The following is a 72089-nucleotide window of genomic DNA, read 5'->3' as shown; positions in this document are numbered from 1 at the left end:
ACTTTTGCAACCCAGATACGCGTGATGAAGAAAAGTGGATTTGAAACAGCCAGAGAGAGAGAGAGAGAGAGAGAGAGAGAGAGAGTGAGGGCTAAGGATACAGGCGGAGAACAGAAATTAACGCTGGCGCGGGTATACTAATTACTGCGGCCACCTGGTGTCTCTGCGCAGCCATTACCGCTCGAGGCAGAACAGCAGGTGGGAGGCAACCTGGCGCTCGCCCGTTCCTTCCTCGTATTTCGAGCTCGCGTTTCCACACACTCAGGTGATAAAGACCGCAGACGGTCGATTCTAAATATAGGATATCTACATGCGTCCCTAACCCTAGCAATTTTGCATACAGTAGTGGTTTTTGTGGGTCTCATGGCCTGTGACATTGTTAGGAACTAAGTGTTCCTTTTGTCGCCGTAATTTTGAGATGTTACCGGTCGTGGATTTATGTAAAAGAAGACACTTGAAGCAACGAAGTATCACAGACCGGCATCATGTACGAAAAAGAGTAGCAATGAACATACCTAAAAAGAAATGACATCAGCAACAACATTAAATGAAGACCTTTGAAGAAAGGGAAAGCAGGTAAAATGAATCAATATTTGGATTAGGAAAAATTTACACAGCTACACTGGAAGCGATTCCCGAACACATTAGTTTCTTTTCTGTTTCAGTAAGTGCGATAAGAGTCGCACAATCAGCTCAACGGCTTATGCATGCAAGTTGCTGACAGGGATAATAAACAGAAGAATGGAAAAGATTATTGAGAATCTGCTACATGACGTTCAGGTTGGCTTTCAGAAAGGTAAAGGCAACAAAGGTAATGTTGATGCTGAGTTTTATAATGGAAGCAGCGCAGATAGAGGCAGCTAGTTCATGGTGGTTGGTTTGATGCAGGATGTGTCGCCCAGTTAGCAAAGTCCCATTCCTGGCGAAGCATACTGCATACAGTACTGCTGAGAGGACTGTCAATATTCCATCGTCATCGTCAGATCCATTCGATATCAGCGGTTACTGTTCAATGTTAATTTATTTGTTCAGAAACTTGTTAAACTCCGTGGCCACTAACGATTTCTTGGTGAAGGACGCAATCAGCACCAATTACCTTGAATAAATTCACAAAAACAAACAAAAAAGTAAGCACTTTCTCCCTTTCCTAACAAGACACAAAAATATCTTTCGTAAGACAGGAGTTACACTAAGTTTCTGTAACAATAACACTGCAACAGAATATATTAACAAAACACGAAAACCACCAGCTAGATCTTGAAGGAACAGGAATACAAAAGTCTGTGACTATTTCACCAGCTTTTTCCTATTTCAGTGCTTCAGTACACCATCTTCAAGCCTTAACTGACGCTGACCAGTATATATAATTGCGTAATTGGTCAACGTCTACGAACTGATTTCCGCAGGCTACCTATAACAACAAAGTTGTATCTCCAAGTTGCAACTGCCAATTAACTAAATGACTGGAGAAACATCACCCCCAGCGTCAGTTTGGTGGCGAAGTGAGTACAGCGCTGCACTGCGACTGCTGGATTGTTTAAGGTGCTGGACGTCCACTAACTGAGAGCATTCCCCCACACTTTGAGCTCAGCACCCACCTTTTGGTAGCGTTCATCAGAAGCAGTTCCCACACAGCTCAGGGTTCCGACCAGACATCAACCCAGTTTGGTGTAGGACTCCAACTTGTCTCCAACATAGACGCCGGCAGACCACCACCTCGGACGTCATCACCTGGTCGAGTTTGGCAGCACCCTCTCGTCTTAGCAGCCGATGATCTCCCGTCAGTGGCTGGCACTCCGATGACACCCCACTGGCCAGCATGTAACCAGCTGGACACCTCCTAGGACGACGTCTCCTGGTTCAGCCCACTTGACACTATTGCGTCCCGGCGGCCACAGAGAGCTGGAGCACTTGTCTCTCATGATATGCCAGTGCTGTGCTAACGACAGACTGGCCAGCCTGTGCTCAGACCGAACCAGACACCAACTAGGTCATCGACCGGAGACCTTCAAGGGACCTTGAGTTAGATTCCAGTTGAGAGATTTTGTATGAGAAGCGGCTCTAATCTATTTCACGTCTGAAATGTCACTATTCATTATGTGATTACCAATAAAGATATATTTGTCACTGTGCTTTGAGAGCTGAATTATTTACGTGCTGTCCTTGTTACAACGTAAAGAAAAAAAGATACCACTCATTTTTCAACAAGCTCTTAAATGACCATTGGGTTATCACCTGTGGAGTGTGACATGAGACGGCTGGCTGACAGTAGATTTGTTCAACTAATTTCTTTATTCTCGCCCTCGGCCGTAGCACATCAAGAACAGCTTGGTGGAGGCGTCCAGTAGCCTTGCCAACAGTGCAAACAGTGGGACGAGCATGATGTCACTCGAAGTCCGCTGTCATGTTACGTCTTCATCTGCGACAGCGATGACAGCATGACGGCGCAACTGACGATGACCTAGAACCTCTTCCGGTGAGCGGGCGGCTCCGTTGTGTCTTAGGACAGGCTGCTATGTCCCGAAGTCGGACAGCATACCCCGTAGTGCATTCTATGATTTCGCTCTGAATGTACAGGCTCATGGTGTAGGCTGTGATGCAGGAACGAGAATCGTTCCTGACAGCAACGGCTGAATACTTACATGCTCCAGACTATGTTCGTTTCGTTTCGGGATTAAGGAAAGCGAGGAAAGGCTTCGATACTTCCGCTACTATATTGCAGCATCAGCTGTTGCTATACAGTGCCCAACTGGCTCCGCTTCTCAGTGCCAGTTGTCCGTGTTACGCTTTGCAATGCGTAAGACTGAGCCTGGCTCAGTTGCAACTGACTTCTGCTCTGGCGTAGTTTTTGACCGAATATGGATGATATGGTACAAAGGAAAGATCTCAATTAATTAAAGTTAAGCAAAGAGTATATATATATATATATATATATATATATATATATATATATATATATATATATATATATTTACGGGTGTTCCAACGCATGAATAACAGAAAATATGCTTTCTCTCTAAGAGTGAACTTATTATTTAAGGGCTTCGAAACAAGTTGTTTTAGAGGGTATTCCAGCTGCTGTTTTGTATCTAACACGAAGCAAATTACATTAGAAGCCCTTGTGTTTCATAATAACTGAATATTAACTGAATATTGTGTTCTCATTTGTTCGTAATGACAATGATGCTACGGTAGAAGAGATGTGTTTCACAGTAGAGAAGATGAACGAGTGCATATAGCTCTTAAGGTATGCATTTCAGCCTCCTTGTTTATCTGACATTTTTGTCTTGTTTTAGTCCTTACTGCCATCTTTTCAAATACGGAATACTATTTTTTTAACGTCCAGTATATATCCAGAACATTATATAATCTTTAGAGTTTAGTAATTAATTCAGGGAATTTCAGTATTGACTAGCTTGGAGAATTGGGAGGCAACGTGTCACTATTAGAGTTACACTCAGTATAAATTTACATAAGTACAATGACAGTATGTCAAATGAATAATTAAAAATATTTGTTGGAATGCTATTCTAAGGATCTGTGGGTAGGGAGCTAATTTTTTGCTCTGTTCATGATCTTCTATGGTAGTTGTTAAGATGATAAGTAGTACGGGCATCGTTGTTCAGAGTTCTGACAGTTGCGTTTACATTCTGTGTTTAATTTGTGTGAAAAGCGCAAGGAACGTTTACAGGAATTGTTTGTTAGGTAGCATCAGTAGTGTGGTGTACTCGTAGAGTGGTGAACTGAGAGACTGAATGTGCGTTTCGAGATTTTTTAGGACGTCCATTAGCTTGCTTTTGTTACTTGTTGAAACATAGTCTCCACATTAATCCGTGCGAGTGGCAATTGCAGAATTACCAAACAGTTTTAGTCTACCTATTCTTGAGTATTGCTCGAGTGTTTCAGATAGGTACCAAGTCGGATTGAGGGAGGACGTCGAAGCAGTTGAGTGGTTGGATGCTAGATTTGTTGCCAATAGGTTAGGACAATAAGTAAGTGTTACGGACATACAACGAGAAGTGAAATGGGAATCCTTGGGGACAAGGTGACGTTCTTTCTGATAATCACTACTGAGGAAACTTAGAGGACCGGCATCAACAGCAGACTGCCACACGATTCTGCTGCTGCCAGTACACATTATGTACACTCCTGGAAATTGAAATAAGAACATCGTGAATTCATTGTCCCAGGAAGGGAAAACTTTATTGACACATTCCTGGGGTCAGATACATCACATGATCACACTGACAGAACCACAGGCACATAGACACAGGCAACAGAGCATGCACAATGTCGGCACTAGTACAGTGTATATCCACCTTTCGCAGCAATGCAGGCTGCTATTCTCCCATGGAGACGATCGTAGAGATGCTGGATGTAGTCCTGTGGAACGGCTTGCCATGCCATTTCCACCTGGCGCCTCAGTTGGACCAGCGTTCGTGCTGGACGTGCAGACCGCGTGAGACGACGCTTCATCCAGTCCCAAACATGCTCAATGGGGGACAGATCCGGAGATCTTGCTGGCCAGGGTAGTTGACTTACACCTTCTAGAGCACGTTGGGTGACACGGGATACATGCGGATGTGCATTGTCCTGTTGGAACAGCAAGTTCCCTTGCCGGTCTAGGAATGGTAGAACGATGGGTTCGATGACGGTTTGGATGTACCGTGCACTATTCAGTGTCCCCTCGACGATCACCAGTGGTGTACGGCCAGTGTAGGAGATCGCTCCCCACACCATGATGCCGGGTGTTGGCCCTGTGTGCCTCGGTCGTATGCAGTCCTGATTGTGGCGCTCACCTGCACGGCGCCAAACACGCATACGACCATCATTGGCACCAAGGCAGAAGCGACTCTCATCGCTGAAGACGACACGTCTCCATTCGTCCCTCCATTCACGCCTGTCGCGACACCACTGGAGGCGGGCTGCACGATGTTGGGGCGTGAGCGGAAGACGGCCTAACGGTGTGCGGGACCGTAGCCCAGCTTCATGGAGACGGTTGCGAATGGTCCTCGCCGATACCCCAGGAGCAACAGTGTCCCTAATTTGCTGGGAAGTGGCGGTGCGGTCCCCTACGGCACTGCGTAGGATCCTACGGTCTTGGCGTGCATCCGTGCGTCGCTTCGGTCCGGTCCCAGGTCGACGGGCACGTGCACCTTCCGCCGACCACTGGCGACAACATTGATGTACTGTGGAGACCTCACGCACCACGTGTTGAGCAATTCGGCGGTACGTCCACCCGGCCTCCCGCATGCCCACTATACGCCCTCGCTCAAAGTCCGTCAACTGCACATACGGTTCACGTCCACGCTGTCGCGGCATGCTACCAGTGTTAAAGACTGCGATGGAGCTCCGTATGCCACGGCAAACTGGCTGACACTGACGGCGGCGGTGCACAAATGCTGCGCTGCTAGCGCCATTCGACGGCCAACACCGAGGTTCCTGGTGTGTCCGCTGTGCCGTGCATGTGATCATTGCTTGTACAGCCCTCTCGCAGTGTCCGGAGCAAGTATGGTGGGTCTGACACACCGGTGTCAATGTGTTCTTTTTTCCATTTCCAGGAGTGTATATATGACGATGTATTATGTATGTATGACGACGAAGATAAGAAACGAGAAATTAGGGCTCATGCGGAGGCATATAGGCAATCGTTTCTCCCTCGCTCTGTTTACGAGTGGAACAGGAAATGAAATGACTATTAGTGATATGGGGTACTCTCCACCACACACCATGCGCTGGCTTACGGAGTGTCTTTGTAAATGCAGACGTAGATGTATTGTGTCTACGTGTTCATTGTATCTTACATTAAAGTCTACGCCAGTCTGTACAGTAAAATGGAACAGCTACAGCTACGATGTTATTTATTATATGGCTACCAGTTTCATATGCTTCAGTACACCATCTTCAGACCTTAACTGACGCTGAGGGGGATATTTCTCCGGTCAGTTCGTCAATTGGCAGTTGGTAGTTGGAGACACAACGTCATTGTTACGGGCAGTGTACGGAAACCAGTTCATAGAAGTTGACCACTGATGGAATCGTGTATATCATTCGAGTTAACCCCCTTAGTAAGGTTTGAAGATGGTGTACTGAAGCACATAAACTGATAGCCGTATAATAAATAACATCGTAAGGACGGCTGTAGCTTTTCCATTTCAATACATAACTGAACTGACGAAGTCTCTCAAACCTCCAATCGGAAGGATGGACATACAAAAATAGAATAAAAGTTGGCGAAGTAGTCACAGCCATTTATATTCCTCTTTTTTCAAGAACTAGCTCGTGGTTTTCGTCCTTTGTTAATATGTTCTGTTGCACAGTGTTATTGGTATGTAAACTTACTGTAATTCCTGTCTTACAAAAGAGATTTGTGTCTTGGTATGAGATCTTGACTAGGAAATCTTGCAAATACTTTCTTCTTTGTAAGTGTTTGTGAATTTATTCAAGGTAATTGTGACGGACGCGGAGTTCAACAAATTCCTGAATGGATAAAATAATATTAAACGCTGCTATCGAATGTATCCAGCTATGACGAGGGAGTATCGATAGTCATCTGGGTAGAGCGACGCTGTATGCAGTATTCATCTCCAGGAATGGGGCTTTGCTAGCGGCACACCGCATCCCGCAGCAGATCAACCACCAGCAACTAGCCGTCTCTACCTGCTTTGCTTCAGCCTTCGACAGCCTTCTGGTCGTGCCTCTCCGCCTTTAATAGCTCCCATGTTTAGCCATCGATCTTGCATGTTCCCACACTTCAAATACGGCTTCTGCTTTGGACAGCGATTTCCTCGTATTTCGCCAACATTAACGTGTTTGCTGGCTATTGAGTGTTTTTTACATTTTTACATCCTTAGCGTGACTAGTCCGGAGCGTTGTTATTGTGGACTCTTAAAATGCGATGAAGTCTCACTACAGCTTGAAATTTCTCACAGATTAAAACAGTGTGCCACAGAGTGATTTGAACACGGGTTTTGTCTTCTATGGCAAAATACCTTTACCGTGTGACATAGCCAGACATGAATCAAGACCCGCCTCACAGCTGTACTTCTCCGTTACATTCTTACTTCTCCTATTTTCCGAACTTCACAGAAGCTCTCCTGCATACCTTGCGGGACTACCGCTCCTAAAAGACACACTGTGGCAGAGACATTGCTGTAAAGCAGAACATGAATTGTATTCAGAATAAATATTTCATTTTGCGTTAGAGTTTATGCTATTTTGTGATTTTCTGATAATCAGGAACCTTTACTTTGTTCCCCCAACACCTCCTGTAATAAGTATTTGGCGTATTGTCTTAGACAAAACCGCACTGAATTACACCAGTAGCCTGGATTCATACTATAATTCGAAAGTTACAGCTGCGAATAGGCTATTTCTGCAGCAAAGTTATCGACGTGATAAATTACGATAATCTGCGATAGACTGATAAAACTCGGAACTGTGCTTATCACAATACCCGTTCGTGTTTCCAACATATCTTCTGATCGACTATACGATTTTCCGAGCCAAATACAGCTTTAGGGTTGTCAGAAAATAAGCACACAGTAACATAATGCTTAGTTCGACACTGATCACAATTTTTAATGGTTCTGTCATGCCTACAGCTGAAATCCATCTCCATATAACTTTGTAACCTAATTTGACAAACCACTGACCAGAAAATTTGTGTGACGTTATGGCAAATCTCATAAATATGAGGATAATAAGCAAATGATCGTTGCTGAAATTGTTGACAGACGAAATCTTTCTACTGTAGCAAGTTTAGGATTGCCTCGCAGTAACGTCTGCTTACATCTAAAAAAACTCATGAAATTTGCAAATGAGGTTCTGTCTTAGACAATTTAGAAGTCACTTGAATGCATAAATAGCAATTAAACTTCAGCGCAACTGCAAACCCGAAATACGAACCTATTAACCCAGCACAAAATAACACTCCGATAAGTAACATGAACTGAATATGTGCAAACTTTTTATGGTTTCAAGTTGAACCCTAATTTGCCGGTTTTACATCAATTAATTTTACTTTACTATTTATTCAGTTAAGTCGTAAGAAAGAACACCACCGCTGATTATTACGGAGCATAATAGCTAATTTACTGAGGCGTTATTATTGATCAACTTCAGTAATTCTTTCACCAGGAAAGAAAACTGACAGTCTCATTATTTCTTAATATTTTTTTCCTTAATAAAACCACAAAATTCGGTTTTTCTATAGTGGGAAAGGTACAGGGCAATAGCCCGGATGACAATGACATAGGTGAATGATGAGCTGAGGGAGCTAGCGTTTCAACAAGTAACTACTATTATTTAAAAGTTCAATAAGAGTTGCTGGTTATGCCTCGCAGTGTTTCTAATTTGAACGAAAATGAAGTCTTACAGTTCGTCGGAAATTTTGAGACGGCGGCATCGAATTCTGCGACGGTGCTCCTATCAATCCCTTTATTGCGAACATATTTTCGGTAGAAATGACGAAACACTGGCAGGATTTTGACGTTCCTGGAGCCATGTACATCTGATCCCAGTTTTCAAGCCGTCGTGCCTCGCTATTAGTAATTTGGGCTTAGTGAACCTAACTTTTCACTCAGCGCGCCACATGAGCGTCCACGTGTGCAAAGATGGAATTATAGTATGGCGGCTTTGGGGATTCAAGTAGCCGCACGCCTGTCAAACTGCACTTCATTGATGTAATTGAACGTAGCCCTCCGCCGAGCACTGAAGTAGCGGGCCGCTTTTTAGTCTTTGACTTCGGGCTGCAACAGACACGCCACTGGGAAACGTCACGTTCAGTGCCCATATACTGGAGCACGGATACTGACGCGGGGCTCTTGTCGCCACCTCCGCTGCGCTATAGTCGCACCTTAATCTTGGAGTGCCGCAAACACTCTATGACATCACTCAGACATCAGGCGCTAACATTTCATTTCACTTTTTGACAATCGATGTAAAATTTATCTAATACTCCTTATCAACAGTCACCCAGTGTTGACATAATATGTATTACATTACTACGTTGGTTAGACAATATTTACATTAATCACAAAAACGTATTTCAGTTTCAGTCACAGGGGATATTCAAAAGTTTACAGAAAAGAATATGCAGACATTGTGTACAATATACAATGGTACGAAGTAATACCACATTTATGGTATGGTGTTACAACGTCACATCTTACAAAATTCCCGCCGGCCGGTGTGGCCAAGCGGTTCTGGGCACTGCAGTCTGGAACGGCGCGACCACTACGGTCGCCGGTTCGAATCCTGCCTCTGGCATGGATTTGTGTGATGTCCTTAGGTTAGTTAGGTTTAAGTAGTTCTAAGTTCTAGGGGACTGATGACCTCAGATGTTAAGTCCCATAGTGCTCAGAGCCATTTTGGACCAAAATTCCCGTTGAGTTTCGCGCTTGTCTCATAACAAAGGAGATCTGCTACAACGCAGTTACCGTCATAATGTTTTGAACATGGCTGTAATCAGCAACCGTAATTAATTACAACGTCACAAATTTCCAGCCAAGCGGTTGCAATGAGAATTTAAAATTCTTTAACTAGTTTTCAACGCCAACTAGGGGCGACTTTTTCAGAAGAAACTGTTACCTTACCTAACAATATCACACGAAGGTACAATAATAGCAGGTAGGCATTATAGCAAACACATGATTTTAAAAATTAAATTACATAAAAGTACTCACATGTGGTTAAAAGGAAATTCGAGCGACCTCGCTCTAGTCAAAACATTAAAACCGCAATTAAACCATTTTCCACCTGAATATATAACAGGTACAGTCAAAATTTTAAAACAATATATAAATATGCCACTAAGGGCACTACAGTGGTATAGGATACGAGTGAGTAAGAGCGACTGCGCGAGCGGGCCATAGCAAATGACGACGTGAACATGATACAGCTCGAGCCATCTAGTAGCAGAATTTACAAAGGTTTAACAACATCTATACGAAAGTAATGTAATAGCGATTGACAAATTAACAGGATGTAAATCCTAAAAGCAAGAGAGAGGGAAACAGTGTTTAAGGGCCTAACAGGGAAGCGGATAACCAACATTAGCTATCAGATATCATTAGGTAACTGTTTTGAGCCAATGAAAAAATTTTTATTACGCGTCTGCAGTTGTTCATTCTCCTTGTATCTAGCAGAGAAAGCACGACCTGTTTAGCCTATGTAATAGGCTTTACATGTGTCACAACTGATTTTATAGATTCCTGAGTTCTGGAGGGCAGACCGTTCTGTTTTTTGATTATGTGTAAGGTTCCTATGCAAGCTGTTATTAGTAGAAAAGACTACGTTACTGTTATATTTGCTCCTGAGTAATCGCTGAATCCTGTAAGATACTGGCCCTATATACGGAATGGAAAATATATTTTCATTATTAAAAGGAGTGCTGAGAGCAGTAATTCTGGCTTTGTTCTTATTTCCGAAGAATTTATCTACTATAGTCGGCTTATTTTCGTTATTAACTGCAATGGTTTTTAACTGATTTATCGAAGTAACAAGATTTTCGGCGGATAATAGTGTGAAAACACCTCTACGGATGGCTGAGTGAAAAAAGGCTTTTTTATGGGAATCAGGATGGGTTGAAGAATCTGGTACAATCTGTGTATGTTTCTTTGCGGAAAATGTTAAAGGATATTCTATCGTGAGTTATCGTTAATGTTAAATCCAAGTAGTTTAACTGACGATGTTCATTTTCGCACTCACATGTGAACGTAATTTTTTCGCGCAGTTCACTGAAGATTTTAAACAGATGGTCAACACCATGTCATCAACGTATCGGCTATAAAATAAAATACCTAATGATTTTAAAGAAAATTTCTTCTAAGGAATTAATGAAGATATCGGCTAAGGCACTTGCTTATGGATTGCCCATAGCGAGTCCGTCATGTTGTTGGTATAACTGTGCATTAAATTCGGAATAATTATATTTCAGCGCGATAAGTAGTAAATTCATGACATCGGTAATTGGCTCGTCAGTAATGCCTTTTTCAAAAAACCGTAAATTATTTTCCACAATATCTAAGGTCGTGAGTACAGGTACATTCGTATATAAATTCCTAATATCAAACGAAAACAATCTTGGTATCTTGATCACATTCCAAATTTTTGATTTTAAGGACTAAGTTCTGGCTATTCAAAATTGAAAGATTATTTTGAGAAAGAATGGATTTTTTAATATATCGCGCAGAAACTTCGCTAAGGTGTGGTAGTCACTATTCATGCTATTAGAAATGGGACGAGTTGGATGGCCAGTATTATGCATCTTAAACTGAGAACGCAATCTTGGAGGCTGCGGATTCATATTGATTAATGTTTTTTTGGAATGGTTTCAGTAAAAATTTTGAATCATTGATAGCGGACCTAATTTCTTTTTGCAATGTTGAGGTGGGATCGTCTTGTAGCTCAGAAATGCTGTTTTCCTCAAAGAACTGCAAAGTCCTACTCACGTATTCATATTTGCTAGCAATAATCACGGAATTTCCTTGGTCTGACTTCGTTACAAGAACATCATTTCCTTTAAGTTTCTTATTAATAGGATTACAATCTTTTTGGTCACGGTTAATGGTGTTCTTAGCGTCAAACAAACTACAACTGACGAAGTTACATACATTCTAGTTTGACAAGCGTTTTCTATTTTTAAGCAACCGAGGCCACTTTTATGGTATACTGTCATATTTTCTACAACATTATGGTCAGATACATTAGGAGAGATTTTGTACTTGAGACCCTTTTCTAGTAAGGACAGTTCCTCTTTTGTAAAATTTATGTCAGTTTTGTTTACAATTCTGTTGCAAAATTTACGATCAATTTATTTTTTAAACCGTGAATATCTTGAGAAATTAGTGTCCGTAAAGCTATACTTCAAATTAGAACTACGACTGAACAATTATCACTCAAATAACCAGACCGAAGCGCCAAGGAGTAGATACTGCAATGAGGCTGAAGGGTTGCCAGAAAAGTAAAAAAAAAAAAATCATTTAAGTTCGAATATTAGCAGTAAGCGTTGTACCTTGGATTAAGACTATGCCAGTCGCTTTCGCCAGTTCAGTACGCGGTCATACGCAGTTAGAAACTACTGACGTCACGCTCGCTGATTGCGTAGTGGACTGAAAAGGCGACGGAGTCACACACCATCTGTATGCAGACAGGCCGAAACGCAGAATATGGACACCATCAATCGACAAGCAGAGTCGAGTTCCAGTCAACAGCAAAGTTCGCCCCGACGTACGTGTAACCGAACCTCTCGGATGATTACCAGCCGACAGCGGAAACTATGTGAATGAGATCACTCGTGCTCAGTCAGTTTGTACAGTAAAAGACACCTGTAAACCTGCCTGTATGTACCGCTCGACGGTCGTTAGTGTTTTTCTTAGTGCATTTGCCTGTACATACATATGTCTGGTCGTCACTCCCACTTTGGCGTGTAACTGTACCAAAGGCGTCGATTAGAGCATTAGTAACTGGTTCCCTACATGATTCATGGTTAGGATAGCACCTTCAGACGTTATTTTGTGCACCATAATCATAATAGGGTTATAGGACGGTGAGACCATTTGTCTTGTATCTGGTTGGAGCATCTAGTAAGAGCCTGAGGTTACAATCCTCGTTTATATTTTAAATTTACGTTAAGTAGGTCTCAGGATTCAGGTTTGCCGTTTGGCATGTAATGTAAACATGTGAAGAGCACATCAAAGGGAAACCCAGAGCTTTTTTCCATATTAACTCCTTATCTACGTCCTCAGCCTGACACCGGAATCAATTTGTGCTGTCTCCCACCACAGGCAACTAAAGACAGCTCCGTTTGACCTCCGTCGCCGTCCTAACTCCACACATAGAAGTTCACGTGCCAGAGACGGATGGTTTCAAGTCCCACATCACCTCCAATCTGATTGTGAGATTCAGAGAAAGTATGTTGCGACTCATGTCGGGTTATGTCGATGAGTTCCATCTAAAACAGCTGTTGCATTAAACTTCGAGTGTGCAATGGCTTGAACGCTACTGCTTTTCCCAGTATTTCGGCGGTATGCCTTTCTGATATCTTCAGAATGAGCTCCGTCCTTTTAAATCCATGAGTGCGCATCTGCGCACGTGGTCACAGGTGCACAAGCACCAGAGATGTTGATAGGCGGCCAAAATATGCGTAAAGAGAAACTATGGCCACGCGTTTGATCTACGCTGGTACTGATGTATCATTATGAACAGCACTGTAGCGACGTCTTTGCAAGTGTATTAAAGCAAGTGCCGGAGTCCATGATTTGTCCAAGATGAATTTGCTACCTGTGTTAATTAAATTATTCATCAACCGAAATTCAGCTGCTTCTTTCACCACCGAGTTCAGAAAAGACGAAATCGACGGCGCAGTCTGACCCGTGTCGATGCAGTGCTCTGCCACAGCCGAGCGCTGTAGGAGTGTTTATATAGTCTACCCGGGGGAAGTACGCAACAGCTGTAGATGTTGGTATTGAGACGTCACGAGATGATACTTTACGGATTATCTGGACACTTGGGGCTCTGCAGCCCCGTGTTCCAGGAGTCCCTGAGCTTTTCTCGACCTACTGCGACATATGTGCACTGTGAGTACCTTGAGTGAAGGAAAATCTCTATATCTGAAGTCAGCTGCGTAGGAAAAGTCAAGTACATGACAGGAGTTGCCGTCAGCTATAGCGAAACGCATTGACGTGACAAGGTGCAGCAAACCACTCATCAGTTCAACGATGAACAACAAACAGTGAGCAGCCATACCATACAAAAAACTGCTATTTGCTATAGTGTAATGTTACCAACATACCTCTGCTCACTGCACGTTACACTGTGCAGAGATTTTGTGTGAATACAATCACCGTTATCGGATTCTCGAAGGAATAAAGAAGATTGCTTGATCTGATGAGTTGATACAAGTTGGTAAACGTAGATGACAGAGTTGGAAACCATACCAGGCCTTGCTTGACTCTGTAAAGAAGACACCATTTTGGCAGAAGAAGAAGGTTTGGCTCTCTCAGGGAAGCTTACTTGCGATGGTGCAGGGTCCTCGATATGTTTGATACCATTCCTCAGCAGTGAGTTATGCAGGAATCTATTGCTCTATGGTGTAAATTCGTTTATCTGCCTACAGAACCGTGCAAATTACGTTGTTTTCTCATTGTTGCATTACGTCACCCTATTGCTTTCTAAAAGCAACAATTATCTGAGGAACAGCTCATGGACACAGGAATTTGAGCAAAGATTGTGAAGGTTAGTGTACTAGCTGGAATGGGAAGCAGCCTGGCTATGGACAATTATTACAGCATTGGGAGTGACCTGGATGAAACAGGAATAATAACTACACACACACAAATGTGAGTTCTGTGGAGGTACTACAGCGCTATGACCAGCCCTGGCTAAATACTACTGTGAGTCGTGTGAACACTGAATTGAGCAGGCTGTGCTGACTTAAATAAAATCTCATATGTGAGCAGCTCCTATTCCTACATTTGGAAGTTGGGGAGGTACCAGACACGTCCTACACCTGACGAGGGGAGGGAAAGATAATTGTTTGAGATCCTTGCAGAAAATGTATAGGGAACCCCTATCATTCATAGCATGATTCTTGCAGTTTCTGGTGTCAGAGAGGTACCTTTTTTATGTTACAAATAGGCACCACGTAACCACAGGGGTAGATAAGTCACATGTAAAATACTACACTCTAGTGTCTTTATCATCATAACTAATATGGAGAAAGGAGGAGTTGCTACATATTTTAAGACAGAAAAAATGTTCAAAAACATTGAGACAAGTAGATTTTGTAGTGATCAGCACATACAAGTGTGTGGTTGTGAATTAATACGGAAAAAAGTTCACATTTAATTGTAACTGTATATAGATCCTCAATGGGAAATTTTGAACTGTTTATGAGGAATCTTAATATATTCCATGATCAATTCATATCATTATCTGAATGTCACTTTTTGCAGAAGCTAATCAGAAAGGACATTGAAGGGCCATATAAAAATTCATGGATTGGTAGATGGATTAAAATATCTTGTGAATGGAAAAGGGAAATGTATCCACTTGCAAGAACAAGTAGAGATCCTGTATTAATTGTGCACTTGAAAAACTACCAAAATTACTGAGAAGTGTTATTAAAAATAAAGATACATGCACATAATGTCAGAAGTTGGTAATTACGAGAACAGATTTAAAGCTATACTGAATTTAGTGAAATGAAAGAGGACAATCAGCCATGCAACATGATAAGATCACTGCTAATCTCTGAATGGAAGATCTATAAATGAAGAATCGTTGATAGCAAGGATATTTAAACATCGTTTCTTAAACATAGTAGAAACTATACAGATAAACAGTTCAAGAGGAAAACCACAGCAGTATCTTGAAATAGCAGTACCTTCAAACACATGGATGTATCACCCTCTTTTCATTCTGAAACTAAGAAAATTATGTATTTTCTCAATAATAAAAGGTCATCTCTTTAAGATGATGGTTTCAATAGAGTACTAAAGATTTGAAACATATGCTCCAATGTAACAGACCCTGTCTTATCTGAAGTTTGTAATGCTTCACTGACTGAAGGCAGTTTTCCAGAGAGACTGAAATAAGCAGTTGTGGAACTTATCAGTTAGAAAGATGATAGGAGACCTATTTCACTGCTGACATCATTTTCCAAACTTTTTGGGAAGGTGATGTATTCTAGAACCGTATCTGTCCTGAGCAACAATAATGTCTTCACCAAATAACACTCTTAAATTCAGAAGAGTTGTCCTACTCAGAATGCCATTTACACATATGTTCACTCACCACGTTTTACAGGCATTAAACAACAAAATAGCGCCACTTTGTCTCTCCTGAGACCTATCTAAAACATTTGACTGTATGAAACATGGTGTACTGCTAGAGAAATATTGAAGTTTTATGGGACTGATGGTACACCCAACCAATGGATAATGTCATATCTAACAAAAATAATGTGGAAAGTTATATTTAATAACTTATCCAATGTAGCTAGGGGAGGGGGTGGGGTTCCTCAAGGCTCAGTCTCAGAGCCACTATTATTCTTCATATTTGGGTAATATACAACAAGTGGATTTAATCCTTTCTGCACATGACACTTGTATTGTCATTTATCCAGGCATGCATACAGCAACATTGTTATTGAAAGTGTTATTGAGTTACCTTTTTTTTTGTAATGGGGTCATCTCAATTCTGAAAAGGCACGACATGACAATATATTCAGTTCTGCACATCTATGGGTGTTACTCCAGTAATGACTGTAACACATGCTAAGGATATAGTAAATGGGATGACAACTTCAAACTTCATAGGTGCACACGTTGACGAGATTATAAACTGAAAAAGGACATTTCAAAAATTACAAATCAATTTTGTTCATCCACATTTGCATTCTGAATCACTGTAAATCTTGGAGAGAGACAGTTCAGTAAGCTGTCACATTTTCCATGTTTTCATTGAATAATATGGAATGAAATAATGATCTGGGGTAATTAATCTCTAGGACAGTAAATTTTCATTGCTCAAAAATGGTCTATAAGAATAATAAGTAAGAATGGTAAGTTGTGCTCTCTCATGATCATCTTGTAGTCACCTGTTAAAGGAGTTGAGCATTCTGACTACAGCTTCACAGTATATTTATTCCCTCATGAAGTCCGTTATAAATAATCCACGACAGATCATCAGGAAGAATGTTGTACGTAATTACATCATCAGATACAGAAATGACATTCATTACTCCACAGTAAGTTGGCCTTTATCTCAAAAAGTGGTGCAGAATAACGCAGCTAAATTTTTTATAACTTACCCAGTGGTATGAAATGTGTGACAGACAGCAAAATTAAATTTGGAATCAAACTAAAAACGGTCCTTAACAGCTCCTTCTACTTTGCCTGCCTATGAAAAAAGAACAAAAAAAAAAAAAAAAAAAAAAAAGAAAACCCTAATGCATGTTCAGCAGGCAGCCATATTTACAAATTAATTTACGATGTGAATGTAAAATGACTCGTCCCACATAATTACGATTTACTGTGCAAATGATCAATGGAGCAAGCAAATAAGTAAGTAACCATAACATTGCTTAGACAATGTTCCTGTATTTTCAATGTTTTTTTTCCCCTTAGACAGTTAACAGTAAGAGGCTTGATGGCAACCTAAGTACCTTTAAATACAATAAATATTAATTCAGTTTTATCTCTATTGTTAACTGATAATTATTATGGATATCAAATGAATTGTAGATTTGAATGAACAGTAACTGCGTACATTTGTTTCAGAGATTCTCTCTACGAAAATTGGAATTCGTTCCACAAATGACGATCGTTCGACTCGCGTTATCTGTCTACCTACGAGCCGCCAACTGAGGATATGCGCCTGCCATGTTGTTCATGCGCAGTCGGTTACAACTTCGGTAGAGGTGTACAATTCTCCAACCGCCTGGCGATTTAAGAATCACGCAACTTTTTAAATTTTTAAAAAATACTTATAATGCGTCTTAACAACTAAAATTGTGACAGTGTCTTTCTTTCGGTGTATTTTTCCTGCATAAAAAATTTTAAGGCATGTTTCGACATGTCGGATTGGATCATTGCCTTGTAAGATATAACCTCAGTTCCTATACGACATAAACGACATAGACACAGGATGATTTACGAATTTTGTGTGTGAAGTACAGCGTAACTTATATTCTGGCATTCAGATAGGACTCAGGAAAACTATTTCAAACATATGTACATTTCCAGGTATCTGTGGTAACGCCTATAGTCTCATCAGTCAGATTTCCGTTGAAACCCTCACTGTTGCTGTTTACTTGCCGAAGTCGAAACAGAAATGTCAGTCGTTCATACATCATTATGATAAATAGCTCTATGCACGGAAGAAAAGAGATTACTGCATTAACTTTCTTAGATTTGAAAGAAAAAAATAAATACTTGACATGTCTTTGTCTGGAGACACCTGATTGCTTCTTAAAGGTAAAGCACCTGCTGTGGAGCAAATGTGTCTATAGATACTACTCGAAATTGTAGTAAAGTATACTAAACATTTTACTCTGAATGAAATCCTCAAAATAAATACTTTTCTTGCCGAAACATAGTTCTACACTTTACTTAAGTATATGCTCAAATCGTTTACCATTGACTGCAAGGGACATCTGCAATAGCCATTCGAGAGGTAGATGAACAGATGAAAACAGTGGTTGATATACCGTTGCGCGTCTGGAGTGGTTGGGGTTTCATGGTAGACTGCATATTTCAGTTCTCCTCACAAAAAGAAATCAAGAGCAGTCAAATACGGGGACTCTGCCGGCCACTGCACTGCAGCGTTCCGTCGTATGCAACGGTCAGGCAACTTTTCAGTCGACTTTTGCGTTGGAACACAGATAGAGTGAGCTGGGCAGCCGTCGTGTTCGAACCACACACATTTTCGCTTATCCTGCTGTACCTCTTCTAGAAGAACGGACCGAATCCATGTAAGAAAGTGCAAATACGATGGATATCTCTGGTTTCTTGTAGTAGTAATAAGCAGCCAATCAGCTGCATTTTAGAAGGTTCATTGCAACCGCTTCACCCTGGTATGGTTTCAACGTTTATAAGAACGTTTTCTTCGTAAGAAAATGTAGACGATATTTTATATTTTAACGTACCTCTGTCACAACATGCAATCCATCTGTCTACATTTCCTTCCGAAGAGGACGTTTTTACATTTTTGGGAAAACGGGAAAGGGGGTTTCATGAATAGTCCAATTTGCAGTTCGGTCGTTTATAACATCTACAAAAAGATTTCACTGTACGATTGTTGCTCCAGCCATGTACAAAATTTTGGAATTTCCTATGTTGTAGCACCTCATCCTTACGTTTATGATCGTTGGTATTGTGCAGACGAAGCGAGCGTGTGTTTTCAGCTGCCCAATTGTACATTTTAGGTAAATTTACGTTACCGTGGTTCGTAGATGTTGCTTCTTCGCTAAAGAGCACACGTTGGAAAAACGTAGTGTAGCCTCTCAAGCACTGCAGATTAGACAGATAATACGACGTTCGAAACCATATCCTTCAAATGCCTTATGTAGTAACAGAATGCATGTGGAAGTAAGACGCGAATGACACACGTCTGGCTGATCTCACGTTCCTCGGCAATACGTCTCCTGCCGCCATGTCGACTGATCAATGTCGTAACCTGAACAACTTCTTGATGTGCTCTGTCAGTTGCAGTCTTTCTCCTCGACTTCTGAGCTGAAGCTGCCTGTTCGCACTAGTGACCTAATAATTCTTGACGATCGGGATAGACATCCCTGTAACGACGTACCGTTTCGACAGCATTCCTTTAACGCTAGCCATATGAAAACAGCATGTCTAACTTCTCCTCATAGATGTACATATCTGCATGTAAGGAATTTTATAGCAGAAATGACTTGCCGATAGACGACACAGTTCATGCTGATTTTGCAGTGCAGCCAAGCAAACAATTGAGGGGCTTGATACAACGACGCCAACGTAGCCTGGCAAAAATGTGTTTATAAAGCAATAGCCGATTCTGGCCGACTTGCGTTCCAATTTCAGAAAATCTTCCAGATTCTTTTGCGAAGAGTTTCAGCCAAAAAAATAACAATGGTTATATCGCTCCACTCGCCTTTTCAGGCGGCTCTAGATACTTAATTCAACCTCTTGATCAGTACAAGTTGAAGCATTGCAAGCAGCCGCAACCACCACCCCACCACCCCCCACCCCGCCTCACCGCTCCCGAGCACCGTTGCTTATAACAATCATAATTCGGTTTTCTAAAATCTCTTTGAGTAGTCAGTAACTTTAGAGATGATATTTGACTTGCCGCACTTTTTGTACTTAGGCATTGTTGCCGTAGTAGTCACGGGCTTCTAACAAAGAAAACTGATTCACTGATGTGTAGATGGCAAAGGCAATTGGAACGTAAAATTTTTCAAAATATCTGTGTTATTTGAATAATTTGTTGCGTAATTCTGTGTTGAAGAATAGTGATCAGTAAATATGATGATTTAAATTAAAAATCTGGGTTTGATAATTCAGTATCATGATCGAGTTCGGAGTGAACTCAAGGGTATTAACCTATCTGCAATACTAATTGTCTAGTCCAGAAAGCGTTAAGACACTTTGTCGCATAGCAAAAGTATGTGCCTCTATCATTTGCCGGAAAACACGGTTCGTTGTCTGGAACCGTTCATGAAATGGAAGGCTCGTTGCGTATTAAATGATTAATTCTGTATGTGTCTCTCCCCACATTAAATTTAAGCGTTGCTGTCATATCAAAAATATTAAAACAGTGGCACAAGTGGAAATAGGGGAGAGGTTCGTAGCTTGAGGATGGTGCACCTAGGAAATACGTGATGTTTTCTGGTCAGTTATTCAACATAGTGGCAGATGTTAGAGTCACAACATGAAAGTGCATTAGACACGACCATCAGCAGTTTCCAGCATTTTGCGCTGTTTCTGTTATTGCCAGATATTACATAGCGTTTTGTCCAGAATTTGTAAATATATTGAATTCTACACATTCAGTTCCTGTGTAAGAAATTAATACTATCTGTTCAAGTGGCTCTAAGCACTAAGGGACTTAACGTTCGAGGTCATCAGTCCCATACACTTAGAACTACTTAAACCTAACTAACCTAAGGACATCACACCCATCCATGCCCGAGGCAGGATTCGAACCTGCGACCGTAGCAGCAGCGCGATTCCGGACTGAAGCGCCTAGAACATAATTTTTGCTGAGTAAACCGCGATATATTTTTTAAAACTAGCGGTTCATCCATGCTTGGTCGGACAGTATCATCCTGTACCATGAAACAGAAGAAGCTGTTCTATCATAGAATATGATATGTTTGCAAATCAGCTGAGTTTCTTTAATGTCATTAACACTTTACCTGCCTTAAAATAGAAATTTCTGTTAGTTTTCAGTACGTAATATTTAAAAATTTATTTACGAGGAACATTTCATAAATAATCCACACTATTTTTTATTGGCACTTTTATTTTATTTTTTAGTACCTCTTTACAGTACTTTAGTATAGTCTCCTTGTTTCTCTATGACTGAATCCCAGGTCAGAACTTCTGAACATCATCGAATGACTCTTGTAATGGTGGTAGAAAGCTGTTTCAGAGAAAGATAACAACATCCACACATAGGTTTTTGTAATTTCGGTAACACTTCGAAATCTGGTGGACTCATACAGGAACACTTCCCATACGTATTCACGCGGTTTTTGTTCTATAACATTGCCATTATACTGGCATACATTGTCGTGGAGAACCAGTGGCCCAGCATCGATCTAGTGAGGTCGGGTTTTGCGCATTTGTCTATACAGGTTTTGCATAAAGCTATGATAATACACTTCCATGACAATTATTCCTAATGAAATACTGTCATGATGATTCCTTAATGACTATAAGCAAAATCATCATTTGCTTGAGCCTTGTTTGAGCGTGTCACAGTCATTGGACTGTGATGGCAACTCCGGTTCGAATTCTCTAATCCATACTGAGCGAGATGGCCCAGTGGTTAGCACACTGGACTCGCAGTCGGGAGGACGACGGTTCAATCCCGTCTCCGGCCACCCTGATTTAGGTTTCCCGTGATTTCCCTAAAACGTTTCAGACAAATGCCGAGTTGGTTCATTTGAAAGGGCACGACTGATTTTCTTCCCCATCCTTCCCTAACCCGAGCTTGCGCCCCGTCTCTAATGACCTCGTTGTCGACGGGACGTTAAACACTAATCTACACCTCCTCCTCTCTAATCCATGTCAATTAGACACAAGAATCCTTGACCTTCACTTATGTATCGTTGTTTGAGGACGGTTGTAATGTTCAGGCGTTCCTGCTTCTCTTCAGCAAACAAATATTGTGGGATCCATCTCCCAGGAATTTTTCTCTTATTGAAATCATTTTTCAGAATTCGGAATAGTGATGATAGGGAATTCCCGTAGCTTCAGACAGTTCCCCACAAGTCACATCTGCACTAGTTTCACACTTCGTTCTGTTGGCAGTTTTGAACTTTCAGGTGTTAAGTTATTGCCTGTGCTCATACGACCACCACGAACATGAAACTGCCCTAAGGTCTACTGTAAGTTCACCACAAACTTCCCTCAACGCACTGTGGGGACCTGTCGGACTTTTGCAGCGTGAAGTCTCGGTCTTGATGTAGGATCTCTTGTCTTCAACAGTGGCAGAACTCGAGATCCCTGCAGGGTCCATTTCTACCTCTGACCAGTTTTATATTAGACTACACAGCGAAAAAGAAAAACACGTGCTTTTTCCTCAAGCTCCCAAGTACATATGACGTAATTTTCATTGTTGTTACGTCAAACAATGCACAGTAAAATAAACCTGCACTTTAGTTATCAAATGTTCCTCGTAACTTGTATCTGCTTTTTGGTAATACTTATAATGAATTTACTTTGACTTCCGGGTTATTGGTGTACAGCAGAGTAATAATGTAACAGGAAGACTATTAAACGCAAAAGTGACAAGATTTTCACGAATGCAACTCTTTTAAATTTCAATAAAATATTTTTTCCTAGGTAGATGATCATGTTGAACCTAACAACAATTTTTTCACGTTTGGGAAGACCTTATTTTTTCCATTTTTAATTTCAGAAACAGTCTTCAGCACACAACAGGTCAATGCTGTCATTTAGAAATGGAATCAATACAGATTATAAAACTCTATATGTGTGTGTGTATTTGTGTGTGTGTGTGTGTGTGTGTGTGTGTGTGTGTGTCTGTGTGTGCGTGCGTGTGTGTGTGTGTGCGCGTGCGTGTGTGTGTGTGTGTGTGTGTGTGTGTGTGTGTGTGTGTGTGTGTGTGCGCGTGCGTGTGTGTGTGTGTGTGTGTGTGTGTGTATGTTGTGCGTTTCAGATCTGCGCCTAAACCACTGGATCGATTTCAGACAAACTTGGTACACATATCCGTTACTGTCAGGCAGCAATAAATGTCTGGGTAAGAACCACCTACTTATCATAATTCAGGAGATGACGTCATAAACACTGAGCTGAGTGAAAAAATGCTGCATCTTCCATGAAGTTTTAACACATTTATGATTTACTGCTAAGACAAGCTTACAGTCGAGCGAACTTAAGAAAATCGTTGAAAACTGGCTGCGCTTTTGATATCTTTTTACTGCGAAGCGCGAACGGCTGTAGGCGAAAAGAATTCCATCTACAAAGCTGTGAGGAGGCGTTGCCACAGAGTCGTTTACTAAATCGCGTTGTAGACACGCGAAGCAGCTGCGCCCAGCGTTCAGAAACTGTCCGGGATGTTATACTACAAACACAGTTAATTATTTGTTTTCGTTTCTAATAGCAAATCGGCAAAATGAATACCCGCACAATGCTGGGTATGTCAGCTTATAGGAAAATGTACTAAACTTCTATTACAAAGCTGCTTAGAGGCGAAAGTCTAAAATTTATTTCAAGGTAGAACACTCTCCCTTAAGAATTTATATACCGTTATGTCCATAAAAATTCAGATAACATTTATCGATGTTCAGTAGGAAATTAAATACACATTCCATATCCATGGATTACGGAAGTTCTTCCCATCTGAATTCATTTCTGACTCAACTGATATCCAGCTATAGCTCTAAAAGAATAAAAACTGAGGCCTGAATTTAATTTGTTCATTGGCCACGGTATTGTTAGAAACTTGTGCCAAAGTGCTGATTATCGATGCATATCGGGAAAAATTGGGCTACGGTTAACCCGAACTTGCCATGGCGGAACGACATGCACACTGGGGACGTAGCGTAAGAAAACTGTCTTAGACGTTCTATTGCCCTCGCAGGCTCCTCGCTATCATTCATATAATACGGATCAGCAGCCTCTCTCGTTCCTCATCCCTCTCACACTGATCAGGTCCACGCACAGCTGTCGCAGCTCTCGACTCGTAAGAAGATGAGAATCATGAGAAATAATTCCCAATGATCTGAGTTACTCAGCCGGCTGGATTATAGAGCAACTTTTGGTTTACTTGGAGAAAACGTCCTCAGCTGAATGAAATTAAATAGAAGAAAAATGAATTAAGAAGAAGCTGCGACAGGACTGTCAGAATCCTATGAGATACAATTCAAAAAGTTCTTACAAAGACTGTAATATATGACAATACGCTTAACGTTTTGCGAACATATTGCAGTTATTCGGTCAACGATGGTGTTCGAACCATAGTACAATTTTGTCATTCGACAAAGTTAAAGTGAAGTGTTCAAGTGAAATGTTGTCACAAACGTTGAAAATCGAGCATCCTGGAACAAGCAGAACAACAAGGCACAATTCCAGAACACCATATATGTAATAACAAGAACGAAAAACCGCCTCTTAAGAGACTGCGTAAACGAACGTAACATCCTTTTATTTAGTTGCATAGACGGAGCGCATCTTCAAGAAGATTAAAATAATAACACACTAAAATTGCCGGCCGCGGTGATCTCGCGGTTCTAGGCGCGCAGTCCGGAACCGTGCGACTGCTACGGTCGCAGGTTCGAATCCTGCCTCGGGCATGGATGTGTGTGATGTCCTTAGGTTAGTTAGGTTTAAGTAGTTGTAAGTTCTAGGAGACTGATGACCACAGCAGTTGAGTCCCATAGTGCTCAGAGCCATTTTTTGAACACTAAAATTGATGCAGTTAGTTTTATGGACATAGTGACTGGTAATTGATTAAAGAAAAAACTATGTATTTTTTAATGAAGAAAAATTTTCATCGTTTATACGCCCAACGGAACATGTACATATTTTCCACGGTTGGTAGGTAGGTGCTGTAGCATCGTGAGGGAGAAAGACGCGTTCTAGCTGCTTAGCATCTATTTACCGTTGAAGTGAGTTACAAGACACTAATATACACTACTGGCCATTAAAATTGCTACATTACGAAGATGACGTGCTACAAACGCGAAATTTAACCGACAGGAAGAAGATGCTGTGATATGCAAATGTTTAGCTTCTCAGAGCATTCACACAAGGTTGACGCAGGTGCCGACACCTACAACGTGCTGACATGAGGAAAGTTTCCAACCGATTTCTCATACACAAACAGCAGTTGACCGTCGTTGCCTGGTGAAACGATGTTGTGATGCCTCGTGTAAGTAGGAGAAATGCGTACCATCACGTTTCCGACTTTGATAAAGGTCGGATTGTAGCCTGTCGCGATTGCGTTTTATCGCATCGCGACATTGCTGGTCGCGTTGGTCGAGATCCAATGACTGTTAGCAGAATATGGAATCGGTGGGTTGAGGAGGGTAATGCGGAACGCCGTGCTGGATCCCAACGGCCTCGTATCACTAGCAGTCGAGATGACAGGCATCTTATCCGCATGGCTGTAATGGATCTTGCAGCCACGTCTCGATCCCTGAGTAAACAGATTGGGACGTTTGCAAGACAACAACCATCTGCACGAACAGTTCGACGACGTTTGCAGCAGCATGGACTATCAGCTTGGAGGCCATGGCTGCGGTTACCCTTGACGCTGCATTACAGACAGGAGCGCCTGTGATGGTGTATTGAACGAACATCCAGAGTGTACGACTGCCAAAACTTCATTTTTTCGGATGAATCCAGGTTCAGTTTATAGCATCACGATGGTCGCATCCGTGTTTGGAGACATTGCGGTGAACGCACGTTGGAAGCGTGTATTCGTCATCACCATACTGGCGTATCACCCGGCATGATGGTATGGGGTGCCATTGGTTACACGTCTCGGTTACCTCTTGTTCGCAATGACGCCACTTTGAACAGTGGACATTACATTTCAGATGTTACGACCCGTGGCTCTACCCTTCGTTCGATCCTTGCGAAACCCTACATTTAAGCAGGATAATGCACGACCGCATGTTGCAGATCCTGTACGGGCCTTTCTGGATACAGGAAATGTTCGACTGCTGCCCTGGCCAGCGCATTCTCCAGATCTCTCACCAATTGAAAACGTCTTGGTAATGGTGGCCGAGCAACTGGCTCGTCACAATAAACCAGTTACTACTCTTGATGAACTGTGGTATCGTGTTGAAGCTGCATGGGCAGCTGTACCTGTACTCGCCATCCAAGCTCTGTTTCTGCGTATGAAGGCCGTTATTGCGGCCAGAGGTGGTTGTTCTGGGTACTCATTTCTCAGGATCTATGCGCCCAAATTGCGTGAAAATGTAATCACATGTCAATTCTAGTCTAATATATTTGTAAAATGAATACACGTTTATCATCTGCATTTCATCTTGGTGTAGCAATTTTAATGGCCAGTAGTGTACTTTCTGCAGAAAGTGTAGCAGAACACACATAAAATACGGATATAAATACGCACCAGCGATATGGTTAAGCGCGACCATGTACTGTAATCTGTGGGCTCGTACATGTCGTCCAACATTCGAAAAATGCCCTTGACAAGCCATTAATCTGGAAAGTGCTCCAGTATGGCTGCAGAAGTTACATACTGCTGATAAGAGACAGAAGACTGTACTGCAGTTCAGTAGCTGTGTTCTTCCACACAATGCATGCGTGGCCGAAAGAACAGACACTGTGTTGATTATCAACGCCCACATTTCAATTGACAAATGATTCGCAAAGTGGGATTATGGTTTCGCATCATCTGCAGAATATTTAAGAAAAAATAAAAAATGTGCCAGGGCGGGGCTCGATGCCGGATTTCCTGCTTGTGATGAACAATTGACTCAACAATTTCAGCTATCACAACACGATTCCGGCAGTGATCCAAACTTCCATTTTACCTGACGTCTACATTTCATAGTGCTCACACTATGTTACCATGATACCCGCAAAGGTTGAGACACTGTTTTTAGAGGGTTACATTACCCGTGTATGGCGTGAAATACCGTACTATAGTGCATGGTCTGTGTTGTAATATGCATGCATGTCCGGAAGAACATTGCTTCCAACTATAGTTCAACACAAACTCTGCACTACAGTACAGTATTTCACGCTACAGCAGGGCATTGTGCCGATCGAGGAACGGTGTCTCATCCAGTGTGAGAATCATGGCAATATAGTGCTGCACTAGGAAATGTAGACTCTAGGAAAAATGGAAGTTTAGGCCCCTACTGGAAGCGTGTTCGGATAGACTAAGTGGTTAGGGTGACTCTCATTTGTTCTGAAATATTCTACAACTTATGCGGAATCATAATCGCAGTTTTCCAGTCATTTCTTAACTAGACAAATAACTTTCGGAGGTGATGGAAGTGGGGTTTTGGAAAAGGGTAACGAGGACCAGCTGCAGAGAAAGGAAATTAACTGATAATATTTTTAGAAAAGTCTTAGCAAGTTTAAAAAAAAAAGCAATCCAAAACCAGGTCATCATTTACTTAGACCCAATGAGTTGTCCATAGCTATGTTAGAAGGAAACAGTCTGGAAAAGTAAAACAAGAAATGCAAAGAAAGGGAATTTGTTGAACATCTTTTGGGGATAACAAGAAATGAATGAAGAGGAGACTACTAACTAGATACCAGTGGCTGGTTCCAGGGACAAGTCACAGCCATAAGAAGTGGACATTGTCTTCTCAGCTCTAATTTTACAGCAACATGAGCTACGATTCTATTTTTCCTAATTAGTTTTTATGATTTATAGAAGAAGATTATACTTTATTTGCTACTTCACACCTAATTAAATTTCAGTAATTGATGACAATGTACTTTTAAAACAGCCAGATGTGTCATTTTTACGTCAAAACTAGTCCCGAAAGGTTTGTATGTGTTCCAAGAGTTAAACGGATCACTTGAAAACTAGAAACCTGGAGCCTTGGGATATCGTTAGACCATCTGATGGAAGCTCAGGGTGATGAGAGCCCAAGAAATTCTCCGCTGTATCGGGAACTCCTGTTGTATCTCTCAGAGAGTTCACCTTCGCGTCACTTATGTCCTCAGGTCATCCATGATTGGAGCACGAAATATAGTTTAAGCTGTGAATATTACTTACTACTTAACATTTAAATTACTGTTTCGTAGACTTGATTTTCGTATAACTTTTTTCGATAAAGAATGGAACCAACAAATTCCAGAAATATTTAATAGCTATCGATAAAACAGTTCGATGTGCGACTTTGACGAGTACAGCAAATGAAACACGTCTTTCACGTCAGTATTACTGATATGTAGTTGTCAAGAGCAGATTTTTTTCTGAAAAGAACGATGATTTGCCCCCGAGTTAACGGAGGTCAGCTGGGCTTAAAAAGCTGATAGAAGCAACCAGGCGCATATTCTGCAGTTGAAGGTTCATTTCATAACGTTGTTCGCAGAGCTCCTGTTCACTGGGCCGTTCACGAATTGCCAGACGCATCAAAGCGCTGTGCTGCTGGACACCTGGGTCAGGGGGCCGTAAAGCCCAGTCAGGTATTCCTGTGCTCTTTAGCCGATTATTGAAGCAAAGTAGCTGCGAAAAAGAGATACCTACGCGAAAAAATTGTGGTCCTAGAGCCATTGCCATGTAAGTTTTCCTTATCCAAGACATGATCTGGTAACAAACGTATCAGTAACGTAATCGTTAATTGGTTACCATTGAACAACTTTCGGTGAACACTTTTTATTGGTTGTGTTTGACAGCTTTGATAATTCTTGGAATGCCGGAACATAACAAATGAAGGTGCTGTATAATTTAGTCTGAATCGTACAACCGGTTTCGGTCAAAGACCATTTTCAGGTACAAATTATTTCTAACATCAGGTAATCAGGTGATACACTCACCACTCTCTCTCTCTCACACACACACACACACTATATACAGTATGAATAGTTTTCCGCTAGAGGGTGGTACTGTTGCTCATACGTCATTTCCTAATAGCCCCTCCTCCCGCAGTGATCGGTAACGTTGTGTCCGATACACTTCTCTTACTGATCGACCATGTTGTGGAAGTAATACAGCGTTCTACACAGTTGTTCCGTATCCGAATCGAGAACTTGTTGACATGGTGTTTACTTACGGAAAGGAAAATTGTAACGGGCGGCGGGCAGAAAGGTTGTATCGGGAGACCTATTCCCCCCGATAACAGCATTCAATGTCGGCAACAGTGTTTTGCCGGTTGTCTGAGACAGGGTCCGTTCAGAAAGTAGGAAATTACAAATCTTCAGACACCTGACTTGTAGGAAAATGTGGTTAACACTGTGGAAGGTGATTGCTGTGTCAGTACCAGGCAGTTGACCCGCCCGTACAGGGTAATCCAGACGACCGTGTGGGACATTCTCCATGACAATTCAAAATGGCTCTCAGCACTATGGGACTTAACTTCTGTGGTCATCAGTCCCCTAGAACTTAGAACTACTTAAACCTAACTAACCTAAGGACATCACACAACACCCATGCCCGAGGCAGTATTCGAACCTGCGACCGTAGCGGTCGCGCGGTTCCCGACTGTAGCGTCTAGAACCGCTCGGCCACAACGGCCGGCCCATGACAGTTGTTACTGCCCTTATCATTTACAGCGTTTGCAGGACTTACTAGCGACAGACCTTAGTCAGCGGGAGCAATTTTGTCGCTGGTGTCTTCACTAGGCAACTATGATTCCGTTATATGTGTCATCCATCATATTCACAGATGAGGCCCCCTCTAGGCGGAGTGGTATCTTCATCTTTCATGACAGTCATCTGAGGGCTAATATGCAGAACCCCCGTGGTATGGTGACAGCGAATCATCAGCGTCGGTGCAGCCGTAATGTGTGGGTGGGGATAATTGTCAACTGTATTTTGGGACCCGTCTTCCTTCCACGTCGCCTAACAGCCTGGAACTGTCGGCGTTTCTTGCGGGTGACGTTGCCTCCCCTGCTGGAAGAAGTGCCACCGATGATTCGAAGGGTTATATGGCTGCTACATCATGGTGCTCCAGCCCACTTCGCCGTTAACGTCTGGACGCATCTCAATCGTGCCTTCCCTGGTCGATGGACTGGCAAGGTGGTGTCCAGTTGCATGCCCTGTTTGTTCACCGGGTCTCAATCCGAGCGATTTCCAGTTATGGGGCCATTCCAAAAGTATCGTGTATGCATAAACCATTAGAAATGGGAAGACGCTGGAGCAGCTTAAACATGCTGTCATTGACATTGTTCGGATGCACTCTGGCCGATGTGAACGTATGAGACAGAATATGCCATGGCGCACACACGCATGCGAAGAGGCACTTGGAAACCATTTTCAACATATACTGTAACTGTGGCTACAGCGCCTATTAGATCGCAGTCTTTGTAACAAAGTATGATTGAATAAATAGTCTCTAGCACGGAAACCACGAATTTTCAGACACAAGTTCATTAGATTTTTTTGTTACGTATCCTCCCACCTATTAATTCCTGTGAAAAACAATAACCTTACATATATAAAGTAACAGATAAGAGATGTAGTGAATGTCTTACAAATGGAGTGCTGTCACGTGCAAAACATCCAGACACAAATGTTGTGCATTGCACAACAATTAAACAATCAGTAGTACCTTTATTTGACAATACCTTTCGCACACTATCACAGAGACAACATTTATTCACTATATAATATGTATGAATAACTGATCCTGAATGTTCATTTTCTCGTGAACAGGAAGCTTAGTACACCATTTTTTTTTTAAAGGGTGTGGTCTCATTCACACATCATGACTAGATTCTTGTGGCACGTTTTCAGGCTAAATCTCATGGACCTAAGAATTTTTTTCAGAGTTTCCTTGTCGGAACTGAAGTCCCGTGCTGTGAGATAAAAACTGTGAAGTTTTCGTAAATCCGGTATTTCTTTGTAGTGTTAATAATATTGCAGAAAGAACTGGATAATAACACATTAATACATATCGTCAGTCGGATATTTGTTATCGGAGTTTGCTCTTTCTTCTGTGGCGTGGACAATCGACTCCCATCCGCCTCGACATAGTGTGCCTTCTCAGGTAATTTACACAACGTCAACGTGCTGAAGATTAATATTTCGCTTGCACGTTGCGTCAACTTTCCGTAACCAAACTGACACCTTTCTCCTTCTGGTAACTGCAAGCCTTTGCTGCTACCCACGAAGGCGTTTCCTGCCATTAGTCATCGTGAATGCAGTGCACACTAGTCTGAAATATAACATCGCTGTACGTACACACGCGACCGAGGTATCACCCGCACGTCTGGACCGACAATTCGCTTTGTCCAGTAATACACAGAATGTTGGGGAAACAAAGCATACACCTCAACAGACAGATACATCAGTTACTGTCTATCTCTTAATAGTAATATGGCTGTTAAGAGACGTTCATGGTGAACGTGTAGCATTGTGTTACGATTTTATTGATATGCACTCGTATTTCAGAATTTCATCATCACATTATTTTCATTAGCATGAGAGAGAAATGCATAGGCTCCTACTTAATACACCGTAACTAATATAAAATTGCGGATTCGAAGAAATCAAACGTTAGTACTTTCATTCGGTGACAGTGCAAATAATGTGGTATTTTTCTCTTTATCTCTTCCCTGTCGTGTATCGTGTGAAGTACAGCGTGCGTTTTCTCAAGCTCTGTCAACTTGTATTCATTATTTAATTCTGTAACCGGATATCATTCCCGACGCGACAGTCGTCGTGGTTTCCTGACGGAGGGAACTCATATGTGCCATCTGTGAAGCGTCTAACCTTTGTTCGGTGTATTATCGTACTTTGCCACTTTGTATATCACGTTCTGTGAACGGAGTTCAAGAACAAGCCCACCATTTACGTATGCGAGAGTGGTAAATTTCCTAAAAACCTAATTATAACAGTCTACTGTCGATTATCCGCTGCGCATATTCAATCCGGGACTAGTTTATCTTCTCGTTGCGCAGGTCCATAATATGACGATACTATTAAAGAGAAAAGCCATCCTGTTATAAAACGTAGCAACATTCCGTTGATTTCTCCGATATATTAAGATTCTGATTAATATCTCCTGTAGAGAACCAAACTGAAGAAATGGAATCAGTTTTCAGTTGAGTAGTAACGGCAGAAAATCCACTCATGTCCACGCGGGCGCGTAAAATGTCACACATCAGAAACAAGCCCATAGCGGGTGGGCGTTTTGGCAGCTCTTGACACCGCGACAATCGCCGCAACGCAGTAATTGACCTGTCAGTTTGCCGTGAGCATAGCTAGCTGAGCTTCAGCCAATGAAACTGTCGCCAGTAACAGGTGTCCTTCACAAGAGCGGGAGGAAACGTTACAGCTTAATTGGGGTCGAGGTCGTGTTTTGGACGTTGACATTGTGTCAGCTACGCAGCTACAATTACGGGCCACTGGAACACAAATAGACGATAATAATGAAATGGTACCCAGTTATTTCTGAAATTACAAACGGTCATTTCACTATGAATAGTACTTGCTGTATTATGATACATCTCAATCCTCTCAGTGAAGTGTTAATATAAAGTGAAACATATTTATTTCCAACATAGATGTTTCTTCTTTTGCTATTGACTACTACTCTACTGGAGACATTTTACTACTCAAAAAGTTAGGTAATAGATCGATCTTCCGTTTAAATTATTTCACAATCAGCCAAATTTTGATACTTGCATGTCCTTATTCCAAAAGCAATGAAGACTGTGTGAAAAGTCACTTTCAGTACCTATTGCAATAACAGACAATAGTGGTCTGTTTTAACATTATTACTGTGGCTCTCACTAAATAGAGCGATGTCAGCAAAATTTTCCTTCCAGAGAAGAAAACGCTCTCACTGAACATCTACCATAGGAAATTGTAAAAAATCACTGCGGTGTTTCGATGGAGGTATAAGAAAACTCATCGCAAGTCAGACAGGTTCTCCGTGGACATTCACTGTGACTTCGGAAGTTTTTCCATAGGGTACAGTACACGAGTGAGGGCTCTGTTCAGGAATCAAGAAATTGCCATCGTTTTGAGACAATGCCTGCAGACTCTGGGAGAGATATATACAAACTAAGTATCAGCGTAGTGATCCTTTAGAAATAAGTTCCTTTGGCAAGTTGCTAAAAGTGATTAGATTTGTGGAATTCGCCGGCCGCGGTGGTCTTGCGGTTCTAGGCGCTGCAGTCCGGAACCGCGTGACTGCTACGGTCGCAGGTTCGAATCCTGCCTCGGGCATGGATGTGTGTGATGTCCTTAGGTTAGTTAGGTTTAAGTAGTTCTAAGTTCTAGGGGACTGATGACCTGAGATGTTAAGTCCCATAGTGCTCAGAGCCATTTGAACCATTTGTGGAATTCAAAACACAGTCTGTCCAATTGAAGTCGTTACCACAAGCATGAAACTGTAGCGTAGCCAGCAGATGTTGATGTACTCACTCCTATTGCTGGAGACTTCAGTGATACGCTTGATACGAGACACTTACACGCCTGCTAGAGGACCACTCAGATCTTTGGTCACGAATATCAGTTATCATTATTAGTGAAAGTCTTCGGTGTTAGATCCGTGGTCCAGGACAAGTCAACGGCATCCTCAGGTGCGCAACTCCAGCCACATCCAGCTGCTTCTGCCCCACACGAGAAGCATGAACACCTTGCGACAACTGACGCCCACTCATTGATCTCAATGATGGCACACGTAAAAAGCACACTAGTAAAAATCCGGTTGCTTATATTCCGTTTCCCCTAAAAGAAAATACACTCCTGGAAATGGAAAAAAGAACACATTGACACCGGTGTGTCAGACCCACCATACTTGCTCCGGACACTGCGAGAGGGCTGTACAAGCAATGATCACACGCACGGCACAGCGGACACACCAGGAACCGCGGTGTTGGCCGTCGAATGGCGCTAGCTGCGCAGCATTTGTGCACCGCCGCCGTCAGTGTCAGCCAGTTTGCCGTGGCATACGGAGCTCCATCGCAGTCTTTAACACTGGTAGCATGCCGCGACAGCGTGGACGTGAACCGTATGTGCAGTTGACGGACTTTGAGCGAGGGCGTATAGTGGGCATGCGGGAGGCCGGGTGGACGTACCGCCGAATTGCTCAACACGTGGGGCGTGAGGTCTCCACAGTACATCGATGTTGTCGCCAGTGGTCGGCGGAAGGTGCACGTGCCCGTCGACCTGGGACCGGACCGCAGCGACGCACGGATGCACGCCAAGACCGTAGGATCCTACGCAGTGCCGTAGGGGACCGCACCGCCACTTCCCGGCAAATTAGGGACACTGTTGCTCCTGGGGTATCGGCGAGGACCATTCGCAACCGTCTCCATGAAGCTGGGCTACGGTCCTGCACACCGTCAGGCCGTCTTCCGCTCACGCCCCAACATCGTGCAGCCCGCCTCCAGTGGTGTCGCGACAGGCGTGAATGGAGGGACGAATGGAGACGTGTCGTCTTCAGCGATGAGAGTCGCTTCTGCCTTGGTGCCAATGATGGTCGTATGCGTGTTTGGCGCCGTGCAGGTGAGCGCCACAATCAGGACTGCATACGACCGAGGCACACAGGGCCAACACCCGGCATCATGGTGTGGGGAGCGATCTCCTACACTGGCCGTACACCACTGGTGATCGTCGAGGGGACACTGAATAGTGCACGGTACATCCAAACCGTCATCGAACCCATCGTTCTACCATTCCTAGACCGGCAAGGGAACTTGCTGTTCCAACAGGACAATGCACGTCCGCATGTATCCCGTGCCACCCAACGTGCTCTAGAAGGTGTAAGTCAACTACCCTGGCCAGCAAGATCTCCGGATCTGTCCCCCATTGAGCATGTTTGGGACTGGATGAAGCGTCGTCTCACGCGGTCTGCACGTCCAGCACGAACGCTGGTGCAACTGAGGCGCCAGGTGGAAATGGCATGGCAGTCCGTTCCACAGGACTACATCCAGCATCTCTACGATCGTCTCCATGGGAGAATAGCAGCCTGCATTGCTGCGAAAGGTGGATATACACTGTACTAGTGCCGACATTGTGCATGCTCTGTTGCCTGTGCCTATGTGTCTGTGGTTCTGTCAGTGTGATCATGTGATGTATCTGACCCCAGGAATGTGTCAATAAAGTTTCCCCTTCCTGGGACAATGAATTCACGGTGTTCTTATTTCAATTTCCAGGAGTGTAGTTATCCGCCACAGTAAGACTTTTATCCGTAGATTTAGTACACCATGTATATCATTTTGCCAACGGCCTTGCCGCAGTGGTAACATCGGTTCCCGTCAGATCACCGAAGTTAAGCGCTGTCGGGCTGGCCTCGCACTTGCATGAGTGACCATCCGGTCTGCCGAGCGCTGTTGGCGAGCGGGGTGCACTCAGCCCTTGTGAGGCAAACTGAGGACCTACTTGATGAGAAGTAGCGGCTGCGGTCTCGTAAAACTGAGATACGGACGGGAGAGCGGTGTGCTAACCACATGACCCTCCATATCCACATCCAGTGACGCCTGAGGCCTGTTCGGACGGAGAGAGAGATATATAATGTCATTTTCCCTTTGTGTCAGCTATTGGACCGTAGTCATTCAAGGTACAGAATTAATATAATATTTCTTCAAATAAGCAACAGGATTGCTCCGTTATACATTCATCGCCACATATTTCCTCTCTGTTCCTTGTCATTGGTCACATGATATCAGCGATCTCCCGTTTGCCTCTCTACCAAGCAATCAAGTTCTTTGAGAGATAATTACGTATTACTGTATCTGGGCTACGTAACCAGTCATTTCAGCTTTGTATGCCCCTTTTCAACAGCTAATGAAGATAGGCACACCGTAAATGCACATTAAATTCCTAACCAGGAAGGAATCGAAACCTCCCGAATGCGAGTCCAGTGTGCTAACCACTGCGCCACCTCGCTCAGTGATAACCGTATTGGAACGGACTAATGATTTCCCGATACACGTCAGAGCTCGATACGGTATCGAGGGCTGCCACAACAATCGCATAACATTTGATAAGCGTGGCGCGAGTGTGAGCACTAGTATGAGCTGGCCACAAGCTATAGCTATGATTTAAAAAAATATAAAATGACACAAAAAGTAAAAAAACAGAAATTTACGTGATACATAGGAAGAAAAAATATTGTATACCACCACCGCATAAACTTCATTATATCTGAACAAATTTGCAATAAGAGTTCTCATGCAGTGTGTAGGATGTACAAGCGTTTATAGCGATTTTTAAGTAAAACTAAAAGTCAAAGCGAAAATGTTGACTTTAATAGTACTTGGCTGTGATACTCGTACCAATTTTCATTTGGTTATTACAGGATATGATGGCTTACCAACTGCGCTGCGAATGAGCATTTCGGTCCGCGTGTTTTATTTGCTAAATTGAAGTCCAAGCAGTCTATTGTTCCATGAACGTGTACAGAACAATTAATGAAGTATTTACTAGTGATTTCCCTGATATACACAACAGATCGGTAGATGTTCTCACTTGGTGTGTTAAGGATAACCAGCTTTTAAATAGTCCCTTAATATGAGTCTGACCACATACGTTAGTCTTCTGCAGTTTGAAAATTGTGGTGATGTTTTAGTATTTTTATGTCTAGAATATGATCACATAGCCAACTATTGAGTGTTTGTGGAAACAATATGTCGTCACAAGGAACGGGTGGTTAAACACGGGTGATAAAACTCCTGTAACTTATCATGCTGATGACATTCTCTTTACCATTATCTTAATGTGCTCTTGAATCTTAATTGACAATCAGTATTCATCCCATCAAAAAGCCAACTTCTTTTCCAGATCTTGTACTATCTGCAAGGTCATTGGTATTCATTGTGAACCAGAATCCCACCAACAAACTTTCAGAAGTGATAGTATGCACCAAAACAAGAAAAATGTGTGTATTAAGCATGGGCTCTAAAACTAACACCTTAAGAGCTATGAGCACTTGTTTGTCTTCGCTACTGTGAACCACATCTGTTCTACTGAGCAGGTGCTCATAGCTCTTAAGGTGTGCACACTAGACCCCACGTTTACTGCATATTTTTTGTTGTTTTGGTCCATACTACATCCACCCAAAATTTGGAAACCAAAGGTCTTTCAGTAGAAGAGATATGTTTCACAGAATCAAAGATGACAAGTGCTCATGGTTCTTAACGTCTGCACATTAGAGCCGATGTCTTCTACATTTCTTTGCTTTGTGTGATCTGAACCCAAAATACTACTCTGTGGGATATCTATCTTTATATTTTTTGTCTGATAACTGTTTCACTAAAATTTTATCATCAACAATATGTAAGGGATCCGTGACTAAAATTACAGTATTCCATCTGGAAACAGGGTGATATAACGTATTTATGGTGAAATTAAAAATCGCGGGAACGAAGCACATTGTTTGGACAATACACTGCAAAAGTGACTTAATTAGACAATACAGTGCAAAAGTGATTGAGAAACAGGAAACAATTTGTTTTTTGAGAGTTTAAATGACAAGAGCAATGTTAACAAACAATAATTTGAAGTATGGACAGGAAAACCTGTATGAATTGCTGTAAAATTAATACTCTAAGAAAAGACGCGTTTGCGCATAATCGAGAGTGAAACAGCCAAAATTCCGTTACGAAAGTATCAGGAGCATATTCTCAACTGACTTTGTATCCGAAATTATCTTTTGAACGGTGTAAATCTCTCAATTTGATGTGGACCCATAAGCTGTTACTGCATTTGCGAGTGTTGACTGTGGCGTAATTGTTGGATGACGTCACCCAGACGATGAGCGGCTAGCCACAGCCTTTGAAGTAGTGAAGCAGTTTGCTGCCGCGAGACTAATTAATATTGCACTATCTTCAGAGCGCGGAAGGAACTTCAAATTAAATTTGACAATTGCAGAAATTGTAAAAACCCTATTTTTTAACATTTTTTTGCGAATTTGCTGTGGAGCATGGTATGCTAAAATGCGCGTGTTTTCATGCTGTACAGCACTGAATAGTGTCTCATTTGCATTATTTATTGTAAACTACATATTTATATGTCTTATAAGTTGTGTGTATATTACTTTGAGAGTTTGTGCATAAATGCAGTCATTGATGTTTGATCTGGTTTCTGTAATTTATGCTGTCCAATGGAGAGATCTATTTTGCCAGTCTGGGTTAACCCAACACAGTGAAGTATTATTTAATTTTTAGCTAATTAGTGAGTGTTTGGGTTACTAGAAGGTTATTTTTTTATTTTCTTCTCTATGCATAGTGGATAGTTGAGAATGGATCCTCAATTGAAAGAAAAGGTTGTGGAGGAGGTAGAAAAATGGAGATAGGGCAGGAGGACAAGGATGAGTCAGGAATTGGTAGTAGTGGAATGTCAATGGACAGCCCATTGGGTCATTCAACTAGTTACCCTGACACACCAGTAAATCCTATTGAAAAAGAATTGAGTCTAGAGGATGGAGAATCGCAGTTAACAATATTTAAGATGCTCCACGAAATCAGGAAAGAAACCAAGAAATCAAAAAAGTATAGCATAGATGTTCGAAGAAAACCAAGAAAGCTTCAGGAAAGGACTGCAGGAATTCCAGGAACACATGAGAATAACTCTTCAGCAGAGAGATGACAAGCTACAGGTGAAGGTAGAACGACTCCGAGAAGAGGTGATCGATATGAAAGTAGAGATAATTGGAAAAGCTGAGGAAGAGGTTGAGGGTGTCAGAACTGAATTGGTAGGAAGAATGCAAACAATTGAAACACGCCAAGACCAACAGACTAAATACATGGAAATGGGAGGAGGTTGTGGAACATATAGTCACAAATGAAATCAAACATCTGCAGGAGGGAGTCCAACAGCTAGAAACTAAAACCGAAGAGATTGATAGGAAGATAAATAGTGCCACCTTAATAGTAGGGGAGGGCAAGTTCGTTACATTAGTAAATGCTGATAATAGGTATACCCAGACCAACATGGGGCAAAAATATGAACCCAAAGGGGCATTGCATCCGATGATATTTACTAAGTGGTTACGAGGAGTTTTCCCAGCACACTTACGAGATGCAGATAAAATTCAGTTCGCAATAGACAGAATGGAAGGTGAAGCTTTCACCTGGGGCGTTAGGAAGAAAGAAGAAGTTACCAGCTACAGTCAATTTGAGGAAGAGTTTTTAATGAAATACTGGTCCAAAAGTCACCAGTGTGCAACACTTGAAGATTTACTGCATCCCAAGTCCCTTAATATCTGGAGAGGTACCTTGAGAGAATTTGGTGAGCATCTATGGGAGTTGAATGAAACATTGGAGCAGCCATTGAATGACCACGTAATGATATCAGCAATTAAAAGGAGGTTAAGTCGTAGGATGCAAGAAAACTTATCTGAAAGCCTGATTAAAGATAAAGATACCTTAATGGAAGTATTGGAGCAATTAGAAACTTTTCGTGCACAGAAAAACAATCAGATGCGTGATCAGAACCAAGGTGGAAATAATTACCGTCAAAGTCAGTTTAATGGCGCACCAGTTTACAGAGGTAGAGGTGCGGGTAATGGACATAGGAACCATAGCAATGGTCAACAGTTTTATCACAATCATAGGAGAGATGATGATGACAGGAATTATGAGAGGGGAGAAGATAGACGAGGGGATCATGAAGTACAGATTGAAGAAAGTTAGGTGTAGGGAGCCAGCAACTCTTTTGCTGGTATACCAAGTGGCAAATGGTACACTCCTAGCTGGGTGAGACTTTATTTCTTATTTCAAGTTTCACTCCTCTACCATCTTTCTCTAGCCTTAGGTTAAGAAAGTTAGTGTGTAGTAGTTAGAATAGGTAGTGGTCATCAAAATAAATCAGTCAGGGACCATGTAACAAATTTATAGTTGACCTATAATGAGGACAGGTAGTTATTGTTGACGTAGAGTGTGAGCTGTCAAAATCAATAAGTTAAAAATCAGTTTAGTGTCAGTACAGTACAATATTAATAATGCCACGAGTAATAAAATGAGAACCAGATTAGAGCTGGCCGGAGTGGCCGTGCGGTTCTAGGCACTACAGTCTGGAGCCGAGCGACCGCTACGGTCGCAGGTTCGAATCCTGCCTTGGGCATGGATGTGTGTGATGTCCTTAGGTTAGTTAGGTTTAATTAGTTCTAAGTTCTAGGTGACTGATGACCTCAGAAGTTAAGTCGCATAGTGCTCAGAGCCATTTGAACCATTTAGAACCAGATTAGAAAGCCAGTGTTAATAAAATGTGGTGGGAAGCTAATTGGTCAAACAAGAGTTTGTGTAATCTTATAGAGTTGTTTTGTGAGGCATGAAAAGCTCAAACTGTTGTAAGAAAATTAGAATAATGTATCAGCTTGTAATTAGGATGGCATATAAAGAAACAAATACATGAGGAGATAGTTGGTGGAATAAATGAAGTGAAATATGATGAACGGAGAGGCCAAGGAGCCGGGAGTAGTATTTTTATGTAGTTATTGCAGCGAATATGGAGGGTTGATGTAGTTTGAAGATGTATATTTATTTGCAGTTGAAGTTGCTGTTAAGTTGAGGGAGTTATGTGTAATGAAGTGTATTGAGTATGAGATGTTTGAAGTATTGAAGTATATAGAGGATTGATGTAGGTTGAAGATATATATTTATTTGCAGTTGAAGTTGCTGTTCAGTTGAGGGAGTTATGGGTAATGAAATGTATGGAGTATGAGATGTTTGAAGTATTGGAGTATGTCATTTAGCACATGAGCAACATCTGTTTGCAAGTTATTTGTAGGTATACATGTTGATCTAAAGTATGCTGATAAAACAGAAAGTGTAACTTATGAGTAATGAGTAATTCATGTATCCAATTAGCTATCAGAGTCAATTATGGTTAGACTTAATTCAAGCTTTAGAAGCAGAATTCTGGCACTGTGTAATGAATAATAATAGATATCCATATAGCAGATTTGAATTAATGTCAATATAACAGGAAATATTGTACCTCTCATCTGAGCATTAGTGATAATAATTCACATATGGCAGTTTAAAGGTTTTGCAAAATGAAATGTTCAGTAATTTAAAATTTTTCATTGGGTGACCACATTAGTTATAGCGATCAAATAGTTACGTAAGACATATTTAGTGGTATAATGGAGCATTTAATATTATTGAATCTGTAGAGGTATCAGAGATTGTAAAGTAATTGCATAAGTCAAGGCGTAAATGCTATATTTTGTTTTCATATTCAATTTTGCTTGTGTTCAAGACTCAAATGAATAAGTTGTGAATATGTTCCTTCAGTTTGATGTGTGTTGGCCAAGTGAGTTATGTTAGAGTGATAGTAGTATGGACGGCAGGAACCCCGGTGAAAGGACGGCATACCAAAGGGGTAGCTGGTATTCAACTAGCTTGTTTTCTTGTCCTTGCTGAAGTAAGTTATAAAAGATTAACCAGTAACAAATATGTAGTTAACGCCCCATACAAACCTTTAAAAGTGAAGTAATTGAATGTAAGATAAGTTTGTAAAAATATTTACCATGCCATAATAATTAAGATAGATTGATACTGTGTAATGTTTCTGTAGGGGCAGTTTGCTACCGGAGCCAATAGGGTATTATTTGCGATATTATGTGACTTTTCAGTATTTGAACCAGAACTTATGTTCCTCATTTTCATTTACATACTATGTGATAATTTTTTCCTATAATTCTTTCTCGCATGTGGCTACAAAGAAGGTTTTTAGGGTGGGGATGTAAGGGATCCGTGATCCCACGAACATAGATGCTAGTATCCGACGCCCAGGTCGATAGTAGACAGGAGTCGATTGTCGAGTGCTGTAGGAGGCAGTGAGACGAGTGTCGAGTGGGAAGTAGTACTGGAGAGTGAGTCGAGCGAGCGGCGGTGCTGGAAAGACGGGCAAGAATGGTGGTCGAGTGAGTTGTAAACGGTAAAATTCACCGGAGTATGACGAGTGAGCACGCCCCCTGATCGTTGTGGGGTTGACCCTCACTAATACCGATTCGCGAGTGATATGAAACAGAAAGTGACAAGTGCCGAATTACGTGTTTCGCGTTAACCGCGTCGGCCAGCAACAACCATGGATTGCAGTGAGGATTGTTGTGAATGTTAACCATCAGCATTGCGTGTGACGAAGTACTGAAAATCAGCAACCAATAAAAATATATAACGGTAATTAGACGTGTAAGGCGAAGGTAGCAACTGCCTCAGAATTTGTGTGTTAGTAGAAAATATATATATCAGTTTGTACATAGCTACCTTTGTGGTCCTTAATAATAGGCAAACTTTCAATCATTCCACTATTCCGTCTCAGAACAGCCGCACTCGGTTGGAATACCCCCGAGGCCACAGCAGAAAAACAGATAGCCTTTCATCCATTAAGTACACGGTCATATAATCATAATAATTACCTGTTTGGCGGCTTTGACAAATTACGCAAAATTCAGTAAAGGAACTTAATCGGGGGTGTTTCAAGTAGTGTGAACTATCTCTATCAGTTGCATTTTATTTTCCAAGTAGGACAGGAACCAGTCGTTTGATATGTCTGTTAGATCTAGTAGGTATAATTTGTTTAGTAGTATTTTACTATCAACAGTGACCAACGCCTTGAAAATGCCTGTAACACAGTTATCATGGTCAAGAGTACCACTTACTGAACCCCCTTAACGGGCGCTATTGTTCTTTTCGTACTTTGAAAGTCAAACGGTGCTTCAATTAGATGAGCAAGACACGATGTAATATATGTCTTTGGTGTAATGTTAGGACGTGTTTGGATTTCACCCGTAACTTTTTCGTACACGGAAGCGACTATTCAAGTAACAAATGGTGGGGCTCGAATAGCAGGGGACTTGCATGAACTTCTCAACGTTTGCAAATAACATACCTGAAATTCCCCTGTGCACAGGTACGTTGTAATAAATGAGAAACTATGCAGTTTTATAACTGTTTGACATAGACGTACACACAATACACGCAGAGTTTTGACTAAATGTACATTGTTTCCAATGTAAATTCCGTTCACCAAGTACCAACCAAAATTTTCAGTGTTTTTCATAGGTTAGTTGACAAATGATTGACTGGAAATCCCAAATCGGTACCTCCGTGGTCCACACCCAGCCCAGTGGGATGTGCAGTGAGAAACAAGGTTTTTGAAATGATATTAAAGCAGCCTGGCTGCTCCCTAAGTACGCTGCATGCGGGTATGTGTAGAACTTAATCGAATTAAGTGTTTTAGATACACTGCAAGGACTGATTCACAGAATGTAAACGATGATTGTTAACAACGTAGCACAGTGGTGTAGAGGACGTTCAGACGAGCATTTAAAAATTGACACTTGCGTCGATTAAGTCGGGAAAATTTAACAAATTGGTCAAAAAAAAAAAAAAACATATAGAGGAAGAGAAACGAGCTGTAAATTAACTTTTCGGAAGTTCGAGATGTCAGTGCTTAGCTGAGTGGTCTCACTCTGGCATTCTCATATTTTGACACGACAGTATGTTCTGCTATACCGGCCATCTGAGCACGTTTTATGCGAGTAATCAACGTGTTTTTCTTACCTGCTAGTATCACGGCTACCGTACAAAGAACAAAAAAGCATGATACATCGATTATCGATTTAAAGATCTCGACGCAGAAAGAGTTCAAGATAACATTTCTATAGGAACTGAGTCGTGTCGGCTCGCATCGATCAATCGATCGCTAGATCTCATTAGTGAGGGACGATCTTCGGTGGTTCTCCACGCGAGAAGCTTTGACCAGCACGCAATTTGACAGTATTTGTGGGGCGAATTGGAAGGAGAACTTGTGGGGCATGAGGGCGGTATACCTCCATTGTCTACAGCCGATACCAAAATGGCTTCTGCAGAGCATAGACCTCATTCCGCTCTGGCGGCGATGTGACTCTGGAAATTTGCTTGTGACGAGCATATGGAGATTTTGAGCTCCATTTCGCTAGCGGTTCATCAAAGATGTTGGCGAAACTCTCTCTGTGGCTTCTGTGTCTTGTTTTGTTAAAGTCGTAGTGCAGCGAGTAGTTTCTCCTGCCCTGCCTTGCTGGTGTTCGCTCCGAAAGATCTTAAGTTTACCTTAATGGAAGCAACTCCGTTTCATTACAGACGTTAGTCGCAATTGTTTGTGAAATGTGTGGAAGTAGCGTGGTCTGTGTTACACAGGTAGCGGAATGACATTAATCAGAGCGGCTGAAATAGGCACAATTCGAGGGTCTTACCGTGAACCATGTTGAGGGCTAACTGTGTGTTGCTCTTGCTTCTAAATATAGTGAAGTATAATTTAATCAGTGCCTTTTCGCTGTAATCATTTTAGTTTAGCATTTGCAAAACATTGAAGTTGGGTTACTCTAATTTAATCACAGTGATTTTCATTGTAATCATTTCAGTTTAACGTTTGTAAAACATTTTAGTGGGATGAGTCTAATTTAATCAGAGCGCCTTTTACTATAATCATTTTAATTAAGTGTCTGTAAAACATTTTGGTGGGATCATCACTAGATCTGTCCCGAGATTTTCTATAGTAAATTCCGCTAAAATAAGAATGTACATTTCCACTGTAGTTGTTAGGGGCAGTCTGTTAAACCAAGTTTGAAATCTGAGATTCGTTTGCTTAGCTGTTTGAAATAACAGAGGTTACGTTACTAAGAGCTGCTCAGTTCGTTACTTATGGCTAGTTTCTTCGTGCAAAACATGTTAGAAAGCAGCGAGTTTGAATTTTTTTTCTATTTCAAACTAGTGTTTAATGATAGTTTCTCCTGTTTAATTACTACAAGTAACTGTCTGTCATTTAATTTTGTGGGAACTTTTTATTGCTTTTCTCATTGATTGGGCAGATGCTCGTTTTTTATTTACTTGTGTTTGGCTCTTGAATGATAATATAATGAAATATTTGCCGCCCTCTGTAAAGCAGCACACTATTACTAATTTTCTAGGGTTATTTCTTAGTCTGTTGCAGTTCACGTTGTACGGGAACTGCCCCATACATCAGCACCCGTGTGGGTGGCCAATTCACACCACCCACCTGTCCGTCGGGTTAACCCGCCTGCCGCGAGGCTGAATTGCATCTGTTTAACTTTTTCTCGTTCTGAACTTATGTCACCAACGGACGTGACGCATCGCTTGATTGGCACCTGTTAATTGTTACATAATATGCTGCAAACACTTGATTTTATATTTAAAAGACAATTGAGAACTTTTGTAAATGTTAAAGTTTTGATTATTAATATGCAGTTGGCTGACTTCAGACACCTGTTAATGTTTGACAAAATGCTTTCTCACCTTCCGGCCCAGTTATATCGCTCAACAGCGTATTATGTTTCTTTAGTGTAACTACACCCAGTTCAGGTTCCATATAAATTAATTGATAATCGATAGTGGCGAAGAAAACGGTAAAGGACAAACCTTGCGAAATACATAAAACTTTGACGAATGATGACAGAAGAAGAATGAAGCTGTGAGACGAAACAGTTTGGCGATGCTCATCTGCTGATATATATATATATATATCCCCTATATCCGATAAAATACATTCCATAGGAATTTAGTCAAAAGTCAGTAAAACTGATCAAAGAAGATAGTCGCATATAACAGCAATTACCTATTTGCAAGGATACTGTCATACGCTCCTATGTGAAACTTCCTGGCAGATTAAAACTTTTAGCGGGACCGAGACCCGAACTTGGGACCTTTGCCTCCCAAGCACATCTCACGAGCTGTCCTCACAGCTTCAATTCTGCCAGTACCTCGTCTCCTACTTGCTGCGAGGATGGGTCGAAAGTCGTGCTTGGGTAGCTCAGTCATTGCAGCACTTGCCCGTGAAAGGCAAAGGTCCCGAGTTTGAGTCTCGGTCTGGAGCCTCGGTCCAGCATACTGTTTCAATCTACCAGGAAGTTTCATATCAGTGCACACTCCGCTGCAGAGTAAAAACCTCATTCTGGAGGTCCTATGTGTTTTCTGCTTTGCTTCTTACATGATTTTCATCCATTTAATGTTTTGTAATTTGTAGTCGCCCACATTTAAATTCTACTAAACAATACTGACTGTCTATCAGAAGCAGGCTGTAACTTCCTGTTTCTTCTCAGCAATAAATGTAGGTGTTGAATCCTGCCTGCTAGTCAAATACTCGTCAAATATAGGGTGCCTAGGAAACCTGCTTTCTCGGGTCGCTAGACAACAATTCAAGCGATTCTTATTAATGAATCTCATTACAAAAAATAAATGTCAATAATTAACTTTGAGAAATATACCAGGTGATCAAAATGTCAGTATATATTTGAAAACTTAATAAACCACGGAATAATGTAGATAGAGAGGTAAAAATTGACACACATGCTTGGAATGACATGGGGTTTTATTAGAACCAAATAAAACAAAGTATTGCTAGACGCTTGAAAGATCTCTTGCGCGCGTCGTTTGGTGATGATCGTGTGCTTAACTTCCACTTCCGTCATGCTTGGCCTCCCAGGTCTCCAGACCTCAGTCCGTGCGATTATTGGCTTTGGGGTTACCTGAAGTCGCAAGTGTATCGTGATCGACCGACATGTCTAGGGATGCTGAAAGACAACATCCGACGCCAATGCCTCACCATAACTCCGGACATGCTTTACAGTGCTGTTCACAACATTATTCCTCGACTACAGCTATTGTTGAGGAATGATGGTGGACATATTGAGCATGTCCTGTAAAGAACATGATCTTTGCTTTGTCTTACTTTGTTATGCTAATTATTGCTATTCTGATCAGATGAAGCGGCATCTGTTGGAAATATTTTGAACTTTCGTATTTTTTCGGTTCTAATAAAACCCCATATCATTCCAAGCATGTGCGTCCAGTTGTACCTCTCTATCTACATTATTCCCTGATTTATTCAGTTTTCAAATTTATACTGACTTTTTGATCACCCAGAAGATGTGTCGCAAGGAAAGGGCGACATGCAAAATAAACAATGTTCTTCAATATATACAATTCCTAAGTCGCTGGTCTTGAAATGCCTAATCTCGATGCTGCTGTAGACGTGGGCCACGACCAGTCGGCGCGGTTAATATGTCCTCTTCGCATAGAGGGCGCTGCCGTCGCGTTGTCGTCCTGGAGAGGGGTCGGTCAGTGTGCAATTGGATGAAGCCTTCTTCACAGCCCTCTCTGCTCTCTCGTTTCTTACTGGTGTGCCGGCGCTTGACTTTAGGCCGCAACAGTAGGCGCCTTTAATGATTTAGTAAAATTGTGCAACCATTTTAATTATGTTTTTTATTAATTCTGAGAGGACTATCATCGAATAATTTTCTGTAACGACTTAAAATACAAAAGTAGAAAATATGCATCCGCCTGAGTAACTAGCTAGCATTAAGAAAGTAAATTATAATTTTTTTCTGTGGCATGAACGCTAATGGCATGTGCTCTTGGTGAATCCAGCCAGAGAATAAATGAGTCCATGACTGACAGAGAAGGGAGAGACTCGGTTTTGGGCTATGCCAGGAGCATGACCTGTGTTACTCTGTGCATTGAACGCGCCGCACATTTCACTTAAAACTTTAAATAACTGGCGTGAGTACCCTCCACATGTGCAAAAGTTTCGCTGTTGAGTCGCAGTTTGGACTCTGGCTTTATTTTTTGGTTTCACAAACTTTACCGTTTATTTTGAGTTCTTAACTGGAAGCTAGTTACATTTCCAGTTGCGTATACCACTCGACTGTTTGAATTTCTCACAAGTCAGCCACAGTAGGAACTTACATGCAGTTGTCACAGAGCCGTATTTACTTGTGGCTAATAAATCAGTCTGGACAAATAATTACTTGTGTTAGCTACATTTGAGAGATATTTATTTTTGTAGGGCAACCAAAGCTCTGAAACTGTAGGACGAAAAGTTTTAGAACTTTTCCAGTGTTATCTACACTCTATGGGGTTCACAAGTTAGTCTACCGACATGAATATTTTGTTTTGTGTGCAGTTGATGTAGGACTTCGCTGTTAGTAACAGTCCCAGCTCAGTGGAGACACCAGTCAAAATTTTTTATGAATTTTGCTTAAATAAACTTTTAGGTTCTTATTAGCAACAACTCACCTCGGCTACAATAATTTATGGTAGCGTACTCTTTACTATTATATGATTTCATAAATTTTGACAACATTGTCTGTGGATCACAGCGATGTGGTGCTATACTTAGGTTGAAATCAGCAGTCGAGATCGCACTAATATTTATTTATTGACCGGTTTCGGCTTATGTTAAAGCCATCCTCAGTATTTTTGGGGCCTCTATGGCTGGTGATGACGGCTACTAAGTTTTTCATGTAATAGCACGTGTACCATACCACAGTACGATCGTGGTATCAAGTGAAAAATGAAGGAGCCACCAGTACCAGCCATGGCCCAAAAAATGCTGAGGATGGCTTTAACATAAGCCGAAACAGGTCAATAAATAAATGTTATAGCGATGTTGACTGTTGATTTTAACTTGTCATATGATTTATTTTTTTGCACTTATAGCAGGTTAGACGCTATTGATTCAGTAATTGAGCTGAAAGTGACGGATGAAACCAAAGGTGTAAACCTGGATAACGCGCACAAGTAGTACAATTATGCTACCCGTCAGATGTTCGTAATGGACTGTCTTCACGCCTGTCCTGCTCAGGTGTGACTGATTTGGCCACTCCTGCCCATGGGCACTCTGCCCTAGTAGTGTTGTCACGTAGCATATGTCCTGACTGCCAGGATGTTTGCGTGTCAGTTGTTTGCCCAACTCTGTCAACGTACGAATGTGAGCGCCACAATGCACACGGCCAGACACTCAAGCTGGAAGAGTCTGCCCTAGGCAACGTAGAGTCGTAAACAATTTTGTGGTTGCATTCCAGTGCAGCCATATTTCATGACATAGTTTATTTTGCTGCCACCTCTCGTAAGAGTTACATTCCACAATTTCAAACTGTAATACTTTGTGTTAAATTAACCTACCAAATTTCATTGTAGCCGCTTATGTTTCATACATTAAAAATGAGTAAAAAAATAAAAAATGGCGATTACAACGGCAGAAAAAATGAATGATTTAGTTACAAGAAAGAGCAAACTGAGCACGTCCATAATTCGGTGGTCTACTCCCGGCTCTTCGTCAAGCAGTTACTCGGCTTCTAGTTCACTGATAGAGTTGTTGGATGTCCCCCTGAGCAATAGAGTGCCAAATTATGTGGAAATGGCGCGTCAGATCGTTAAATCCCAGGCTGGATGGAGGGCCCTGCCCGTAATGCTCCAAACGTTCTAAATTACAGAGAAGTCTGGCGACCCTGATGGCCAAGGTAGGGTCTGGAAAGCACGAAGGCAAGCAATACAAACTCCCGTAGTCAGCGGGCGAGCATTATCTTGTTGAAATAACGAGCCCAGGACGGCTTGCCATGATGGGCGACAAAACGGGGCCGAGAATATCGTCGACAATCCGCTGTACTGTAAGGGTACCACGGACGGTAACATAAAGGATCATGCCATGAAAATAAGTGGTACCCCAGACCATAACTCCTGTTTGTAGGAGCCCTAAGGTGGGCAGCAGTCAGACTGGTATCCCACCTCTGTATGGAGCGTCAGACATGTTTACGCTAGAAACTGGCGCTCAGTTCGGAGCAGGAGTCATAACTGAATACAGTTCTACTCCATTCAGCGAGGTTCCAGGTCGAAGACGCGTCTGGGGAGGCCCCACCTCCGCAGTGGGGCACCAACGTGAAGTTCGCCCGTTGTGCCCCTCGGTAACGAGGAGTGATGTTCTGGTGTGCCATTTCTTTTCGTAGCAGGTTGTCGTCCGGGGCCCCTCCACAGCACAGCAGTTTTGTTGCTCTTCATGACAAGCTTTCCTCGACTTATATTTCAGCAGGATCTTCCTGCTCGCAAACGGCGAGAGTTTTTATTGCTTTTCTTTGCGGTTGCCGATCTATTCTTTGGTCAGAAATGTAGCCGTATCTCTCCCCAACTGATGAAGTTCGCAGTATTATGGGCAGGGCCCTCCAGCCACCTCGAGATTTTGACAGTTGGACAAAAGGTGGCAATCAGGAGGACATGCAACATGCCAAGCCAAATAACGTCCTTGCATAAAAGCCAGAGGTGGACCAACGTGTTATTCACTTGCTCAATTTGTAAAGCTCTTTCTCTTGAATAACTCATCCATTTTTTCTGAAAGGGTGATCGTTTATTTCTCTGTACATGTACATCGCATTTACAGATTTTTTTTTTGTCTTAGAGTGTATTTAGAGCAGTGGTGTATCTTCAGCTAGAAAGGCAACCGAGCAGAACAGACGATGTGTAACTATTGTCTATTGCTTTGGGCGAAAGAAAGACATTTCAGGTTCAAGCGAACTGTGCTATTAAGTTTCCAAAATTATGTACGGCACCGAAAATTTATCGTGGGCTGTAACATTGAACACACATGTAAGAAAATAAAATTATTTCACCAATCCATTTAAAAGTGATTCGTGCCTTGACTGAAGTGCAGACTAGTTACAGTCAGCACAGGAAACATAGATAAAATTCTATTTAACAACACTTACATTCCATAAAAATAAGAACTTTACGAGAAAATACTGAAATTAACAAATATAATTATGTAGCAAAAAATGTTGCAGATAATAGCGTGGCGAGAAACGTTCAAAACCGAGTGTACGAAATAATGAGCATAAATTATGTAGTGCACTTCATATTTGTTCCGTTGTTCTCATCATTAATCCGATGCAGTCTATCTTTATCATGAGGTTGGTTCCCATTACTTCCATATTTTCCATTGTAACTGATTTATCTAAAGAAGGAAAGTCACTGTCAGTAGTAGCGCGTAGAGTAAAATTCAAGAACTGATATGACAGAACTAATATCGATATACCAAATATGTGAAAAATATTTGAAGAAAAAAATTGAGAAGCTAATGTTCAACAACCGGAAATATGATCCATGTAACTGATTCTATAACGACTCGATTCGACATAGCACCTACTTTCCCACTCCGAGGCCGAGCGGTTCTAGGCGCTACAGTCTGGAATCGCGCGACTGCTGTTGCCGCAGTTTCGAATCCTGCCTCGGGCATGGATGTGTGCGATGTCCTTAGGTTAGTTAGATTTGAGTAGTTCTACGTTCTAGGGGAATGATGACCTTAGAAGTTAAGTCCCATAGTGCTCAGAGCCATTTGAACCATTTGACCCCAACTCCGAACAATTAATATTTTATTAATTTCGTACATTAGAACTGTTTACGACAACCCCTACACTTGTTACCTTTGAACAATTTGCTTCATTTATTATCTGATGTAGTTAATGAGTGATCTTATTTGAAGTACTAACAGGATGGCTATTGTCAGACCAATATGAAAAAAAGACGATAGGTAGAAATAAATAATTGCGGAACAGTCTCACTGAATACTTCATTGTCTAAGGTACAGAACACGATTATGCATGCAAGAACCACAATATACCTCTCTCGTAAGAAGGTACTTAGTCAGCCTTAGTATATGTGGCTCTTTAAAGGTCTTTCGACAGAAAATGTTATTTTGTAGTTCACGAAATACATTATAAAAATGTTAAATGACAGAATAACGTCATGTGATATTTTCTTTGACCTGTCAAATGTATTGATTTTGTAGTTCACAGTGTTCTAGAAAATTTCAAATAGTGTCATATGGGAGATCCAGTGGTAACCTTTCTCGTCGTAACCTAAATAGTGGATAGCGACCCACTGAGATAGCCAGGAGGTGTACACAGTAGGAGAGCATGTCCTGAATGGCGTAACATCACTGTTTATGCACCTCTCTAGTTGTTGTTACATGCACTACTAACCATTACAATTGCTACACCAAGAAGAAATGCAGATGATAAACGGGTATTCATTGGACAAATATGTTATAGTAGAACTGACATGTAATTACATTTTCACGCAATTTGGGTGCATAGATCCTGAGAAATCAGTACCCAGAATAACCACCTCCGGCCGTAATAACGGCCGTGATACGCCTGCGCATTGAGTCAAACAGAGCTTGGATGGCGTGTAAAGGTACAGCTGCCCATTCAGCTTCAACACGATACCACTGTTCATCAAGAGTAGTGACTGGCGTATTGCGACGAGCCAGTTGCTCGGCCACCATTGCCCAGACGTTTTAAATTGGTGAGAGATCTGGAGAATGTGCTGGTCAGGGCAGCAGTCGAACATTTTCTGTATACAGAAAGGCCCGTACAGGACCTGCTGAAATGTAGGGTTTCGCAAGGATCGAATGAAGGGTAGAGCCACGGGTCGTAAAACATCTGAAATGTAACGTTCACTGTTCAAATGCCATCAATGCGAACAAGAGGTGACCGAGACGTGTAACCAATGACACCCCGTACCATCACGCCGGGTGATACGCCAGTATGGCGATGACGAATACACGCTTCCAATGTGCGTTCACCGCGATGTCGCCAAACACGGATGCGACCATCATGACGCTGTAAACAGAACCTGGATTCATCCGAAAAAATGACGTTTTGCCATTCGTGCAGCCAGGTTCGTCGTTGAGTACAACATCGCAGGCGCTCCTGTCTGTGATGCAGCGTCAAGGGTAACCGCAGCCATGGTCTCCGAGCTGATAGTCCATGCTGCTGGAAACGTCGTCGAACTGTTCGTGCAGATGGTTGTCGTCTTGCAAAGGGCCCCATCTGTTGACTCAGGGATCGAGACGTGGCTGCACGATCCGTTACAGCCATGCGGATAAGATGCCTATCATCTCGACTGCTAGTGATACGAGGCCGTTGGGATCCAGCACGGCGTTCCGTATTACCCTCCTGAACCCACCAATTCCATATTCTGCTAGCAGTCATTGGATCTCGACCAACGCGAGCAGCAACGTCGCGATACGATAAACCGCAATCGCGATAGGCTACAATCCGACATTTATCAAAGTCGGAAACGTGATTGTGCGCATTTCTCCTCCTTACACGAGACATCACAACAACGTTTCACCAGGCAACGCCGGTCAACTGCTATTTGTGTATGAGAAATCGGTTGGAAACTTTCCTCATGTCGGCACGTTGTAGTTGTCGCCACCGGCGCCAATCTTGTGTAAATGCTCTGAAAAGCTATTCTTTTGCATATCACAGCATCTTCTTCCTGTCGGTTAAATGTCGCGTCTGCAGCACGTCATCTTTGTGGTGTAGCAATATTAATGGCCAGTAGTATATAAATAATCTACCATCATATTCCTAAGAAATAGAAATGGTTCTCCTATTTATGACGTTTTCAGTAAATTCTCGGACAACAGTTACATATTTAAGGTTAAAGAGACAAATTGTGTTTTTGTTCTACTTACAATGGAATGATCAGGCTTTCTAAATCGAAATCTACAGTAATTTCCTTGCCCCTACTAGTTAACTCCATTCGACATACAGAAGACAAATTTCAGCTGCAGATACACAGTTGAAGTTACCCAAATATTGCGAACGCCACGTTTCCTTTCTTGATGTCAGCAAATAAGAGGTGGGTACCCACTGATATAGCTATCTGTCGTTACAGCACGTAGTGCAAATGATCGGTGAATTAAGCCGTCGTCTTTCGGAGCAGCGCTCTTTGAAAGGGAATCGGGATTCAACAGACACATCAAAGCCTTGAATAATGGAAAAGGAAAATGTTGCTTTTCTCACGCCACACACTTTCCTTTTATTTCGTGAAAACAAACCACTTCTGCTTCTACTTTCAGGTTAGGTCAAACAAATTCTGAATTACTACCAGCCTCTTGTCGAATAACTGACACTTATGCATAGATACTTCAGATTCCGTTTGTTACAATGACTATACTTCAAACGATAGGTCGAAAATTTTGTCGTTACTGGAATGCATTTTATGGGACATGAACACACAAAATTATTTTTGACATGTCTTTGCAGTTTGCAGTCCCCCATCGTGATAATATTCTTAAGTTGCAATAACTAGCACTCTATTTTTCTCCTCTCCCTGCTTTAAAATCTGATTAAATATGCAGAGTTCTCTTCAAAACATACCGATATTAGACAGGGTACATTCCTAACTGTGACCCAGTTTCCTGCAAATACTTAGAAGTCTGTCTGCTGCTCACAGTGTCGTCAGCAGCGGTATTTAGTTTAAGTTCGTGGACCATGAAGAATGTGTTTGGAACGCAGCGTCAGTATGTGATCTGTCCGGTTTGGTTGTAGTCCAGGCATCGAGTACACGGAATAGCAAAACTCGCAGCACCTAAACGAGATGGCAGGGTCGGCCGCAGAGGCATTGTGCGTAAAATGGATACAACTCGGCAGAACACCCGGAAGCACACCGTTAAACAGAATTAGCGTTTTATTTTTTGCAACAACTAGAAGAAATAAAATTAATGTGATAGACGTTTCGTATTAATGTGCATGTGCCCCATATAAATTTAGGAAAGAAGTTGTAGAAAAAATATGAATTGTATTTCCCCAAGAATATTTAGTTATGTTTCAAGTGCTGTACAAGAGGAGGCAACTCTGTGACAACACAGCAGCGCGTAGCGTAAAGAGAGATTTCAGGATTGTACGATATAGAGTTTCAAGCGCGGACACCATGCGAAGAATGTCCTACTTCATATTTTGTCCAATTTGTTTTCGGTTTATTGTACCATTGTCTAGTAGCATCTGACTAGCATCGACAAGAGACACTGGTGTATACGAAACCAAACATTAGAAACAAGGATTATCACAACACACACAGAATTTTTGATAGAGAAGTGCTGTGAGAAATGTAATAGCGAAAGCTCATTATTCGTGTTACGCACCAAACATGTTAAATTACAAATAATTAATTTATTAATGGATAATATCGAACACTGTACAAAACAAGGAAACATTAAAATACACAGTTTCCGTATATGTAATACTGGAGGTTGTAAGGAGAAACAAAGTAAGGTATCATGACAATTGTACCGTGGTGCTAGTTTGTGGAGAGGAAAGTGATCATTGAGATTTATGGCTGGAAGTGTGTGGCTGGTTGAGTGAATAATGTGAAGCTTAAGAGAAAATGGTTCAAATGGCTCTGAGCACTATGGGACCTAACTTCTGAGGTCATTAGTCCCCTAGAACTTAGAACTATTTAACCTAACTAACCTAAGGACATCACACACATCCATGCCCGAGACAGGATTCGAGCCTGCTACCGTAGCGGTCGCGCGGTTCCAGACTGTAGCGCCTAGAACCGTTCGGCTACCCCGGCAGGCGAAACTTAAGAGAGACCATGAGCCCAGCTGCAACTGGTCAGCCGGCCGAAGTGGCCGTGCGGTTAAAGGCGCTGCAGTCTGGAACCGCAAGACCGCTACGGTCGCAGGTTCGAATCCTGCCTCGGGCATGGATGTTTGTGATGTCCTTAGGTTAGTTAGGTTTAACTAGTTCTAAGTTCTAGGGGACTAATGACCTCAGCAGTTGAGTCCCATAGTGCTCAGAGCCATTTTGCAACTGGTCATTCATAATTCTCTTTGTTGGCATGGAAGTATCATAATCAACACAATGGAGAAATGTAATTGCGTAGGCTTCCCCGTTCAGAGTCAGTAGACATAAAAGTTTTCTGGATATGGTACCATGTCATGATGTATAAAACTAAGGCTGGAGAAAACGAACGTTTCGGCCACGGTTGCATCGGCCTTCTTCTGGGTCTACTGCTGCGTTCTAGCTACGCAATGTCCCTTACATTTTGTTATTACTGTTCACTGCGCATGCCATTGCGTCAAATATTTTAGAAAAGGTAGTTCATTTTATTGGTCACTTAAGGAAGGAGGAGAGGGAACTTTATTTTAATAGATTACTGCGGTGGAGGAGAGCGTAACCTCTGTTGTCTACTGGCTCCTGTATTATGTGCCATGATTGGTGGTCACCGGCGAATGAGAAGTAGGCTCCTGTTTACCAAATGCTGGACGTCAATCAGAGCCCAACAGACCGCAGTGTCAACACGAGGCGCGAGAACTACCAGTGAGTAATTGCCGCCGCGCAGCCGACGTCCAGCACTTTGTAAACAGGAGCCAACTTCTGGAAACAGTCTCAGAGCGTATTTTTCCCCTTGAGAAGTTCGAAAACAGTAGTAACATTTCGTAAATACAAGGGGCAGACAAATGAAAACGAGACACCTGGAAAAATATAAGTAAACTGTTCATTACTTCAAAATTAATGGCTCTGAACACTATGGGACAACATCTGGGGTCATCAGTCCTCTAGAACTTAGAGCTACTTAAACCTAACCAACCTAAGGACGTCACACACATTCATGCCCGAGGCAGGATTCGAACCTGCGACAGTAGCGGTCGCGTGGTTCCAGACTGTAGCGCCTAGAACGGCTCGGCCACACCGGCCGGCACGAAGCTAAATTATGATATTACGGATAGTAGAGAAGAAAGACTGTTTGAATGGTCAGAGCATGTAAAAAGTGTGAAACAAGACAAATAGCAAAAGAGAACACTCTAATGGCATCCTCTTGGAAGGAGAAGAAGATCAAAACAATGAAAGTGGTGGCTAACAGGTATCCAAGAAACGATGCAGAGAAGAGTAGTGGAATTCGATGTCAAGATCATGGCGTCTGGCGGAAGAGATGCGGCAACAACTGTAGGACCCCACGCGAAGATCAGGAAACATTAATTTCCTGCCGGTGTTGTCTTTAATTCACATAAAGTAGTACAATGCTTCGTTCGTTGTTTACCAAGTAGCGACTTTCTGAGGACCTAATGTTCTCATATGAACACAAGCCAGACTACGTGCTTCAGCACTGCTACAGAATCATTCTCCTCCACGGATCTTTCGGTGTGATCTCGGTAGCACTGAAGCGCCTAGAACCGCTCATCCACAGCGGCCGGCTTCAAAATAAATCACCAAAACTATTAACACATTATCCCACTGCAAGGCAAGACGGTCAATGCCTTCGTGGATAAAGTCTGTGATTGTCTATGAAAGCGGGCACCTCTTCGTCCGAAGCAAATCGGCCACAAATGTCTTTCTTCAAGGCTCCAGAAACATATAAATCGCATGGTGAACGGGCCCAAATGTTGCCATTGTTGTTTCGACTAAGATGCAGAATTTTCGCTATGAATCCCTTATATATCTTCTAAAGTCCCGCCGTGGCCGTCGATTTGCTTTGGACGACAAAGTGCACGTCTGGCTACAATCATGGTTCCGTAGGCAAGCGCAAACATTTTACCATGAAGGCACTGACAGTCTTGTCTCACATTGCATTATTCTATTAACAGTTATGAGAATTACTTTTGAATTAATATTCTGTTTACTTACTATTTTCCATCTGCCTCGTTATCACTTGACTGCCACTTACATATTACTAGGAGGACTGAAGCTTAGTGTGGCATAGAAAATAGGAAGATATTGATCATAAGTCTTTGGCCAAGTACCCAGTGACGTAAAGAATTTGACTCATAAAAACTGTAACTTAAAACGAAATGGAGGGTGAGAGAGAGAGAGCAAAGGTGTTGGAGGGAGGGAAGGAAAGGTTGAATACAATTATGCGTGATTCACATTATGTACAAAAGACAGCTTTAGACACACTTAATGGTCACCATATTGATAAACGTTTCACTATTTAAGGTGCTCTGTAAGCTGTAAAGACATTTTCCTGTAGAAATCACAGTATCCTTTCAAGTGAATCAGGAAATTACGGTGTAACAGGAAATGCTGCGTAATGGTTCAAATTCAGTATGTCTGACAGGTAAAAAAGGCTGTCAGTAGGAAAGAGACGAGTATTAAAGTATCAGGCATCATACAACTGGATATTAATTACATGTGTTTCCCGTCTATATTTATGACTTTTCATCAGTAAAATTATCAGCTGCCAAGTTTGTTTTTTTGCCAGTGATACAAACATTGTAATAAATAGCAAACCCGTTATAGAGTTCGAAACATCGGTTAATGAAACTTTCCTGGGCGTTAATAAATGTAGTTATTCAAATGGTTCAAATGGCTCTGAGCACTACGGGACTTAACATCTAAGGTCATCAGTCCCCTAGAACTTAGAACTACTTGAACCTAACTAACCTAAGGACATCACACACATCCATGCCCGAGGCAGGATTCGAACCTGCGACCGTAGGTGTCGCGCGGTTCCAGACTGTAGCGCCCAGAACCGCTCGGCCACTCCGGCCGGCTAAATGCAGTTATTATCTGTCACTAAAATTGTATCTCACTAAACTTTGAAATAACACACTATATGCAGTTCAGAACTTGTAAGAGGTTTCCTGCCAGAATATGCCTGAAATATGGAGACAAGCTGACACACAACGTTGGCATCGTAAAATTCTTCGAATTACAGCTTCTTAACAAAGTCAGCTGGGAGCAACATACTGAAGAACTGCTGAAGTTCCTCAACAAACCTCTGTTTGCAATGAGAGTGTTGTCAGACGTAGGTGGTACGAAATTAGAAATGCTAACACTCTTTGCTTGATTTCATTCGATAAACTCATAACAGATTATTTGCTGGGGTAACTTATCAAACGAATCTTAAGTTATCCGATTCCAAAAATGTTAATAAAGATTATTTCTGATGTGAACTCAAGAAAGTCCTGGTACCCAATATATTTAATCCTAAATAAAATTCATCATTAAACAAATTTCTCCCTTTTACAGCAACAGCTCTGTTCGTGGAATCAGTATCAAAAATTAGAAGTATCTTCAAGAGTTAAAGTCACTTAGTTTGGTCCAGAAAGATGTCAACTATTCCTGAACACACAGTTTCAATAACTTGCCAGCAACCATAAAAATCTTAACTATTAATAATGTTCGGTTTAGGTAGTGCCTAAACGATTTATTGGTGGCCACCTCTTTCTGCTCCACTGATGAATTTCTTAGCGGCTGCTAATAAAATCAAATAATGCGACTCGCAAATAATATCACATAATTTGAATTATTACGTACAGTGTAAATGCTGTAGAAATTCACTTCAGTAATTTTTACATCCATCTTAGAGTATTTAATATTTACATATTTGGTGACAAGTCAGTTACTACCTATTAAAAGAAAATATGATTGAGATTTTTTGAATTATTCCTCACCCATAAGGCTCATTTAAGTTGGGATCCGTGGAAGGTACATTAACACATCCGTTAATCTTTAAAAATATCTGGTGCATATTCTAGTTTTCTGACATGTTCTGTATCTGGATGATCTCCTCACTAAGTCATATTGGAACGAAAATTATATCTAAATTAATCTAACTTAATCTAAAACATTTCCTCTATCATAGTTTCAGACAGGAATAATGGCCCATGAAATATGCAAGTAACTAAATTACACTACAGAGGGATCGAGCAGATAGCGCCTCTGCACGATGTCAGGAATCATGTGAAAGCGCTCGTGGTACTAAGAATACATGATTATTTAGTGAGTCGTTTATTGTGACAACTTTACAAAGGGTGGTGCACAGTTTGGCCGTAGTTGCCTCCTACCCTGGTCTCTGACAGACTGTCGTTGTCGGACGCTGCGCCAGTCCTTGCGCCCGCATCCTAGCGAGAGATAGTTCCTCTTGCGTCGATACGGATGTTTAGCCCAGCCTGGTGTAGTATGGATGGCTACTACCAGCTGAGGGAGTGTACTGGATTCCACTCCGTGCCTCTTCTTCCCTGGACCACCCCATCCGCGGTGTGGTGTAGGCGGCAGGCATTAAACCCAGTAATGCCGGCCTGGTCGTCGTCTTCCGTCCCACACTCAGAGGGTACAGCACCTGGCACTGCACTGCTGCTGGCAGTTCATCGGCTCTCTCATCTGTAGTGGTTGGTGTGGCACAGCACGTAGTTCGTCAGTGGAGTTCAGCTCTGCGGCACTCCGCGGTTGGCTGGTACTCCGCTGGTTGATCTGAGACAAGGCTTATTAAAACAATACGGTCATGGAACGGAATGTCGTTGAGACGTACTTCATCGTTTCCGTTGACCTGAACCGTTCTCCCCTACTTAGAGCTGGGGCTCCGGTGTTTAAAGAGCTCTCCATAGTTCTGTGACGTGCGGTTTACTAGAGATGATCACATGTGGCCTCGTTATTCTGCTACCCTTGCTTTAATTCTCTTAGCAGCTAGTTAAATTGGTCTACGAGTGTTTTCCGTGGCCGCGACTATTGCTTCTTGCTGCATTCCGCAGCTTAGTCGCTGTCCCTCTCTGTTTTCCCGGTGCGTGTGATCTCTCTCACTCAGCTACTGCAAAGTTGCAGATTGTGCTTCCCGTCTGCCTTGCGTCACCGTGCTTGCTATTCCGCCGCTAATCATGGCGTAACCAGCCCATCTTACGTCAAGGAGGTTGAACTGCGCTAAAAATTTTATAGCCCTGAACCCCTATTACTCTGTGCCGTAACAGCACTAAACAGGTTAAATGTTAGCATGTGAAACGAAATTAATAACTGAATTAAAATATTCAGAGGTACTTTATATGCACATGTAGATGCTTTATATTTATTTATGGCGCATATTCCAGGAAAGGCTCTTGTTATTTACGTCCTACATTTTCACAATGTCAGATAGAAAAGGTGAAGCACCCGGAAGACATGGTTGAATATCAGTGTAACTTCGTACACATACGCATCGTCAGTGTATATGTAAACGACTGTAGTTGCAGTTCTCTGTGACAGGTAGAACGATTACCAGAGTCCATTAGCGTTGTTCGTGTTTAGTGTTATTGCCAGAAGGGAAGGAAGTTTAGGATCTAACGTCTAATCGACATCGTGGTTTTTAGCGACGGAGCACAAGATAGGACTGTTTCGGGGATGGGGAAGGAAGTCTCGGCCGGGAGCAATTTATGGACATCACGAAAAACTTAAATCATTTGGCCAGACACGAATTTGAGAGTTCGTCGTTCCGAATGTGAATCCAATGAGATAACCGCTGCACCAACTCGCTCGGTAATGTCTATGAGAGCGCGAACAGCACCAGATATTGAACGATAACTGTAAATGACACTTAGAAGCCCGACATCCGTCTGAGGCAGAGGTATCAACACCTGTCGGAAATTGAAAGGATCGTCTAGGTCTCCATCTGGTTATCTGGTCGAATCGTTCAATATCCAGATTTGTGGGGCGTACTGATGTGACACTGGTCCTATTCAGGACCGTATGTAGACGTGAGGATAGGCATACTCCTCATCAAGGTTCTCATCGACAACGTCTGCTCACCAAATGGGAGCAAGGAGAACACACATACATAAGACTAGCCTTTTTGTGCACCAAGTGCATAGCACCATCTGCACTTGCCATCCAGGGAGAAGTAAAGGTATCCACCCAACATCCTATGTAATCCAGCACCACTGGTCGGAGACTGTCAGCAGCCGTACTGAGGAATTACCATCCCACGCGTAGGCTGCTGATGACACTCCAGCACAAGAGACTGCATTTGGAAATGTAACGTCACCGGACGGCATGGACGACTGATGAATGGCCTCGTATAGAGTTCAGCGAGGGATTGCAGTTCTACGGTTCGCTGGACGAACATCGTCGTTGAGCACGACAGCGACATGGGCAGAAGTGCCGTTCTTACAAAGTTTCGGAGAGGTACATCAGCGCCTCGCGTCATCGTGTGTGTGTGTGTGTGTGTGTGTGTGTGTGCGCGCGTTTGTGGGGAAGGGATCAACGGGCACAACGTGAGATCGCCTCTGGCAGTGACTGAGGGAACCCTGACAGCACAACTGTACATCACTGAAATCCTACAGCCTCATGCGTTACTTTTCATATAATAATATCTTGGTACCATTTTTCAACAGTACAACGCTCGTACACACAAGGCACATGTCTCTATGAACTGTCTGCGTGATTTTGAGGTACTCCAGATACCATAAAGCTCTCTAGATCTGTCCCTGATTGAATACGTTTGGGACCGCCTATGACGTCAACTTTGAGCTGCAACAGTTTGGTTTGTGGGCGAGCTGCTTTATGACACATTTCCTAGCTGAATCTGTCCATACTTCTACTCCAGAAGGTGCAACGTCCTACTGGTAGGTGATCTCATATTGGCAAATTCTTTGTAAATTTGCCTCGATCTTGTATTCACTGAAATAACATCACATACCCGTTCCACTCGTGAAGTTTCATTTCCTTCGCTCCTACCATTTCGAGTGCTTCTCTCATTTTGTCGGACAGTGTTCTTTCAATATCATCGTGTGCATCAAACATAGAAAATGCTCAAAGAACATGGAGGGTTGTAGACAACTTTCATCATTTTATATATGAATTACAACGAATAATTGTCGCCAGAAAATTACAAGTCGAGATGTGAGATGTTATCACAATCACTGTCGCCCATACCCTGGAGAATACGTATATACAAGACTCGCGGTAATTTGAATTAATGACTAGACGATCGATCATTAAGTTCAAACAAGACTAGTGGCAGGCGTTAGTGTGAGCATTAATATATGATGAGGCTGAATTGAGCGCCGTCATTAATCTTGATTAGCGTCGCGTGTGCAGATGAATCGTGTGACTGCTGATATTCCGCTGCCAGCAGCCATTTGACAGACCCTGGCGTCCGGTGCCTGGCGTGGTTTGATCAGCAGCATGCAAAATTCTGCACGTAAGTCAGAGCGCAGAATTAACAACGTACAAACTTTTACTCATATGACTGTCTTTACACCACAGCCATGTACGTTAATAAGAGCTACGAGTACAATGTATTTCCCGCTTTCAATTTCGTTGCGAAGGTAGTATTTATTAGAGCCAAAAACATCAAGATGATTCTTCTACATAACGCTAAACCATTTTTTTTGGTTAAATAACTTACGGAGATGCTTCCGAAAAACGACAATATTTCCATAGGCGCACTTCCTTTCGTTTTCAAGGTAAAACTGCAGCATGTAAGCGTTATGCAAGGGAATTTAAAATCTCGGTTGCAGAGTATTCCCGGAAAGATAAGACACACACACACACTGTAAACACCAGCTCCACCACACAACCAAAGATAACCGACATCAGAAATTATCTACTGTGAAAGTTAATAACCAGCAAGTGACTTAGCAGTAACCCCGTCCTTCTGTTTTCTGACAACGGAGAGAGCAAGATTCCACGCAGATAGTACGCTTACATCAGCTCAGATCATACGCTCTCAGTCCAAATAGGTTCGTTAATTCAACTGCTGTCATTTTCTGTTATAAGAAGTTGAGAGGAGTTAGAGTTGATCAGAATATTGTTATCTTACCTGCGGGCAAGAGCAGTACTACAGCTGGCTTGGAACGGCAGCATTACGTCCAAAAGCTGCAGTATTTATTATCTGATTCAGCGTACTGCGGGATCGCTGTGACCTCATAAAAATATTTAGGAAATTACTAACAATCTCCTGAACAAAAGTTTCTTGTCACAGAAAACTGTTTCCGAAGATTCACAAGGAAAAGGTTTTTCTTAGACCAACTGTGAGCCGGCCGTTGTGGCTGAGCGTTTCTAGGCGCTACAGTCTGGAACCACGCGACTGCTACGGTCGCTGGTTCGAATCCTGCTTTGGGCATGGATGTGTGTGATGTCTAGGGGACTGATGAGCTCATAAGTTAAGTCCCATAGTGCTCAGAGCCATTTGAACCATTTTTGAACCAACTGTGAGTAATACTGGTGCTCCGCATATAATGTAGCAAAACACCTTGATACCCTGTCAGCATCACATTAAGAACTCGAAAATTTCTTATGTAGATTAGTGGGAATGTGTTGGAATTACTGATACTCTGTTAAGTTTTCATGTCTTCTCTCTCTCCTCTCGCGTTCCTCTGTCCGATTCGTTATGGTTAGCTGAGTTAGGTTTGGTACTGAATTAACGAATCTATTTCGACATGTGCTGACTTCCACTTTTTATTCTATGGCCAATACTACGAGCAAACAGACTGAGCTGCGATGGGAAGCTCGCTGTCTCCTGTTATTGATAATTTGTTTATGGAAGACTCTGGAAACATGACTTGGAGTCGGCGGCTTTGAAGCTTGCGAGTTTTTCTTAGCCATGTAGATGGTACTTTTGTTGTTAGGCCTCATGGTAGTGAGAGTGTGAACGGCTTTTTAGAACATCTGTACTGAATCCACAGTATTATTCGTTTCACAATGGAGGTGGAAAAGAATGGTAGTCTTCCCTTCCTTGATATGTTGATTAGGAGGTAGACCGATGGTACGCTGGGACATGCCGTTTATAACAAATACACTTAGGCTGACTTATATCTACAGACTGATGGCATAAAGGGGTACTTCGCACCTTGCTTCACAGGGGACTCGCCATCTCAAACCCTGATACTTTGTCGGCTAACACATCTAGATGTCACCTTTCGTCAGAAATGTTATAGTGAAAGGCAGACCAGACATGATTTGTACTATCGACCAGCTGTGCACAGGATGAGTAATGGCAACACTGATGTGGCACCGAAGTCTAAGGCCTTTTTGCCTTACACAGGGAACATTTATAATAGGGTGGTAGTATTTTGCGAAAATATGACGTGAATTGCGTTTTACGATCACCATTTACAATTAGTGTCTTTTCGTAGAGAGCGATCCTGGTCTGCAGAAGATGGGTGTCTATCGTATTCCTTGTAGTCGTGGCACATCATACATACTGGTCCCACTATCATGCCTGTGGAGGATCATATTACTGAGTATAAGTGTCACACATGCCAACAACAGCTGAGTAAATCTGCAATTATAGAACATTGTCTTGGCACTGGTCATACTATTGAATATAACAATACAGAGATTCTGGCACGCCCTTCCAGCTATTTGGATAGTGTTACTAAGGAAACAGTTGAAATTAATTTATGGAATAACCTTATTAATAGAGACAAGTTTTTGCTTCTGTTCTGAGTGGAATCCTTTTTTCACTCTCCCTTGTGAGAAAACAAAGGGACACAGTTAATGCTAGGTCACTCGTTGGCTATAATTTTCACTATCGATAACTTCTTACCTCGGACATCTTTCGTCGTTTGGCGGCAGTAGTGTTTACAGTCTGTTTGTGAGTGAGTGTGTGTGTGTGTGTGTGTGTTTGCGTTTGAGCGTTAATCTTGCCCTATGATGTGAGAAGTATGGTAATGGGATGCGTTCTCAGGCAGAATATCGATAACAAGGAACATCTCCACCTCACACATCCAGAAGAATGATAAATGAAATTATTCCGTTATGGAGAAAGAAATATTAGCATTTGTCTACAGTATTTCTTAATTTTTTTGGTTATTTCTGTGGCCAAAAGTTTAAAGTTGTGATGGTTGACGCTGCATTAAAGTCGATGTTAGGATTAAATGACACTTCTAGTAGGCTAGCAAAGTGTGCGCTGTTAAGCATAGTCATTTATGAGATCGTATACAAACCACGAAAAACATACTAATGTCGGTTGCTGAAGATGGAAAATCCACTGTGCAAGAGTGTTTCCAAGTGGCAAAGACCATAGATAACTGATGCTGCCTCCCAGGCAACCAGGTCACAGTCCCAGTTCATGACACATGACAGCATACTGTGCAGAAGGAGAAAGTACAGACAACTCATGCTAGTTCGTGTATCTTTCCAGATGTTTTAGTTGGAGATCATAAGTAAGGTTGTCGAGCAATATGTTAGGAACAGCATACCCTGTGCAAAACAGGTCAATGTTAGTCATCGATCATTTCCATTATAAAGACTACCAGAAGTGTGAAAACCATTCAACATGATAGGAATGGATACTTTAGGACCATTTAATATGACACCACTGAGTAACAAGCCGATATTGACCATAAAAGACTATTTCTGACGGTTCATACTAATGACTGCTACTGCCAACCAGAGAATCAAGTATAGTAGTGCAGAGAGTGATGAATACTTGGTTGCTCGTATTAGCTAATCCAGATACGTTAATCGTAGATCAGTGCACTAATTTTATGTCCAATCTGATGAGACACTTGTGTCAATGGCTTCACATTTGCAAACCAAGAACAAGCCCTTTACACTCTCATGTGAACTGGGCGAAAGGAAAGAGTTAACCACACAATTTCTAAGAGATCAAACTATTAGGTGAATAGTAAACCTGATAGCTGGGATGTATCTTTAACACATAGCCACCACATATAATTCCAAAATACACACAGCTACTGGCCTTTCACCTAATGAGGTAATGTATGGCAGGCAATTGAATTCATCTTCCAAAGTGATAAAAACAAATCTTGGAACTAACAGTGAATCAGTAAAAGTGTTTGTGAAAAGGTTGCAAGAAATGTGGCAAAAATAGCAGTATGCTAACCTGGAAGGTTTAGAGCGCCAGGAATACACAGAACAATGTGTGGGGAAGTGGTCGAAGTAAAAGGTAGGTCAGTGGGTTCTGGTAACAGACCCCTGCACACTTAAGGTAAAACAAATCCCTAACCCGATACGCAGACCGTGCTAAGTGGTGGAAATGACATCACATGTCAGTGTTAAGATACAAATGCTAACGAAAGCATCCATAATTCACGGTGGGCCTGTTAAGTCCTTTAAAGGAGTTGCGGATGCTTGGCCACAAATGCCGTAATCATTTGCATCGTCATATCTGACAGTGTGCTCACACAGGGTTTATTCAGCTATTTCAATAGAAAGAGTAATCATATTATTACGACAACTGTGAACCAAAAGGCATAACCAGAATGGAATTATGGGACAGCAGAATACTAATAAATGGTACGACTTGTATCGTGGTGAGCACAAGGTTCCATCTTCCACATAAAGTTACTAGTACAACTATGCTTAAGTGGACACAGTGTACGTTGTATTGGCTGGAGAAATGGATACAGCTGCTGCCAAACCAAAATCTAACATTTAATGAATAATACTCTGAACCCAGAGATCCTACACTCGCTAGATGAACTTGTAGCAACATAGAAAGGACGAATCACAAGAGAGCAAATTCATTAGCATTCGCAGGATATCGCGATAAGTAAGTCACAACATTATGACAACAAGTGTTACATCTTACAATGCTGTACTGGTTCTGACTGCGATTTGTGTAATCTACTTTTACTTTAAATGGAGGCCTGTAAACAGCTCAGTGTTACCTGTTTGCCATGTACCCGCTAATATGTTTGTTAATAGAGGCATAATAAATATTATGTGTAAACTGATAGATAAATTTGTAAATATGTGAAAGATTGTATTAGCATGTAAACGACGAACTTTGCTAAAGATTAAGATGATAAGTGCAATGGACTGAACATGTAATGTAATGTCATTGATTTACGAGTCGACACAAGAGATGAGTGGATCGGCAGAACAATAACAACAGTATACTTCACATAGTTAATGACAGCCAAGTATGTATGACGAGATTGTTTCACAGACACTCTAAGCAGAAAAATTCTATGGGAGCTTCGAGAGGATATTAAAAGTTTTTAAAGTTCTCCACTGGCAACGCCAGAGATGGAGCAGAACAGGTCAACTGCCAAGCAGAATGCTAGAGAGAGAGAGAGAGAGGGAGAGAGAGAGAGAGAGAGAGAGGGAGAGAGCGAGAGAGAGAGAGAGAGAGAGAGGAACGCGAAGCTACCCAACACTCTGGACAAGCTGAGCACTCAAACAAGCAACGTAACAAAATGACATCATGGGGTCTGAAAGGCTAAGATGCTACATACTGAAACGGTGTTGCATTTTATTTCAGTTTCTATAGAGATTTATGTACCCAAATCTTCATATATACTCTTTGAATAGCTGTGAGCAGCTTGTCAGGGGACACGTTTTATTGAACCACACGTTAAAGTCCGTTCCTACTCCAAATGGTGGTGGGCATAGGATGTACGACTGCTTCCATGCCTCTGTGTGGGTCTAATTTCATCTGCACGACTTCTGCGGAATAGATACGAAGGGATCTGAAGAACATTCGTGACTAATGCACTGAAAGATGATCTATGGAGAATTATTTCGAGTTGTACCAGTTGTACCAGTGAAACAGGCCTGTGCCAATACACACCACCTTTCTTCTACTGAAGGTATTTCCAAACCATATAATGGCTTATGACTCATTGGAGAACATTATTATACTTTTACGAAATATCTTCAGTTTGGAAAAATAAAAATATATTTTTGTAACAGCCTTAGGTAACATTAGATACAAATGGATGACTTTAAATAAAGTTCTTACCGACATTAACTGTCCAGGAAACAGAAGAGTACATCATTTTCAAGGCATTCATCACAGGTGGTTTTAAGTGCTACGGTGCTTCTAAAGCCTAATTTATTCCTTAAAACCAGATATTTAATTATGAATAAATATTGATAATCGGTGGATAAAAATGTGTTTCATTAATTCCAGATATGAGCTCAATTAGTCACGTGTCCTCGCAAAGCTCTCTTAAGAGCTTCTCTGCTGCTAAATTCGTCTCTTAGGCAACTTACAATCGATGCTAAATTTCTCAGTGACGTTCGAAGTGACATCATGTCGTGTTATGCTTTGATCTCTGGCAACAAATGAGAGAAAGTAATGTGACACTGACTCGTCTTCTGGAGGACGTCAATTCAATTCGTCGTTCGCTCATCAAGATTCATTCCCAATATGGCCTAAGGCAAATGCTAGGATGTTTCCTCTACCCGAATTTTTTATGCACTCCTGTTAACTGCGTCAGCGACAGGGCGTTCCCAAGAGCTCATATGGTGCTGTAACGTCCATACTCTCGAACTGTAAGGCCTTAGGTGTTGTGTTAATTCGTTCGTGTGGTTTACGTTGTATCTTCAAGGGGTAAGATTAGAGTTTTAAGACCTGTTGCTATACTTCATTCTTTACATTTGTTACTGCTATGAATTATGGTTATCATAGACTTAAGAACGTCAATGACGCTCTCTTCTGATATAAAGAACGGTTTCTTATCTGCCAGCGCAACTTGTGGGAGTTAATGTCTTCAGATTTACATAGGCAAAAAAACTTTTTAATTCTTACCACCGTAGGGTGCTGAAATTTTACAGATGTTCTCAACGTTTTCAAAATACTAGGCCATGATTGGAACTACGGTCCTTGCTAAGAGGGCAAGCTTAAATTTACCGCCCCTTCTCTCAACTCCCCTCCCCAATAAAAATCAATAGTCTTATGATAGTTAAGATAGGTAGTATATTACGAAATAAATATCAGCATCTCGTAGCACTATCTTCTTTTAATGACTGGATTATGTGTCAAAGTCAAAACAAACAAAAAATACAGAAAAGTAAATCACGATTATTCATTGTAGAAATAATAAATTAAAAACTTCACTTTCTCAGCTTTTTTACAGACGAAATGTTTATGGTCTCATCATAGATTATGGAAGCAGCTCGTTTGTGCTCTGTAGGGAATATGCTCACACATTTTAAAGTTTGTTGAGCAACAGTTCTACACAAATATTTTTTAAATTTATTTTCGACTTGCTGAATGTCATTTCTAAAAAGAAATGAGAAACTGGTATAGCAGAGAACATTTTTAAGGCTTTAGAACATTTGGGATACCCATCTACAAGTTTATTGTTATAATTTAAGGTTATTGTGGATGGTGAAGTGGAATCTTACACCCCTCTCTCTATTTACAGGGCATGGTGTTTGAAGCTTTCAGTTTCAAAAATAAATTCTTCCTTGTTCACGTCTTCTACAGCTCCGCATCTTTTGTCTTTATGTTTTCCGTTTCCCTTTCTTGCATTTGGCCACCACACAAAAAAACTGAACTTTAAATTTCTCCAGTGTCTTAAGTGCGGCACTCAGCTCCATTATTACTTTGTCGGTTACTTCTAACAGGGTTATCCTAAATAAATATTTCTGTGAATGTTTTGATACTTCATCCTCACGAAGCTCATCGGCCGTTTTTTCTCTCCTCTAATCCATTTTTCTGTTAATTCCATTGGTTCTCGTTATTTCCTCCTGATACCTCATCTCATAAATAGTTTCGGGGATACAGGAGTCTCTAGAAGCTTTAAGAAAACTCAAAAGGTCTTGAATACTTCGAGCAGTTTTATCAGTCGTCAATATCTTTGCAGAAACCTATTGACATGATCTATTTTTCTTTAATATTGCATACCAGAAATAACTTAAAGCAATAAATCGCAGAGTTCTCTTATTGTTTAATACAGATTTTGCGTAAGCTCTTGTTTCTGGTGTCGACAAGTTATAATTTTCAGCTTATTTCAGAGCTTTCATAACTTTATCAAAATATTTGTTAACAGCTTCGACCGCTTCTATCCTTGCAGGTCACCTACTCTTGCTTCGCGGTTTTAATGTTATGGATACCCGTATTTTTAAAATTTCCCTTCTTGAAATTAAAGCCACAAAGAATGAATACAAACTATGGAGCTACGGCAGATGTGTAAGCTACATGTACTCCTACTAAATTTATAGTGTGAGCAGCGAATGGCATAACATAGGCCATTTCATTCCTCTCAACTATTCTTGGTTGGCTCTATCTGTACTTTCCAGCCATGTTTGCCCTCTGTAATACTTCAAGTTCAACCCATCTTGTTCTATTGTTTGCTGTATCTTTTGAATGCAACCTTCTCCTCTTTTGTCTCTAACCATAAAAAAGCCACCAAAATCTCCACACGACTTCTGTTTCATTTAACTTAAAAAAATGTTTGTCTGCTGATTGGCGCTGACGTTTGGATTGCAGCCAAATATCAACGAAAACTATATATTATCTGAAATATCTTTAATAATATCTTGCCTTATTTGTTAGCTATTACGTTAAGGAACTCATAATGCATAATTTGGAAATATATATAATCTGCATTTTTTGTGGTGATTAGTTTTCTGACGAAGGGAAGCACTCAAGTGTGATATGGGATCAAAGGTACTACGAAAATTAGCACTTTCTGCATTACCAAAATCACCATCTTCTTTTGTTCCCCTAAACGGATTCTCTTGCTTTTCTAGAAAAAGAACAGCATCTATAATACAGCGCAACACTGCTCTCCAATGAGATTCCTCTTTTTTTATCTCGTCTTGTAGCTCTTTTTCAGGGCCCCGTTTCGAAGAGAGGACTCTAGAGCCTTCCGAAAACAAAAACCAAGCTTATGGTTTGGTGAATTTTCAAGCCAGGCAATTTTTCACTCAGCGTTTCCCAACTAACGAACCCTCCTTCTTTAGCTAAGAAAGATTATGATTCTGAACCTCAACCTAAGTGAAAAAAAACAATCTTTAGTGGACAAATACGAGTATAAAGCAGTTCTGCTCTCACTGTAGCCTAGTAATGATCTTTTAACTGCTTTCGAAACCAATTGATGCCTTCTCCATAGCTTTTACTTGTGTCAGGATCAAATTCGTTTTCTGGTCTCATTTTTATAATATAACATCTCTCAATTTGAGAAAATCTCTTCGTTCATGTAACACGATCGTTAAAATGGAATTCAAACTTAAGTTTAATTCTTTTAATGATGACCAGCTGATGTTACTGGAATTTGTGTTTCATATTTCACTGCGTCGTCTACTTCCTTCTTAGACGTATCATCTTAGTGTCAACTTCAGTTTCTTCAGAAACGAAATAATAAATGGTGACTGAGAAGGAAAGAACAGATTTCAGTTACTTATTGCAGACAAATTGTGAAAGATAGAAACACAGTGGCCATGTCACTGTATCGAGGAATGTTCAAAGTATTGAAACGGCTGCGCTGTTGTTTGCTTGCAGCAATGTGGTGTCTACACCACATATTTAAAGGCTGTGAATTCAACTAAATACTTAGGGAATATGATTACGAATAACTTAAACTGGAAAAATCTCACAGATAATGATATGGGGAAAATGAACTGCGATTTATTGGCAGAACACTTAGAAAATGCACCAGGTCTTCTAAATTGCCTACATTACGCTTGTCCGTCTCCTGCTAGAGTACTGTGTGCGGAATGGGATCCTTACCAGATAGGATTAGCGGAAGACATAGCAAAAGTTCAAAGAAGTGGTAGCTCGATTTATATTATCACGAATTAGGGTAGAGAGTTCTACGTATATGATATGCGAATTGGGGTGCCAGTCATCAAAACAATGGCGTTTTACATTGCAGCAGGATGTTCAAATGAAATTTCAATCACAAATTTTCTCCTACAAATGCGAAAATGTTTCATGGGAGTCCACCCGCATAGCGAGCAATGGTCATAATCATAAAATAAGAGAAATCAGAGCTCGATGGAAAGACTGAAGCGTTCGTTTATCCTGCTCGCTGTTCTAAAGTGGAACGGTAGAGGAATACCTTTAAAGTGATTCGGTGAACACTCTGCCAGGTAATTGATTGTGAATTGCAGAATGATCATGTAGCTACAGGTTATTGTCACCCAACATGTGACTCGCTGTTGGTAAGACACCAAGTCAGCAAAATTCAGACTCGGTTCCCGCAGCAGCCTACAGGTAAGGCAGCAAAGGGTGACAGCGGCAGTGTGCTGGTTGATCTCGGGCGCCAGACGGGCTTTGACTC

The sequence above is a fragment of the Schistocerca nitens genome, chromosome 6, assembly GCF_023898315.1.
Source record: "Schistocerca nitens isolate TAMUIC-IGC-003100 chromosome 6, iqSchNite1.1, whole genome shotgun sequence".
Taxonomy (NCBI): Eukaryota; Metazoa; Arthropoda; class Insecta; order Orthoptera; family Acrididae; genus Schistocerca; species Schistocerca nitens.
This window is presented reverse-complemented; position numbering follows the sequence as displayed.